The 61,245-nt window shown below is 42.9% G+C and overlaps 2 protein-coding genes across 3 annotated transcripts; both read left to right on the top strand.

Annotated features, from left to right (window-relative positions):
- The first annotated feature begins 3,380 nt into the window (after positions 1-3,380).
- LOC134539214 (heparanase-like) lies at positions 3,381-21,227 on the top strand. Of its 2 annotated transcripts, none has more exons than XM_063381000.1 (9): positions 3,381-3,513; positions 4,019-4,161; positions 9,815-9,990; positions 11,025-11,195; positions 11,697-11,925; positions 14,186-14,319; positions 16,914-17,095; positions 19,064-19,311; positions 20,229-21,227. In XM_063381000.1, the coding sequence occupies exons 1-9, from the start codon at positions 3,448-3,450 to the stop codon at positions 20,389-20,391; spliced, it is 1,512 nt and encodes a 503-aa protein (XP_063237070.1). In that variant the 5' UTR covers positions 3,381-3,447; the 3' UTR covers positions 20,392-21,227. The 2 variants fall into 2 exon arrangements, with proteins under 2 accessions (XP_063237070.1, XP_063237071.1); XM_063381001.1 differs by having other exon boundaries at positions 3,381-3,771; positions 3,942-4,161.
- Positions 21,228-31,541: 10,314 nt separating this feature from the next.
- On the top strand, positions 31,542-39,627 carry LOC134539215 (TGF-beta-activated kinase 1 and MAP3K7-binding protein 1-like). Its single transcript, XM_063381002.1, has 3 exons — positions 31,542-31,812; positions 33,326-33,563; positions 38,000-39,627. The coding sequence occupies exons 1-3, from the start codon at positions 31,722-31,724 to the stop codon at positions 38,145-38,147; spliced, it is 477 nt and encodes a 158-aa protein (XP_063237072.1). The 5' UTR covers positions 31,542-31,721; the 3' UTR covers positions 38,148-39,627.
- The last annotated feature ends 21,618 nt before the right edge of the window (positions 39,628-61,245 follow it).

Genomic DNA, 61,245 nt, shown 5'->3' with positions numbered 1-61,245 from the left:
ATGCCAGGTCAGGAGCTGGCTGGCGGCCCTGCACGGCCATTGGCGTCACGCGCCGTGTCACGTGCCGTCTACTGACGTGAGGCATGCCACGCGCGCCTGGCAGGATTACAAGGGTCATCGCTACCCCTCTCCCCCCTTCGCACCCGCGCATCGTCCTTCCTCGGCGCTGTTATCTATCGCTGAGCGGCCTAGGGAATTCCGCGGGCATCTGCGTGGAGTAGCGAGAATGACCGCCGCCCTTCTGGACTGTTCGGGCGTCGGGTCAGCCCGGGATGACGCGACTCGTCAGGCTCTCGTCGGTTCGAGGACGCCGGCCTCCGCGGGAGTTCCGAGCGAGTTCCGAGAGTTCCGCGAGTAAAAGGAAGTGAGACATCGGCGAAGAGGATGAGAGACCCCTCGAGAGTGGCGCGACGCGGAGTGACGGGACCGAGAGAGTGCGACTGAGTGGCGCGAGGTAAGGGGCGAACCACTGTTGAGCCTAGCTCCAGTGAGGAGTGAACTGGACAGACACTGAGTGACTCGCGAATAAAAAATTTTAAGTGCCAGTGATTTACGATCGGTCATTTTAAAGTACAATTATTTATTATTAATTAAATATTAGTGATTAATAAAACTGTAATAAAACTCAATTGGGCTATCACTTGCGAACCCAGTTCTCCACACATAGGACGTTACAATATGATGAACGCTGCGCTATGTTTACATTTCAATGTTACCTAAATGTTTTCAAAATTATGGTAATGCCATCATTTTAATGTATTTTTTTTAAGTTATATAAATCCTGAATTATATTTTCGACAATAGACGAAAGTATTAATGCATGGTCTTTTGACAGAAAGTTTGTATATTTTGCGTTTCAAGCTTCGTACCAAGGCAATGTTTGGTTGTTTTCTGTCTTTCGTTGATTTTTTTTTTAACGCAGAGCGCCCCACCGGTGAGATTGGAAAATACAACACAAACACAGTAACGCGTGTTTGCATCTCGCCTGCATGCACTGAGTTGTAACCCGCCCTCTCTTCCCAATTCTTCGTCGACCGCGCGAGTGTTGGGTAAGACCACTGCTGTCCCAATAATGTATTTATTTCGAAGCAAATAAATATTTACAACGAGTTCACGAACATTTTTATGAGTTTTAGCATAATAGGCCTAGTTAACACCATTGTCACAAAAAATATATAAATCATGGGTCGTGATCAAATAGAACTTTGTTTTTAAATTTATATTAAATAAGTTTGGGAAAACATTGCCTGTTTGGGGAGGAAAAAAAGGAAGATTTAAAAAACCTTTGTGCCGAAACATAGGCCCAGATTATTTATTTTTATTTACACGTACAAACATTTATTTAAGTGTTGTGCATCAATGCAACAAATAACATTATTTGGTTATAAACAGGAACATATCTATACTTGTGTGCGATCTATGACTCAGAACATCGAGTCGTTTGCAACAATACTTTCAAAAACGTTTTTTTATAACAAATATTGTTACAGCAAATTTTATCCTGGTTAAGTTTTATTTTGAAAACAATTAATTTTCGGTCTTTGTTGTAATTGTTTTTAATTATTTTGAACTGTAATGGCGAATATTTCTCATTCGTACGGGCCAATGAGAAGGCGCCTTACTGACGGTTTTGAACGGCCCGGTAACGATTGAAAGGAAACATGTAATGGTTTTCTTTTTTTGTTGGAAGAATGACGCAGAAAGTTACGTCTTAAAATAAGTGCTGTAAAAATTATAAACTGGTATGTAAATAGGATTCCGGCATATTACGACGGAATCAGTAATACAATTTCAGTAACGAGTGTACACAATTACAAGCTATTACGTAATTGTGTTGAAATATGGATTTGTATTTACGAGTGCACCTACCATCGTAAGTTACGCCATTGTGGTCTTATTTTCTCTTGTTAACCGTTACTTGAACAATAATATACACATCCTGTCTACTCGGCCCTTTGAACAATCGACCTTAATAAATTACGTTGGCGACTAATGATATTTACGTGACATTAATTTTTTTTTAAAATAAACATTTTTTTATTATTATTAATAAAGACGACAATTATGTACATCTCGCCTACCCCAGCGGTCCCGAGGTAAAAGTTTCTCTCCTCTCCCTGAACTTGTTAGCCGGCGCCATATAAATAGACTAACATCTAAAATACATTTCTTTTGTGGCAAAATAATTGGTGTGATTGACTATGCACGGACCAATGAACTATTGAATAACGTTTATGTGCCATATGTAGTGTATATGTTCAGTATTCAGATCTAGGTTCATTAAAATATTTTAATATGTTTACTACAGTATAAACTTTACATTATGTTTTGTTTATTTTTCATTGTTCTTGTTTAATGTGTTAACATTGACCTATTCAAATTTAAATTGCCACAACATCTCTTGGAGAAAAGAAATGAATACAGATAAGTTTATATTATATTTATTCCACTATAACGCTTTTCAAATAAGCAGTAGGTACCTACTCATACAAGAACATTAAAACAGTACAACACACCTTGCATGTCATTGTTGCTTTCTCATACTTTACTAAGCTATTGCACTTAACACAGGCTTATAGAGCTACAGTATTTAGTTTGAAATTTAAGTACAGCCTCTGCTCTACAGAATTTTAGTTTAAATGTTTTAAATTTATTTATAAAGTAATTTACTTAACACGACAAACTAAATTTTTAGGTTTTGTTTCTGAACATTCAAAACCTTTGGTAGTAGTGTGAATGTAATATATAACGTTACATTCAGCATGTCAGTGGCAAACATATTAAAATCATAATTTTCGAGTTCTGGCAGATGAACATTTGAGCAAGTTATTACAAAATTCGTCGTTTAGGACCTGGTAAAATTAGTGTATTTGGTAACTTAATTTTGACCAAATATACAAAAGTCAAACTTAATTGCAATCTGTAAGATAGGAGAAAAGTTAATAGAGTAAAATATGCTAAAAAATATACTAAAAACCAAGAGCATTTTTAAAGACAATTTTTCCGAAGCAATTACAATTGTGTAAGAGCGAACGCGTGTGGAACCTGAAAACCTTAAAGACGATTCTGAGCAGATGAATATTTTCACCAACGATTAGTAAACGTCTTTTTAATAATTGATCCTGAATGCTCATTTTAGATGCTCACACTACCATGCTAATATCATTAGAAAAGAAATATCTTTCGATAACGAACATTGTACTAATCACATGTCAAATCTTAAAACCACTGTGTGGCGTATTTTTTCCCCCTGCCGTATTGTAGTGATTGAGTTATTAAAAACTTAACCAATAGATGTTATGTACCTTGAGAAATAGAACCTTAAAATTGTAATTAGCTTAGTTGTTTAGTTTCTTCACAATAGCCAATTTATTTTATAGCTGCGTACTGCTGGCCGCGAAATTCCAGCCCAATCACCGACCTCGTTACGTCAGACGCCTGCAACCAATGAATGCGCAGTGGGCAGGAATGGCTACAGAACTAGCTTTCTCAGGTTATGTTTGTATTTGTTGTGTTTGTGTTTATGTTTGTTTTATCCTCCCTAGATGATAAAAAAATAAAATCATCCCTGAGAGACATTACTTGTACAATTTTGGAAGTGGGCTGATAATATTGTGATAGTTTAATTGTGACTACAAAATTTTTAATAGTGCATTTGCATTTTGACAAAAATGGTTGTGATTACAATAATCACATTTTAATTCATTTCCTGGCAAGGACGCCTACTAAAAATGACAGCCTTGTTTGTATTTGCAGCGAAAGAATTTTCAGGTTAGTTTTCAAACATTATATTGGCAAATTGGCTTTAAAGTACACATAAACAGTAAACTATGTTTGATATATGGAAAGAGCATATGTGTATTTGGAAGCCAAGGACGCATGTGATACACTGGGGGTGCTGTGGTAAGAGTTTAATATGTATCAGTTAATGTTTGTCTCAGGGAACTTCTTAGTGAGGGCGTTGATGCTTGTGATGCTACTGGCCGGCACCATCGGCATATTCGTGTTCACTGCTCAGCCCCCCCACTCGGAGGCCCGAGATGCGGCACCGACCGTAGTCTTCAATGTGGGACATTACTCTCACGACACCAGTGGTGCATTCCTCAGCGTTGCGCTGGACACTGCCCTGATTCGCAGTGGCTGGCTGTGGGACCACATAGAGTACGTAGTTCAGTCTGTGTTCATTGATTGTGTATGTAGCCCTACTTACAGTAGACATGGTGCATGTTATTGCTGCTTGTGTGGTGATTGAACAAATGCTACAAAGACTGCTCTTTGGAAAGTACAAGTGCCCAGATAGTACCAGTATGTGTAGGTATGCTTCAGGTCACTGGGTTGTTTCATCCAGAGTGCTACAACCCAGGAGCGGTCATGTAGCCTAGCTGGCTCTTGGTTGAGCACTTACAAGGGTTTGGACATTTACTTAATTGTATCCAGCGTTGGCCGGGTGTGTAGTATCCTAATGATGTTACAGCAAGGGAATTTGAGACTAGTGCTATGAAGTTCCAGTTGTAAAAAGGGCCGAGGAGGAGGAAAAGGAAGAGTGCAGGCCCGTTGCGAGTGCCTCGGTTGAGTTGGGACTTTCTGAAGTGAAACTTCTTTTCTGAGGGGCTGAAATTTTCAAACGTTATAAAAATTTTGATTGCGTGAGGGGAATAGTCAAGTACGTGTGGGGGAACCAGTAGAGGAGGAGAAAGCGTCAGCGGCGACGCCACTCTAACGTATGCACTAGCGGTCGAATGGGAAGTGCTACGTAGCATAGCATGCTATATGCTAGTTGTAACGGTCGGAAGGGGAGAGGTGGAAATGACGTAGCAGTGACGCTAAGGAATTCTTGTAAAGCTGCTCGTGTTTGTCTACACCTCAGTTTTCGTAACGGCTAACGATTGATGCTAACGTATTTATTTTATTCTATTTAATTATCTACAATTTATTCATGTAGAAAAGAGTTATTGACTTTTGCAATTAACTTGATAAATATCATTCATTTCTATGTGAATAGTGTGATTGAAAATGTAAATAATTTATCTCTATGTATACCTAGTAATCAAGAAGTATCACTTCTGTCGCGCACACTTTCTTTTACTACCCGAGGTCACCCTGATAGTAGGAAGAACATTACACGTTCACATTAACAGTTGTGGCAATGGTAATGTTTGAGTATTTTAATTTTTTTAACTAAAAAAATTGTGGGGCTTGAAAAGTTGTGCATTAAGTAATGGGCATGGGGCCCACAAAATGACTTGCCCCCAGTTCCTTAGTTTCTCTCAATGGCCCTGGAGGTGGTACTGCTGGATCACTAATTGATTGTGCTCATTTTATTAGTATAGTTCCCTACTCTACTTCAACTAAAGTTTTAGTACAGTTAAATACTTAACTCTGAAGTTTATTGGTTCCCTAAAATAATAAAGATGATAAGTATTCCTCGTCAGTTAACAATTAATCACAGTTTGTTTTCCATTAATTGTCTGAAACATAAGAACACTGGTTTGCAATTTTCAACTAATGTTTTTAACAATCTTACAACACACCTCTTCAAACAGTTCTTATGTAGAACTGAATATTTTGCTGTCTTAGTAATGGTTAAAATGCATACTGCTCACACATGTGCGGAGCACTAATTGTGTCTATCGCAGATCAAATTTTAATAGCACATTTTTTCCACCAACAAAACGTGAAAAACATTGTATTACCTACGTAAATGAATAGAAAAATGGATTATTCAAAAAAGTCAAGTGAAGAATTCTATTAGGTATTATTTTTTGACTGTGATATAAATATATTGACAAATTTAACAATAAAGAGATTCTCCATCTGATCCTAAGGTTGGAATAAGTAGACTAGAACAGTGCACTCAAAAAAGTTCAAGTATTTAAAAATTTTGTTTAACTTCTGCCATATGACATTAAATATCTTGCTGAATCCTGAAAAAATGTTTAAATTCTTATATTAAATAGTTATACAGGTTGTATTTAAAATACACATGAAAACGTACATGCGTACGTAGGCAGGACGCTAAGAGGAGGCAGATACACACGTAGGAGTGCATGCAAATATTTGCTGTAGCTCTGGAAGTGTTGAGAACTGCTCGCAGTTTGCTAGTGCCGTGCCAGTAGGCATCCCAGATGATGCATGGCATTGCTCTAGGACTAGATTACAGAATAGTGGTTGTGTACCTTGCAGATATGGCATACACACAGCCTATCTTATTATACCATTGAAGAATTTCCGAAAACACACATGCAGTTTATATATTTACTGGCTTACTACAAATTGCAATTTTTTTTAAGTTTGCTTTGTAAATTTACCTATATAGTTAATTGCATGATTTTTATATTTTTATTCATTTAAAGTTCATAAACTGTTGGTAGATAAAATTGCTGCAATACAATGTTTGCTTGTATTGGTTTTAAGAATATAAAATAATATGGAAAGAGAGGCGCCTATGTCGTGTGTGCCAATCCTTAAACATGTGATTCAATATGTGTGATTCATGTCCTCCAGCTATGCAATGGAGAATTGCATAATTTTTATTGTTGCTTAACTACTTTCTGCTTTTACAGATTGTACTGATTGATTTTGTACATGTAGGCATTTCCAGTTTTTGACAACACGACGACAGCACGGACAAAAAAGGTTGAACCTCTAAATATCAGTCAGCACAAGAATTCCCTTGAAGGTACTTAGTCGTGAAAAATAATATAACAACACAGATGAACACAGTGTGCTAACAATGATGTGACAGATTGAATGCAGGCAACACAGCAAACAAATAAACACAACGCTGAAGATAAACAAGTACCATGGACAAAACATCAAGGATAACACTGACGAACACAGAATTATTTCCTATGTTCGTGGTCTCTCAGAAAAAATAAGATGTTTGGGAAACAAAAACAGACTAAGAACAGTTTTCAAGTCAAATTTCACTTTCAAAAGCATGATTACTAATGTAAAACCAGCCATAGATAAGTTTCAATGTCAGAACTGTGTGTATCAGATCCCCTGCAAATGTGGTTGCATGCACATAGGGGAAACTGGCAGGGCCTTTTCAACACTCATTAAGGAGCACAAAAATAACATAAAGAAGGGCGAAACTAAATAATCTAGACTTGCCAAACATGCCTGGTACAATAGCCATAGAATACTCTGGAAAATTCTGCACCATTCATACAGGAAGAACACCCAATTAAAAGGAAACTTAAGGAATTAGAGAAGTCAGTTCCCGTAACGTCACAACTGTTGTCACTGGAAACCTTCCGTGTTTGTCAGTGCTGTCACTGTTTTGTTGTCCATAGTACTTGTTTATCTTCATCCTTGTTTTTATATGTTTGCTACGTTACCTGCGTTTAATCTGATTCTCTGTTAGCCCATTGTGTTCTTCTGTGTTCATTATTTTTCATGACTAAGTTCTTTTAACATAATTGTGTGCCATCTGATATTTAGAGGTAAAACATTTTTTGTCAATGCTTTCGTCATTGTGTTGTCTGTAATACTTGTTTAGTTTCATCATTGGTTCCGTTTGTTCGACATCAGTTGATTCAGTCTTTTTTTCTGTGAATTTTTTATCTGCATATTTTTATTTATTTTGTTGATTTTCAGAATTTTCCCATGACAAACAGTGTTAAACTGCAATGGCTTTTCCCAAAAAAAACTGCGTTAAATCTATTAAACTTATTGTCTCAAGTGTTTCCAAGGCTGGTATATGTCTTTCAATTTGGGACTGAATAACATTTTTGTTGTTAATAATGGAGAAACTATTTAGGATAAAACACTGACCATTTGGATTATGTTCTACAACCACCACAAATTAATTGCTCAATGTTCCATCTTATGTATGTTCTCTATTACTTACAGTAAGAATGTTGTTCAGCCCCAACTTCAGAGATGTTTGTCACCCTTGGGAAGCACTTAAGTAGCATAGAGTTTTCAACTCATTTCTTCATGATGAACATGCAGCCCACAAGTTTGTCTGTCAAATTCCGACTCATTTTGTGTAGTACGTACAAGGAAAATTAGACTTAAAACTATTTGTATTGGTTTGTGTGTGTGGACACACACATACAACTACAATGCTATTTACATTTCAAAATATAATAATAACAATAAACAAGGCTTAAGTACTGTACCTATGTTAATTGTCATTTGGACCTCTGGGTTTTTTGAATAAATTCTCACATATTATTTCCAGCTAATAACCTATTAGCACAATTGTGTATGCATCATGTTCTGTTCTCTAATCTGTTATTCAATAATACAAACAGAAATTTATAAAAAAATCTTAAACCACACAAAAAATTAATTAACTTCTGCTCAAAAATCACTACATAAAAATTAATTTTCATTAAAAATATTTTTTTTATGCATGCATACACACAAAATATATCTTTTTAATTTTATTTTATAGAGCTTTCGGGCTATTTAATTACATATATTTGCTTAGCTGTGGCATCTGTAGTGAAAGTATATACAGTTTCTCTTGAAGTATAAAATCATTTACAGTTTTTAATGTTGAAAGGTTTGGCTAGCACCTGTAAAGTGACTTTTTTTGTGGAGGTTAGTTTGTTAAAGTTAGTGGGCGCATGAATTCAGAAACACCATTAAAGACTAAGAGTATTTTGCAATTTATTGTGTGCTTGATTTTTATTAGTACTTTTCATCTGGCTATTTCCTATTTACCTCGTAAACATATTTCATTGATTAAAACACACGCAGTAACACGATATCAGCACATTGTCCACATCTTCAGAGCTGTGAACAAACTGCTAGAACTCTTTATTTTTACTAATGGCCGCTCTGCAACTGCCTTTTGAAACTTTCAGAGCTGCCGCTTGCATGTTTTCCTTGGGCTATGGAAAAGTCATAAAAATTAATGAAAATGAAAATGTAATTTAGCTGTTGAAAAATTAAAGGCAGAGGAGTTTATATTGTTTTCGTTAGTTTGGCATGATGTCATCTTGTGCTTAGACTATGTTTATTTTTATTATTGAAGTGAAACTTCCTTGGGCACAATGAGAATAAAATTTCAAGTCCAAATTTTAATGCAACGTTTTCGTGAAACATCGTGAAACTTTTCTGATGCCAAAAGAACAGGAATAGGTACGTGGCCAAAAGATATAAAGAGAGAACTATGTTATAATTTGTTGCTGAGCTCATTTTCTTTCTCTTCTTTGTGCGATGATTCATCCCAGCCCAAAAAAATAGAACCGAGAGAGATAGACGAACGAAAGAATAAGAGCTTGTTTCAGAAAATAGCTATAGTTATCCTATACAGTCAGCTGTGAATTTCATATTTGCTACCAGCATTCTTGCGTTCCTCCTTGTTCAACCAGCAGCGTTGTAGAGACAGTTCCTGCATTTCCTGCATAGATAGCGCTACCTGTTAAAATTTCATATTTCATTCAAATCCTAATGGCAGGATTGTTTGAAGAAATAGTAACATGCACAGTTTTTTTTGTGGTGTATTTCAACAGTAAGTAATATTTATTTAGAAAATTGTCTTCTTTCTCTCTGCTGTTTTACCGCTTATGATGACCTTACGAGTGAAGGTGTGAATTGCCAAAGAAATTACACTTCTATCATCTGTACTGAGTTTCACGAGCTCTTATTTTTTAATATTTTCAATTTGGTATTTGATTATTTTTTTTTGTATATTGCTGGATGGTTCCAGTAAGATAATCCAAGATTGATGAGTGATTTAGCATAGTTCTGCAAGCTATTGGGTGGAGCATTGTCACTTGGGCATGAACTTGTATTGATTTTCAGAAAGGCTGATCTGATGTCCTTGTTAAGTTGAATGATTTGTAATGTCCAGATCTGAGCAGTTGGTACAGCTGACGTCGCTGCTGGCACCTGCCTATCTCAGGATTGGTGGAACCCTGGCCGACTGCCTCATCTTCACGGCCAATGGCACGCAGCGTCGGGTGTACGACGAGTGTGCTGAAGGCATCACATATTGTTCTCCAGACGTACGCAACTTCTCCATGACTGGTATCCGGGAATAAATTAACTAATAGTCTCAGCTGCTAAGATCGATGTCAATAGTAACAAAGATAAGGATAGTGTTCTTCACGAAGTGACGTAGCTTTATTTACGGTATACAACCCTGCTTGCTCTAACCAGGTAGCACCCACACTAGGATCGCTACAAAGCAGAAATGTGCTTTCCCAGTTGTAATACATGTAGACCTGGGTTCATGAAGTTAGGGTTGAAAGACGTTTTACGAAGTATCTGAATGAGCTATAACATTTAGAAACATAGAATCCAGCCTGTCTGTCAGTTCTTTCAATTTTCTGTAATTCCACGTTCACTGATCAGTTAATTGCAAATGTACAAGGTATTAAACAGAAATGTAAGAAATAATGGTCGTTATGAAAGGCCTTTTCAGTCATTCAGACTTTGTAAGGTTAAGATAAGTATTTAGATTACATGATTATTACATGGATAAGTATGGCCACCCTTTAAATAGCAATGCTAGCATACCAATTATGTAATGTCTTGTGTGGTCTTTTAAAATCAACAACCCTTATTTTATGCCATTTCTGTTTTTAATAGAAAATAATTATATGGGACTGAGTGTTATATGAGTAAAGTCACAACTTGCATATAAAATATATATACATATATAATTTTCAAATTCAAAATGTTTAAGGTTGTGATATCTTGTTTGATTGAAGACTATATTTATCAGTTAAGTGGCGATTTTTGTGAGGTTGGCTGCCTGCATTAGGTGAAGAGACCATTCCGATTATAGTGAGCTTTGATCCAAGGCACAGATGCAGTGCTTGTAAGTTAGGTCATGCCTGTGTTCGGTGTTCAGGGTGTTCTGGCCACGTGAGGTACGTAGCAGCCATCAGTACCCCTTAAACCTATTGACCACTGTGATGGAGATGTGACTGAAACCCTTAAGCCAAGTGAGTGATTCACACATTGCAGCTTTAGTTTTAAGCTAGTCTGCAGTTGAAAATGTTCACAGTTTTAAAAGTGTGTGGCTGTCAGCCTAGGTGCTTGTTTTTTTTCCCCAGGCTCCGAGTGGACTCAAATACATGACTTCTGTCAGAGAGCTGGCGTCCAGCTGTTGTTTGACTTGAACGCTCTGCTCAGGAATGGCGACAACTGGGATCCCACCAATGCCAAGCAACTGCTTGACTTTTCTGACGAGCATAATCTTTCTGCCACGTGGCAACTTGGCAATGGTGAGTATTGCAGATAAAAAGAATTGATAGAGTTTTCATCAGTAGTGTGTAAAGGAGTCTTTGTTGAGAAGCAGAGTCATACAAGTGTACAATGTCAGTGTTTTCCTTCTCAGTACAACATGACTTAAAAGTTTGTCAAGCGATACAATATGTGGTGGACGAATGTAACAGATGAACAAAATTATTAATCACTCTCAGTGCTTGCTGTGATTGAGCTGTAATAATGAGCTCACTCATTTATCTCTCAGTGGCTCCAACTTCAAAGACGTTTACCAGTCTTGGAAAGCACCTTAGATCATAAGTCGTTTAGATATTTCAGTTTATTTTACTGTGCTGAATGTTTTTTGGTTAGATTCGGACTAACACTGTATAAAATCAACTAAATATTATGTGTTTAATTTAAAGAAAAATTCTATGTATTTTTCTAAAATCAAAGTGCCAAACATTAGTAATGCAGTATTCAATGACTCCTAAGCACAGTGTGTAAAATCTTTGTTGCAGAGCCAAATTCATTCAAGCACAAGTTCAATGTGACTGTGACGGGTCACCAACTGGGGCGAGACTTTGGGACTCTCCGAGCGCTTCTGGACAGCTACCCAAGTTCCAGGGCGTCTGCGCTGGTCGGTCCAGATGTCACCAGGCCTCTGCTTGACTCTGCCCCGTCCCTGTCGTTCCTGGCAGACTTTCTGGACACAGCAGGGCGCTCCATCAGCGCAGTGACGTGGCACCAGTGAGTGCCATGATCATAGTACATGATGTCATGCTGCCTTCACTCCACTGTAGCTGTTTGAACACCTGCCGGCACTTAAGTCTCCTTTCCTTCTGCGGGCAGACATTACATAGTTTATTAGTGAGGGTGCGACACGGGAATTCACTTTTTCATAATTTGTAAGTATATTCCTTGCTTTGGTTCTTGTTGGGCAGCGGCTTAAATGTAACCATTCACACGTGTTGGTTATTTTCTAATTCTCCTTTGGTCAACTACCTGAAAATTATGTTTTTGATTAGTGTTGGTTGTGATTTTAATTATTATTATAGTTCTGTTAGGGTTTGGACTATCAACATGAAAGTTGGGTACTCAAGCTCCTGTGTGGTTGCCGCCCGTTTGATAGGTTTGCTTCGGACCATTCAGCCTGTTTCCTTTGTTGTCATTCTGCGTCTAGTCTTGACTTAATTAGTGATCAGTACACCGGGCAACGGTTTGCCTTTTCTTAGTCTTGTATCAGCAAGCTTAATTCTGTTAAGGCTGAATCATAAGATATATCCAAGATTTATATTAAGATAACACAGGCCAACAATAGTTTTGGTGCCAGGTTATTTGGAGCTGATTTCATATGAATTTGGTGCCCTGAATTCATAAATGGAATTAGTTTTTGCCAATGAGGTCAAATTTATAAGATATAAAATTTTAATGAAATGTACATTTTACGTTATTTTAGGTTAAATCCATGAATCAAATCTAAAAATTAAACATGAAATTCTTATTAAATTACACAAGTAGTATTATATCATACAAATATTATTATATATACATAGATAGTACCAAACAGGGTGGCCACATACTGGGAAAACCGGGAATGTCAGGGAATTTAAATCAGGGAATTTTTTGATAGTTCAGGGAAATTTTGAGAAAGCTTGTATCTTCATCCTAATGGTTTCTTCAAAAGCGATTTTTGCTCTAAAAATGTGTATTTAATTGTAGTATTTTAAAAATATTTCTGCAAATTACCGTATTCACCCGAATAATATGGGCATAATGTTTGTAAAATGTGTTTTGGAAAAGCAGGGTACGTGGTTTGGCAGCGCTGTATAGCACAAGTTCTTTCATGCTCCAATGTTGGTTAACCTGTAGTTTCAAAATGGACAAATGTCATCTTGTACATTGATTTGAATTTGAACGTATATTTTTATGAGAGATGCAATTATTACTCTAACTCCATGATTATTACCGAAGGGTTGCGGTTGCTAAATAATAAATGCAAAAAGCATGATTCGTCCTTATCAAGAGCTGAGCCTTTACAAACTTCTTGATAAGGACCAGCTTGATATGCAGTGGAGGAAAGATTTTCTCTCGTTCAGCTAAGGGTTTGTTAATGTTTTTTTCTGCAACGACCATGTCTTCTCTCTTGGGCCACTCTTGTCCAACCCAGTGGTGTGTTTTGTCTCTGCTATCCCAGAGGCACAAGAAACAAGGATATTTGATATGGCTACTTTGCTGTCCGCACAAGTCACCCATTGATGTTCACGATACCTTATATTCTCCTAAACCAAATCTATGGTGCTATATGTTTCATTTATTGCCGTTGAGTATTGAACCATATTTGTTCCCATTGTGTAGAAGAACACATTTCAAGCTTCGCTTATCTCAAAAAGTAGAGCTGATAGAAAAAAAACTAATTTTCATATTTAGATTCAGTGCCCCAAATATAACCAAAATTAGTTCCAAAATTGTAGGAACCAATTTTTTTTTCCTTGTTGGCCTGTGTAACGAGGTTGCCATTTTACTGAATAGCGACGTCATAAACTGCCCTTGTTGTAAAGTATTTCATACATGAACACTTGTGTACATCACTTAATTTTAATGTTTGTAGGTTTTTTAAACTGAAATTTTTGTATTTTTTAAATTGTGCCACATTTGTGAAAATGATTATTTAGTATCTATATGTATAATGCAATGCCTTCATTATCTTTGATACAAATTTTTTTTATTGAAGGCTTCAATATTTCCTCTATTCAGGGGGTAATTTAAGCTGTTTATTGTAAATTAAAATTTTTTGTGAATGTTTGTGTAATGCTGTTCAAGTACAAGTATCAGTGTAGACATGTGATAGGAAATTTGTGGGCATAAATTTAACGAGTGTAAGGAAATACCAAACAAGCGGTGATTTGTGTTATTACCCAAATTGTGTATATAACATTGTTGTTGCTTTGTTAGCACTTGCTTGAATAGTTTTGGCAGTAAATTTTTAATTACTTGATTTTGTGCGTAGCTACTACGTTGATGGGCGATCAGCAACCTTGGAGGATTTCACTAATTCGTCGGTGTTCAACTCTCTGGCCAAGCAGATCAAGGCTGTTAGGGCAACCGCAAGGAAGAAGACTCCAGACTTGCCATTGTGGTTAAGTAAGTTAATTAATATTCTGCCAATTTATTTGGTGTGTTATGTTATTTATGCTATTTAACCGTATCAGAATTCTGAAATGATCAAAAACATTTGAAAATTTTTTACAGTAAGATGCAACTTCTGGTTAGCGGTGCTCCGGTTTTCGCCTCTTCCCATCTTCCCCTCTTCCCGCCTCCTTTCTCCTCTGCCCCCCTCCGACATATCTTGTTTCCCCTCCATTACTTCCCCTACCACCCCTCCCCTGAGATTGACGCACTCTTGCAGGCCTGTTTTTTGGGTTGATAAGTAAAGGGCAGAGAGCCTCATGTTGTGTCCGGGATTCTGGGAGGGTAGACATATTGACAAGATTATTGCTCTGTATTATATTTATTTCATTTAAGCATACGTTTTAAGACATTTATAAATATAGTACGTAGTTCTTATGATCAGTGGAAAGGGTACATGCGCATTTAGCCGGCTGATGCGTAGCGAATGTTTGTAATCTCAAGATGTCAGCGGGCATGTACACAGAACTGTTTGTGAAACTCTTTATGCTGTACAAACCAAGGATGAGTGTGCTTGTGCGTCGCTGCTGATTTCTGGAAGCCGGCGTGCCTCGTGACCGGACGCCTGAAAAACTGAACTTTGATTAGGGCGTTGCTGGCGGTGGTCTTATGTGAGAGACGCTGAGGGACAGGGACAGGGGCAGAGGAGGCTAGGCTCTCGGAGAGAGCGGACGTTTAGTATGTAATCCTGGTTGTAGTTGACTTGTTCATAAATGAAGTGTAGAGTTGGGAGCAGCAGTAAAGAGATCTTCCAAAGATTCATCGAGTTCCTTCTTGGGGTACCTATCCCTTAATTTTGGCTATCAGCGAGTGCACTGCTCGGCACTCGAACCCACCTAGGCCCGACTGCACAGTAATAGGCAGACGGGTGCAACACTCAGCCTGCATCTGTTTGTCATCTACAAGGGTGTAACATGTCTGCGAGTGTCCCAGTGAGGTTCTTCGGGTGAATCATGGTAGACTGTTGACGTAATGTTTTGCTGTTGATGTGTTTTGGCCACACCCGAAGTATGTAGTTGGACTTGGCCAGTTTTCTTGTAAATTCTTCTTTTGGCTGACTTGTGTTCTGGCCTTGCACCTTCCCCAAGGTTCCTCCTGGAGGCGTTCAAATAGTTTTCAACCTGAAGGAATCTTCTTCCTTGTGGTAGACGCAGGTTTGAGGTGATAACTTTTGTGTAATCATTGAGTTAGTCATATTTGTAATCATCCTAAGATGTTTCATAATTTGTGTTGCTTGGGTTTTACTTCACCTTGTGAATTTTTGCATATTTGCAACATGAGAACACATGAATTTGCTCGTTACCGAGGTTAGATGTCACACATCTCTGAGAAGTTCTGAACGACTTGCTCACATTTTTAAAATTATTCGTCAGCTGTTCTTAGTCTGTAGCATTCAAGTATCCAAGGGATGTTTCTTTTCTGCACTCGTTCTTGTCTGTTCTTTGCCCCTCAGGCCTTGCAATACTTTGAAATATAAATAAAATTTTGAATTCTAATATTCCATTATCATAAGTGCATTTTGTAATGATAAAATTTTATACTTTTTTAATTTAATGTTTTCTGCTACCTGGTTTGTTAATTCATTGAGTTATTTCATCCATAAAACTCAATTTGTTATCCCTTTGAATTCTGGCTTGTACTTTTTAAAACTTCATTGCCTTACAGCATTTACGAGGTTTGTCTGAAAAGTTTCCGACCTCAATGTGAAGATTGTAGCACTTGTCAACGAAAATGGGGGAATGTGTTTGCACATGCTTTGGAATACTCTGAAATTTCAGCCATTGTGGACGCACAGTTGTTTTTTAACAATCATTTGCGTGAGAGACTGCAAAATATGTAGTTGTTTACCAAGGTGATGGCCTCGTCATTTGACAAAATCTCTGTTCTCTGAGCACAACTTTTAGCCTAGGGAACAAAAGAAGTCGGTCGGGTTTAGATCTGGTGAGTAAAAGGAAATTGATCAAGCAGTACGTAGATTTTCACTATGGCAATCGCTGAGGTGTGAACTGGTGCATTTTCTTCGTGAAAATACATTTTTTGTTTCTGCAGATGTGACCTTATTTCTGTAATTTCTGCCTTGCAGATTGTCAAGTAGTGATGCGTAGTATGCTCCTGTCATTTTTTTTCCTTTTTCAAGAAAATTGATTAAGACAGTTCCAATACTATCCTAGAAAACAGTCACCATTACTTTCCTGGCCAAATAACACTGCACCCCCACCATGAGATTGCAATATAAAATATTTATAGTTGGGAATTTTGTCGCTTCCGCCAATTTCATGGTGCTGATGTCATAGATGTGTTGAATGTAATTAGTAATTAGTTACAAATCTTCGCGATGCCGCCATCGCAGTATTCATATTCCAGCATTTTACTATTTTTTAATAATGTAAAAAATGGTAGTTAATTTATTAGTTTGAAGCAGCCCAGAATCTTTCTTCAAATTCCACGCAGTCATCACATGTGATCCTACAGTCATCTCGTTGACAAGGACCAGGCATAGCTCAGGGCTCAGGGTTGGCAGTGAGGGCAGCGGACGTGCTTGTGTGCAGCGGAGACGAGCTCGGCGTATGGGGGAGGAGCCCCGGGCCTGTCTGACGTGTTCGTGGCGGGCTTGCTGTGGCTGGACAAGCTGGGCGTGTCTGCGCGACTGGGCGTGGACGCGGTGGTGAGGCAGGCGCTGTACGGGGGCAGCTACTCCCTGCTGGACCTGCACACCTTGCGCCCTCTGCCGGTGAGAGCTGCTGCCACACGTCACTGCCTGCCTTTATTTATTTATTTATTTATTTATTTATTTATTTAATATTGTAACATGCCCACCAACAGCCGAGGGCTTTAGCGGTGGGCACAACACATATATACAAGGACAACATATAAACAATACAAACAAAATACAAACAAACAAGTAAAGTTAAAATAAGTATAACTATGAAAAATAAACATCAAAATATAAAATGCATAAAAAGAAATACAAAACATAGACATTACAGTATAATGAAATTACTAATTGCAGGCTTATGTAAATATTTATTAAAAAAAAAATATTATTACCTAGCTACACTTTCACAGATTAAGATGATCAATTTTATTGAAATTAGAAATGAGTCAAAAAATTATATCATTCTTTTTATGGTATGTACATAAGGTAGAAGTTAAACGGCTGTTAAATTGGGGAATTCTAATGCCAGTATTATCAAGAATGGACTTACAATTTAATTTTGAACAGTAACAGTTTTTAATAAATACATAATCCAGATAGATACGGCGTTCAGAAAGAGAATCCATAGTAATCTGAGAGAAGTTTTTAAGTTTAATTATTTTATCAAATTTATTCTGAATGGATTCTAATTTATTGCTATCGGAAGGATTAATTGAATTCCAAATAACTGAACAATATTCTAACTTAGATCTAACAAGTGATAAATAAAGACAAAGAAGAGAGTCACTGTTTGTAGCATAGAACGTAATATATTTGATTAATGCTAATGTTCTATTTGAACTAGTAACTAAGTAATTTACATGCAAGTGAAAATATAATTTTGAGTCAAGTAGTTTACCAAAATCTTTTATAGAAGAAGTGATTGGGATTATTTTATTGTTAAGAACATAATCATATTTTACAGGATGATATTTCCTTGTGAAGGAGATAATTTTTGTTTTACTTGTGTTAAGAGTTACTAAATTTAATAAGCACCATTTATTAATTTCATGTATATCAATTTCAAGTAACAAGCAGTCATTGATAGAGTTAATACTTCTGGAAATTTTAAAATCATCGGCAAACAATACACCACTCGAATGTTTAGGTACAAATGTAATATCATCAATGAAAATATTGAAAAGTAATGGAGAGAGAGTGCCACCCTGCGGGACCCCAGATGGAACTTTAAAATATGAAGAATAACTGTTGTTGATGGAAACAAAAAAGCATCTATTATGAAGGTAGTCGGAAAACCAGGTTACAAAATTGCCACATAAACCAAATTTAGCAAGTTTACTGAGTAAAATATCATGATTAACAGTGTCGAATGCTTTCGCAAGGTCAAAGTAGCAGGCATATACCTGACCCCTATTCGTTACCTCATAATAAATAGGATTCAGAAAGGACACAAGGTTGGTTGCTGTGGTCATACCAGTTCTAAAACCATGTTGTGAAGGAGATAGTCGGTTTTTAATTGGGAAATTTAAGAATTTAAAGATAATTTTTTCAAATATTTTAGACAAACCATTAAGGATGGAAATAGGACGGTAGTTAGATACCTTTAATTTAGAACCGCTTTTGAGAATGGGAATTACCCTTGCTATTTTCCATTTGGTGGGGAACGTTTGACTTTTCAAACTTACGTTAAATAAATGTTTAAGAAGTGGTGTTAATATGTATGAACAGCCTTTAAGAACAAAGTTAGGTATTCCATCAGGACCGCATGACATAGAAGATTTTAGGGATTTAATACCCCAAAGCACAAGACTTTCAGAAATAACGGGGACCAAAATGGTATCATGGTTTGACGTTGATACATTAACATTATGATTGTGATTTGTAGATGAATATACATTAGAAAAATATTCAGCAAAGGTATTAGATAGCAAAACAGGGTCAGAAGACACAACATCATTAACCTTGAGAGAATACTCTTCACGGTAACCATGAATTCATCATTGGTAACAGAAGGGTGGCAGCCTGGTGTGTGCCGGTGTGCAGGACTGGTGGCTGAGCGTCCTGTACAAGCGTGTGGTGGGTCGTGGCGTGCTGCGAGCTCCCCTGCCCACCGGAGACGTGCGACTGTACTGCCACTGTGGCCCTCCTGGCGTCCCGCACTCCCTCGCCGTGTTCGGAGCGAACCTGGGCCAGCGCAGCGCGCTCGTGCAGCTGGAGGGGGCTGCACGGCCGCGCCCTGCCAGCGCCGTGCTGGCCTACGTGCTCACGGGGCAGCACGGCCCACTGTCCAGGTGAGTGCCGTCTGCCGTCACAGCCTTGGGCAGGCCCATCACATCTCATGCCTGACATCCCCTTTGCGTTCGGTAGAATCACATACTGCAGTCAGAAAAACTCAACAACTTCTGAATTAATTATTTCTTGGAAAAGCTGCTTAGTTACACCATAATAATTTAAAACAATAACAGCATAATTAATTTTTTTATGAATATCCCTGCTTTTTTTTTAAAAAAAGATTAGTTTTATACTTTCTATTTTCATTATTTTTCTTAAAACAGAATCCTTATCAAACTAATGAAATATTAAAAACTCTTATGTTATACACATACTTAAAAAAATTTTTTTTTTAATTTTCAAAATCAGATGTAACAAAAAGTAAGGTTTTTTTTTTAATCTTTACTTTGTAGCAATTACTTATATGTATACCAAACACGTTATTTAAATAGATGGTAGTAAAAATGTCCTTAAATTTTTAAGGCATTTAATACCATATACTGTGATTAATTGATCACTTAATTTGGTACATTCAGGCAAGCAAACAAGTTATCTTACTAGTAACCGTTAAATATGAAAAAAGGTTTATAAATAAAAAATAATCATTAAAAGCAATTTAGTCTGTAAATTGCATTAAAGAATTTTTAATCTACCAAGATAAATTCAAAATTATCTTAGTAGCACCTGTTAGAATGTAACTCATGCTGTTAAACACAGAAAGAAGGTAGTTTGAACTCCTACCTTCAGTGCAAACATCGCTAATGTGACGGCGCTAGTATCGTCAGGTTCCCTGTTTCGTCACATGTAACAGGAATATTGTTCGGTATTGTGTGACTTTTTGTATAAGTATACTGTTGGTATTAATTATTAATGATGAGACATGTTAAGTCCTGTGCAGCGGTGCTTGTCTCAGCTGACAGGTGTCATGTGTCGTCAGGACTGTGCTGCTGAATGGCGTGCCACTCCAACTGGAGCCAGACGGCTCTCCGCCCCTGCTGCGACCGGCCGTGCTTCCAGCCGGAGTGCTTTGCCTGCCCCCCCTCTCCGTTGCCTTCTTCATTGTGCACGGAGCACGCGTCCCCGAGTGTCACCACGGCTGACCACTCCTGCCTCGCTTCCCAAGTCTCTGCCACTGACATTCAGACACTTCAGATACTCTTGAATAGGCTTACCAGTAGACTTCATGCACACTGCTGTCTGAGGCATGTCTCCGTTTATTTAATAGGTGAGCGGTGCCATTTGATTTGTTAGTGGTGAAGTTGATTATTTTGGGCCTTTCATGATTTAACTTGCTGGAGTTTGCATAGCAATCACACTAAAAACCTGTGTGTGTATTTTTTAGGTGTTGTGCTACAAAGATAGTGTGTACATGTAGAGCTGGCACCTGATTATTCCACGAATGTCTTTTTGGGAACTCTATAGTCTCCATAGTGATTGCAGTTCTCACTATTGGTTGAAATCAGTTTTTTCATGAACTTATCAGAGGGCAGCAAGGGATTAGTTTATGTCTTTGGGAGTCAACTGGCTGTTCAGTCCTCCCCCAGCCTCCAGTGAAGAGAATTGTGGGAGGCTGGAGTCAAGTCCTTTATATCTTGTCTGGCGGGAAACAGCTCCTAACCTGTTTGAATGGAAGCCTCGCAGAGGAACTTCAGCTCAGCTCAGCTCAGCTCAGCTGTCTCGCTGCACTCCTCTACACGTCAGCTCGTCGAGCGCCGAAGCAGGGCTGTGGTTGCCTGGTGACAGCTTGCACGTGTCGCAAGTGTCCAATGGGAGCTCTGAAATGCAAGTCTCGCCTCTCAGCTACAAGTGCTGGTGAAGGAAGACTGAACCTTGCCCTCTCTCACGTTATACAAGATGTGAAGCATCCCAATGTGGGCGGGATGATTGTGTGTGTAAATATCTGAATAATAATATTTTGGGTGCTTAAACATTTTAAGTATATATTTTTTTGTGTAATTTTAACTTCCTAACCTGAGATTCTACGTTTTATTTTTCCCATGCTGTTGGCTACACTGCCATATATCTTTGATGGCCAGAAAAGTTGGTACTCCTATTGGTGGTGAATATTTTTTCAGTTCTCTGAGCATTATCACTTTTTCCTTAAGCGTGAATTGTTGCCATGCAAAGCCTGAGGTTCCTGTTGGAGAGATAACACCACGCTTATGACCTTTAACAATCTAAATGCATAGCTACAAAATGTGACCATGAAATAGGCGGAGGCCTTGCCAACACCCATACTTATGCCTAATGCAGGTGCCACATAAGACGAGATGTCATAGCACAAGAGCGGGAGTGGAGGGGAGGAAACGAAGCGGGAGGCGGCCGGCGCTTGAGAACTCATCTTCCTAGCGGTGGCCTCTTGAGGCTAGTGAAATGATTGAAATACATCCCACATATTACTGTATCAATTATATCTAAATTTAACACACACATTCAAACACACTGTTTGATAGGCAGATAAAAAAACAGCTGCATAGCACTTGACCACAGATTCGTGTCTTACACTTCCAGCCAGGGCTCCATGTAGTCAGTACCAGTGTTCAGACATGCATGCTGTTGATAATTCTCCCATAAATTCATAATTTTCTTACAGCTAATTCTACGATTTTGTCTTCACAAAAATAACATTCGATGTGCTTTAAAATATTTTGTTTGTAAAATAAAATATATGCTAGTAAATTATAATAAAGCTAACTGCAATTTATTGAACAAAATGGAAAAATCTTGAATTTTTAATCTTTTTTTATTAATAAATTGATGACCCTCGTTTTTGCTGCCACTGCTAGCACAGTTTAAACAATGTTTTTTCATTGACAGTTAATTAGTAATCATTAAGGGATTTCAATATGGTGTGAGTTGCTGAGTCATGACCTTGCCTACCCGCAGCTACGCATGTTTTTTCACGAGAAGGGACTCCTAGTGGCCAGAGGCCATTCGGGGTCACCTCAGTGTGTCATCAACCGCCAACAGGGCTGGACGTGTATTGCACGGCGGAGCCCCTTATCATTTGTGTTCACCAGTCTTCACAGCAACAGTAAGTTGCTTTTTATTCTTTAGTTTTCAGAATCTGTGGCTAGCGCCATATAATCCATTTGTGCCCCTATGTGGGAGTTTACTGTCGTACGTAATTCATCTGCCCGGTCGAGAGACAAAGATTGAGCCTCACTAACGACGACTATTCTCATCTTTGCCCGCACAGGGCTGCCAGTTTGGGTGATAAGTTTGTTAATGTGGGTTTCCTTTCTTTGTCCGACCTGCGTGGTCGTTGGAAACCAATAGCCTTAGACTTTAAGACATTTATAGTGATAATTGTATGTCAGGGCTCGTGGAGTGCATGGTCATGTACCATGGTGCATTATCATTTCGTAGTGTAATATGTTATCACGTGAGCATGCAAGTTAGTGTAACATTTAAACCACCAGTTGTGCTGGCAATACCCTCCGTATACAGAGTACGGCCATGTGCATTTCAGTTCTTTTGTTTTAAGCATATGACTACGTACATAGTGAGGGCACAGTTCATAATGCCTTCATGTCAAGTAATGTAACATCATGACGACAACTGTTGTGTCCATCCTGGTCCCTGGGCCCGCTGTTGCCCGTAGCCGTCTGGTCCTGGCAGGAGTGTAACAAAGTGCTTTGAGTTGTGCTTCGAGCGCACCTGAGCACGGCGGCTGGTGTGACCAACGACAGTGTAATCTGACCCGGACCACGTACTGTCTCCCACGCATCTCGTGCGTCCCCCTCCCCTGCTTTCCGCTCGCCGTGCGCCGGTGCGTGGGAGTCAGTCGTAGCTCGCCTCTCATCCGCGACGGACGCGTCTGAGCGCTGCTCCGCGCTTCGCCGCTAGCGATTCGTGAGTGGTTCGCCGTTTAGCAGCCAGTGCCTTAACGACATAGACAGAACTACGGACATACATAGACCGAACTAAATGGCGTCTCGAACGGCCGACAGCTCGAGGGGTTGCTGTTCTGCCCCCTGTTGTAAGCCACAAGGTGAGAACCCGTTTACTCCCCGAGTATTAGGCTGGTTGACGCTCTCGTCTTGACAGGTAATCACTCGCTACATGTCTGACTGCGGCATCTGTATGAGTGCTTTATTGCAATAAAACTCTATCTCGCCAGAACAACCTCTTTGATTCCATCATCAGAAGCATAGTATCCTGAAGGGCTGACACCCTAAGGTATTTTTTGTCTGTGCCTTCACCTACCTCCTTGTAGCCACATGGTGACATCACGCCTGACAGCCCAGAGTCTCACATGCATTCACCCACAGCTTCCTGAACCCAGTTCATCACTTTACCACCTGGCAAGGTGGCAAGGCATCTAAATGAGTCAGCAATTCAGGTACCTGAATATATTTGCTAAAGGGCCTCATTGCACTTGTTAAAGATGGGCGCCGATACTTCAGCCTAGGAACCAGGCAACTATCAGTACATAGACAAAAAATTTTTTAAAATGAGACTGGCCGGAAATGCTTAAGTTTTGCGAGGTCTGTATCGAATATTCCAGGCCTAGTTAATGGCCGTGCTCACCCAAGCTTAGTAAAGAGAGTTTGCCTAAATCCCCTAAGGACAATGTAGACAGCCCAAAATTAGCTGTGACGTCTTTCCCTTGATCAGCTCGGCACATTTTATGTTTATAAATACCTTCACATGTCTGATGATAAGTATATAACTTAATTTATGCTTTACTGAGTAAGATATACAATGAACAAAATTATATATTATGATTTTTGTTGTGAAATAATCTCTTTACAAAACTATTGGCGCTACATTGCAGTCCAGGTATTCCAGTGTGACGTATACACACAGGAAAATCTGATATTATTGTTTTCTGAAGCATGTTTTAAATTTTTCCTTGAAAGTGTTTTAATGGAAGTGTTTTTGACAGAAAATAACCAAAATATGAACATGAACTTTTAAAAGTGCTCGCAACATTCTTAAATCTTAAACAATCATGATGCCTTGATCTAAGAGCTTTACAGCTACTTATGTGTAAATTAATAAATACTTTCAGCCTATCACAAAAGTTTTTTAAACTGTTTTTTCCCATAATGTTTTTCAGGAACCACTTCTAAACGTGTATGTTCATTATAATTGCTTTGATGTAGGTTAAGGCAACAAGCTGTGTGCACCAAACAACAACCGCATCGACTGTCACCCAAGCAAGGGTTGACTCAAGTATTTTATGATTTATTCAAAATAAAGGAATCATTATTAAAACCTAATAAAACCAAAACTTAATGTAATTAAATCACAGGTTCGTTTTACACATCTGGCTGCGCACAAGCACCTGATGGCAGCGATGTGACATAACAACCTGTACGATCAGAGGGAGCATAGATATGTGTCAAGTTCAATATTTTCCTCCTTTTCATCCCATGGCCATTCCCATATGGTTAATTTCAAAAATGAGTCATTTGATGTAACTATAATGTGAATGCATGCACTGTTGTGTTCAATTATTACATGGCTGGTCACAGCTGATGTTATAGACCTCTCCTATTAATTTTTGTCTAAATACATTTTCAGTATTGCCTACAAGGGGCCACTCATGGAACGAAATAGGCACCTCATATGTTTATTAAATGGGCGAGGAATTTCTGTGTCCCTCATGTGTGACATTAAGTGCTTGGACCACATATAAGTCCCAAATTGCAATTACTGTGATTTAGCTTTGTTTCAGGGCACAGTTTAATTATATAATTGTGCATCACCTGCTCTTTATTGATCCGAAATTATTGTCCATCGCTGGTGCTTTAGTACTGTTACGTCATGGACATCACTAATGTTTTAGTGTTCTCAAGTAATCGCACATATCTGGTACTTTGTTCCCATGTCATTTCACATCACTGACACACTAGTATGTGTCTGCCATCACCCACGGTGAGCCTAGTGGGTTTTTAGGTGTTGATGTCTATCCGGGACGGTGCCAGGCTAATCTACAAACTAACCAGTGATGTGTAGATTGTCGGCCCAGCGTGGTTCACTAGGCATTTAGGTGGTGATTTGTACTGCAAGGAACCAGTTAATTGTACTACTGCATACTCCTTAATCAGAATAGTATGCTAATGCCTAGTTACAAAGATTTAAAAATAATTAAAAGCATTTTTGCTGCACTTTTTTAATGACACATGATTACCATTACAAAGCAGGGGCTTGCACCTAAAAAATTACACAAAACTCTTGTTGAACAGGTTGCACTTATGCAGTTCCTATTTCTTGAAGGAAGAAATAGAAACTTAAGCTTGCTGTCTCGGTTTAAACAGTTTAAGGTCAGTACCTAGGATGTGGGCCCATTTCCACAGGGACTTTGGATACATGGCGGATGTTTCTCGGCAGCGCTTCTGCTTGGTACCGTTAGGGATCGTCCATTAATCACGTGAGGCTCGAAAAGGGGGGGGGGGGGGGGGGTCGGGAAAAATCACGAAATATCACAAGGGAGGAGGGGGGGTGTAGAGAGATATCACGTGTATTTATTTTTTCGCGCGATTTCTACTAAACCGAAAAGGGACGCGTGACCTTGACTCGCCGTAGCCAGGCAACAATATCCCCGCCCGCCGCTACATGAACCACCCGGCTCGGCTTGCCAGTCGCCAGTAAGACTGTGATTTTGGTGCCAAATAGATGCGTAAATCACATATAAGCCTTTCCTTTATTATTTTTATGCCAGTGAGAATAAACCTGCAACCTTAATGTGTGTCTGGACATTTTTATCACAGCTTAATTTTCCAGAATTAAATTAAATTATACCTATATTTAAAGATGATAATCTGAAATATTTAAAAATATTTTGTACCAAAAAATACACGTGATTTATTATGGGGGGGGGGGGGGGGGGGTAGTCTGAAACCTCACCACTAATCACTAGGGGGGAGGGGGGGTTAAAAATTTGCTAAAAAAACATCACGTGATTAATGGACGACCCCTTACCCAGCACTAATTCTCTCAGAAAGAGCAGAATCCTGCAGGGAGGCAGTTCATGGACCATCCAGCCATGAACTATTTTTCCATGTGTTCCAGCCTGTAGACACGCCCATACCAAACAAGCACTTTACTAGTTCGTTTCTTGGGATGGGAAAATGACTAGAAGGGTTAATAACTATTTACCTACAAGTTCAATCACTTCAGTGTATGGTAGTTATAATTGTAGTGCTTCTAGCCAGTACAAAAAAAGGAATCGTACTATATTATATGGTAGCAGGGGCGAAGCCAGGGGGGGGGGGGTTAGGGGTTCAAACCCCCCCCCCCCCTTAGCACCAAATCTTTAATTAATTTCTTATTCATCACTCAAACAAATTTCATATTAAAATTAATAAAAATTTTACCATTACAATATTTAAATTTAAGTACAGAAAACTGCTAAAATAGCACTATTTTACACCTTAAAATCCAAATTTTCCCGGGGGAGGACCCCTGGACCACCCCTTTAATATGGGGGGGGGGGGCATGCTTCTTAACACCCCCCATACACAATTCCTGGCTACGCCACTATATGGTAGGCATGTGTTCGTACTGGGAAATCGATTAGAATTACAACACAAGAGCATAGGGCTCGTGAAAGTAGTGACGGCGCGCATGACACTACCAGACGACTCTCGTGACCACTCGGCGCGGAAAGTGGTGTAGCATTGTGTAAAAAAAACTGCCTGTCTGTATGCGATAACTATATAAATAAGATGTGTGTAACCCTTCATAGATTAAGATGCAAATGAGCATAATTGTAATTAACATATTGCACAGTTCAATGTTACGACTTGGCAGTGGTGCTCTTGGCAAGGTGCATTCCGAGATCTGCCACAAATGATGGACGGTACTAGGAACTGGGCTTAGAATACCACCCAGAGCATGGAGTTAAGAAGTTAGGGAGTAGGTGTGTGTAATCTCTGCTGTGTTAACAGTTGAAGTCAAAACAAAAAACGACCACGCCCCCTTGTGAGAGCAAAACATCACGGGTTGCAATGCATTTAAATGCAGAATACTGTATTTTGTTAATCCGATATTAGCTACCAACGGCGTATATGTGCAAGTTTATCTTGTTAAGTGTATGAAATGAAATATAATGTTGTGTTGCAAGACTGTAACGTGTGATTTTTTAGTAGAAATAAGGCAATAAATCCCGATATATGTAATGACGAAATGGGTTATAAAATTAATTTATTGCTTACTTAACAGCATTCAGATAGGGTGCATTGATGTTATTTAGGCAGTATGTTGTGTCAATAACATTGTAGTACCCTTGTTTACATTATTTGTGCTTAAAGAAGGTTTTTTTTCGTCATTTCATTTATCGGACTATTACAATGTTAAAGATACTAACTTATTACCTACATGTTACTGTAAACGAAATGAACAAATTAACTGATATTTAAATTCTCGTCATAATTATTAGGCCTATGTGTATGGATGGATTAGCTGTCACGAGCCCACTTGCCTATATTAACATGTAAATGCTACAACTTTTGCATTTTATTTATATATTTATTTATTTATTGCAGTGGCCACGCAATAGTAAACATACCAGTAGTTTCTTCAGAGCTAAATTAGTCCTTTGCACGAATATTTCACTTTAGGAGCCAGTACTGTAAAGTAACAGTAATAACAGAGGGCACACATGCCTACCTGCAGCAATGTTGCAGTGATTACATTTGCAACTTTTTTTTTTACTATAGCGATTCCAAGTGTTATATATTTATACTGTCTACGTTTTAATTATTTTTCATCCCACAATTTTAGCCTTGAATGTGTGCCTTAAGCTTCTTTGAGATCAGTGAGGATTATAAAATGCTAGTGAAGATATATTTAACTTGAAAATTATATTTTTGTATTTTTTGTTCTCATAGGGGGCAATATTTACCCACAATTTCCCTAATATTCATATCCATTCAACTTTAGATTTGCAAAAATTAGTTCATAGAAATTTTTTCTCGGAAACCTAATTATTTTTGTCAAGATTTTTTCTTGGTTTCCCTTGACTGCAAAAATTCTCATTGATCCTTAAACAAAATTGTCTTCGTAAACATCTTTTGAACATAATCACTAGTTTAAATTATGTTCTTAGCAAAATAATTGAACCTTATACAAACATACTTATCAGAAACTGCTTTTGTCAAATAAACAATACATATGATTATTCAATGGGGACATGTCATGCATATGCTGATTCAAAGAGGAAAAAAATGTCTTTTCGTCTTACAAATACTTTGCACGTCCTTAGACGGGTATGTTAGTCCACCTCTATCTTTCTGTGCAATTAATGAATTTTCAGCATTTCCCTCTGGCAACTGGTACATCTTAAATTGGTAATAAAAACACTAAAAATATTTTACAGCATTTTTAACGTAGCTATACTAACCTAACCTACAATCTAGTGTTGTTACTAACCTAGCCTAATCAAACACTATCCACATTTGACTACTTCGAAAGAAATATTTTCGAAATTGATTTTTATTACTTTAACCACGGAAAAGTTACGCCTAGGGAATTTTAGAACAAAATGATACTAAACCACACTGCATAAAACTAAAAGTGAAATGTTTTACAGATTAAATCACTTCTCCTCATCCATTTCCTCACCATATTTTTTTAAGTTAAGTCTTATAATCGTCGACGATAAAATTGGTACATTATTGGGCTTTGGTAAAAGCAAGCTGGTAGCACAGTGTTGCAAATTTAAAATAGGGTGAAATTATGCGAAATCAACTACAAAACAAGACGTACTGAAGTAAAAACTATAATTTATTAACAAATAACAAGACATTACATAAATGTATATAATTTGGACAACAAAAATCAATGGAAAATATATTATGGTTTCATGCAGATAACACAATCTATTTTATTTCATTTTTTTTTTTCAATCCACCTGCAGATCCCTACATGAGCCAACAGCTCAAGGGATATTGACCTTGTCACATTATAAACAAAAATTAAACATAGTTAAAATTGCAATAAAATAATAAAGTTTACAATTATAATGATTTTGCTAATCTACACTTTCAACAAATAATCACAAATTTTATAATTTTCACAATTTACACAACACAACAAACAGTACATATTTTTCATTTAATATACTCTGAATATTTGTAGGGTGTCCTATTAATTATATAGCAAATTACATATTATTTATATTGTCATTAACTTACAAGGTGTTATTTCACCAGCTAAATAAATATTTTTTTCCTTTGATGTATTCTCTAACAACTTTTTTGAATTCATTAAAATTTTGTAGTAATATAATTTCTTTAGGTAGTTTATTAAATAGTGTTATACCTCTTAAGTGTGGAATTTTGGTTTCAGTTTATAGTTATATCTTGTGATATATGGTCCAGTATGTTCAGATTCTACAAAATTATTTACAATTTTACAAATAAGAGCAACCTATAAATATATTACGAAAAAAAAGGAATATATTCAACTCAGTAAATAAAGGTTTACATGAGGCTCTTGTATCAGCTAAACATATAATACATATGGCTTTTTTTTTTTTTTGCAATCTAAAAATTTTAATTCTATTACTACACTTACCTCATATTTCAATTACATATACCATGTGTGTGTGAAAAAGTGCAATGTATGCAGTTCGTAGAGAATTTCTGTCTATAATTTGGCTAAGAATTCTGAGGGCGTAGCAAGCTTTACTTAATTTATGAATAGTTTGATTGATATGTTCATTCCATTTTAATTTATCATCAATATGTAAGCCCAAGAATTTAGTTGATTCAGTTTGACTTACCTATCGCTTGATTCTGAAATTCAGATAATACTTGATCGAGCAGTCTTTTATTACCAAATTTAATAAATTTTGTTTTATTTATATTAAGTTTTAAATTATTTGCATCAAACCACTTATTCAAGTTAATTATTTCAAATTCAGTTTTATTTTTTAATTCCAATATTTTTCTGCAGTTATAAGAAGATTTGTCTCATCAGCAAAAGATACCTACTCGTACAAAATTGTACTTACTACAGAGTCAGAATTTTTCATTAGTTTTCCTTATCCCTATATATACACATGAGTTATCCATCAAGTCAAATCTGTGTGGGATTGTACATACCGCCACTTTTGTGTTACATAATGAAGGTAATACATATTTCAAACTGAGATACACAGTTTTTGATTGTTTGTTTAACACGTAATTTCCACCTGCTACTTTAACTATCTCATCTTCTTTCCTGAGACATGTCTTGTCTTCTCTTATTCCTCTCACCACTTCAATTATAGAAGCTCCTGGATTGATATAAACTTACTTGTGAAATGTAATTCCAGTATGCTTTTTCGCTAGCCTATTTGTACAACCATAAGCACAACACAAATTTTTTTATTTTTTCTTGAACACGTTATTTCCACCTGCTACTATAACTATTTCATCTTCTTTCTTGAGACATGTCTTGTCTTCTTATTCCTCTCACCACTTCAATAATAGAAGTTCCTGGTTTGATATAAACTTGCTTGTGAAATGTAATTCCAGTATGCTTTTTCGCTAGCCTATTTGTACAACCATAAGCACAACACAAATTTTTTTATTTTTTCTTGAACACGTTATTTCCACCTGCTACTATAACTATTTCATCTTCTTTCTTGAGACATGTCTTGTCTTCTCTTATTCCTCTCACCACTTCAATAATAGAAGCTCCTGGTTTGATATAAACTTACTTGTGAAATGTAATTCCCGTCTGCTTTTTCGCTAGCCTATTCGTAGAACCATAAGCACAACACGACATTGTTTTATTTCATTAAAAACACCATTTCAAACTTGTATTCGCCGTTTGTTTTGGTCGCATTAGTGGGCGTGTCCCAAAAAGCAAAATGACTTCAGCATCCACGCCAAACAACCACTCCCTAACTTCTTACCTCCATGACCCAGAGCACTACTACATCAATTGCAAAAATTAATTTTAACTTTTACAATTTTGGTTACTTAAAATCATAGTATTTATGTAGTGGGATACTGTAAGTTTAATTAATTTCCGCTTTATTTTTACTGTGAAGTTAATGTTTAGTATTAAATGTATTTTAACTGTGACGATACGTTCTAAAGAATTTATATTTTATTGTTTATGAAAAACTTATTAATTTGATTTATCTACACCTCCTTTAACTCTAATTAGATAAATAAATTTTCGAAAGAATGTTACATTTAAAATCAGTAAGCTGTTTTATGGTTTTTACATTTCTACTCAATGGGTTGATAAACATCATTATCTATGGTATAAATTATGGTGCACGTGAATGCGAAGATTTATTACAGTTGTAGTATCTTTGTCTATGGTAGTTTGTCTATGATGTATTGGTAAACTTTACGTTCAAGTTAAATAGTAAATAAAAAAAGCATTGAAAACAATTCGTAGAAAGTTATTATAACATTTAGAGGTTGACAAATATGAGTGAAGTCCTATGAAATTACGTCTATAATTAATGTAGAGCATGCCGACACGTCGAGAATTCACTCGACCCACACACCAGGACCAGGAAGGACACAGTTGGACTGATGATTTGCCGGTGTGCAAGTTGTCAGGTGTGTATTGAGCTGTCTTCACTTGCAATTGGGCTTCCGAATCCCTGCACCGACTGAGTGCCGAGGTCACAGCCGATTTCCTGCTGTGTTTGTTAGTAAATTACTACAAGAAGTCTAAAGCCCGGGCTACATTCGCAATAGCACGCAAATAGCACATACGCACAGAAGTTCAACATACACTATTAGATATGAACTGCCACATTGGCAAATAGCACGCGCACAGAAAGTTCATTAACTTTCAACTTTTAGGTTATTTTCTGTGCGCGACCCTGGGGGTAGCCAATCAGCAAGCAGTTACGCTACTACGCTAGTGGGCTTATAAAAGAACAATTGTCACGAAAGTATTGGTGCTGTTGACTTGAGTAGTTTGTTATTGTTTTCAAACACACGATAACATAAAAATGGAAGGCACATTTGATAGCTTTTTGATAGCTGTAATAGAAAGTAAAAATATTTTGTATGACAGGGGATCCACAAAATTGAAGAAGCTAAATTAAATGCTTGAAAGTCCGTGTATGAATGTGTTAAAGAAGCCGGATTTGAAATAAACGGTGAAATGTAATTTTGAATGCTCATTGTGTTTTGTATGTAAACTTTGAAGTATTTAAAATATTTCTGGGTTTAACGAAAACTGTACCACAATAACAACACACAAATCTAAACAAACATAACATAAACAAACATCACTTGTGCCAACTTCAGTTATTATTAACGGAAGTTATACATTTAAAAAACTTTTTTGAATGCTTCCGGTATTCTTTTGTGTTGTGTTGTGCGTGAATGTAGCATCAAGCTCTGTGCTATCTGTGTGCTGTTTGCGTGCTATTGCGAATGTAGCCCGGCCTTAACGTAATGCTTGTGATGGGGAGCCCTCAATGCTCGCTTTACTCGCCATCCCGGAAGAAAGAGTGTAAAAGATTTTATGTTGAATTTATAACGTAACAATTGTGGGAGGGGGGGGGGGAATTATGTAGGAAATAAACACATTCGAAAAAGAAAAAAAAATTGTTATGAATTTTTTTTCCTTTCTGATAAGAATGTTCAGCCTAAGCAGTGTTGGTATAGACCATTCATGGACAAAGTACAGCCCGCGGGCCAATTGCAGCCCTTTGGGCTAGTTAATTCGGCCTGCGACGTGGTTTTGAAAACCCCTACAATTACACATAGGACAAAATGTATTTTCTGCATAGCTAGAATAGAATAATGGTTTCCTTCTCATTGTGTTTTAAGTACAGTATTATCGCATCTCATATTAACTGAGTTTGCACGCAGCTTTGCGTGGGTTGCATGCAAATTCCTAGTTCCTACCAGATTATGAACAGCTTTTAGAAGCTCAGTCATAGTTTCATCTGTCACATACACCTTCATACTCTTTCTAAAGAATAATCAATTTTTGTAACTTTTTCTAAGTTTTTTAAAATTTTATAGCTTATAATATAATATAAGTTTATTTTTTTTCGGCCTGCCTAAGTATTTTTTTATTTGATCTGGCCCGCTTCTTGCGTGGTGGCAGGCGTGGGGCTGTCGACCAACCAGATCTACCGGGAGGACGGCTACCGGCAGGAGGAGCACCAGTTCGAGGAGTGCAGCTTCCGCTGCCAGGTGGACAAGAGCACGTTCCTGTACGGGGTGTTCGACGGACACGAGGGCGTGCAGGCGGCGACCTTCGCGCTGCAGCGCATGGCGGCGGAGCTGGTGCTGGGCCAGCTGGCCGGCAAGACCAGCGACGAGGAGGTCAAGGAGGTGCTGCGGTCAGTTCACTACACCAAACTTACTGTTCTTAATGACGAGGGTTCTTGGAGTCCATATAATTAGTTATGTATCAAGAACATTTCTCTAATAAATTTTTTTCTCAGAATCATTTTATAAGAATGTCATAATACGTACATTGTCCTTATGGGGGAAATATTGAGACTTTAAAAATATGACATAAGCAGGAAAACATTATATGCAGGAACATTATAACAGGGTTCTACTGTACTAATGTTTTAATTATTTAATTATTGTAATGAAAATGAGCACCTGTATTTGAGTGGAGAGAATGAAGTTGGTCTTGAGTGTGATCCCTTGTGGCATAGAGCCCAGATGTGTTGGGAAACATGGGGGGATCTTATCAGTGGGTTTTCTCAGAGTGCTTCCATGTTACCCCTCCCATTCATTCCTTGAATGATCTGTTTATCTCATCTCCCCTGTCTCTAATGATGTTGATGGGTCATTCTATTAAAACAAGCAATATTCAGATAGAGAAAATCTTTGGAATAAAAGTCATATTTATTTTGTTTTTATAGATTGATATTTTTTTACTTAACCTTCATAAAAAAATAAGCTTATGAGCAATAAATAATTTCACTATTTACATACGAAAAAAATTATATTTTAAAAATTGTGTACCAGGACAATGACACTGCTGCCAGGACAATGATAACAACATACAAAAAACTCTGATAGTCCTAGCACATCCATGAAATAAAATGTAAATAAGTTATGTACCTACTAAAAACAATAATTAGTTCATCTCATAGTGGACTAAAGATATATGCTTGAGTATAACAGTAAATACATTAAAAAGCAATAAAATAAAGAGTAATACAATTTCAGAATTTCAAAAAGGAAAGTCCCTGAATGTGAATTGAGAATCACGATTGCCACATGGTACTGGATGTCCAATCTTCTTTTTAACATTGTGAAAGGCGTAACTAAATATGTCTTTTTGAGGGGGGGGGGGGGGCATTTAAATGTTGAATCAGTGGCTGGAACCATGACATTCACTTCACACGCATGTTCTGATACTGCCAGAACTTCACCAGGATACTGCTTGCCTTCATATGAGACAACAACCCATTCACCAGGTTGGATGTTGGTAATAATATCTTAAACATATCACACAGTTTTGATAATTGATAAGTTATGATTGAATTAAAAAAATATTTGACAGTAAAATATTTTGCAGTTTACCTTGAGTTTGTTTTGCAGAATCACTGCATTTACTTTCATCTGTAGTAAACTGGCCATTCATTTTTTGTGAGCCAAGATAATATCCATGAGTGCATCATCCTTCATATGTGGGACATAGACAGCTTAGTGATCTAAAGTGTAACGTTTCTGGTTCATTGGAACTGTGGATCACTTGATGAACCTTTATGGTGCCTTTGAAAGGGATCAACGTCTTCTCAGACAGGAATTTTGAGTGAATGGAATCAATAAATTCTGATTTAATCTCAAATAGAAGGATACCAGGACATTCTTTGTAAAGTGCAGCAAATAGATGTTAAAATGTAGGTAAACCTTTTCCTTCTGCAACTATGCGATCTGCTGTTCTTTTCAAAACTCCACCTATTCCATCAGGAGCACCCTTCCCGTGTCCTGCTTCAGAGAAGTTCCAGCAACTGAACCGTACATTTGTAGAAATAGTTGGCAACACTTTTGACATAAGATAAAAATTGGTCTTGTTCCTATACTGGGTAGTGGGTGAGTCACTATAAAAGTATACTTCATTAATGATTTTACTGGCTATAGTTTTTTTTGTAACATTTAGAACTTTCTTTCAATTTTTTGCGTGTGAATCTCTGCTCTCTCGTCATTTTGCTTACAGGCTTGACAATTCTTTTGTCTCTCATATTTAGCATGTCTTTTTAACTTTTCTTGTAACAATCGTCCTGAGTCATTTTTTATTCTCTCTTGGCGCTTCTTCTCTGCAAGTCTTTTCTTCAATAACCTTTCATCATTTGATTGTTTAATTTTACCCATTATGTTTGCTGCTCTTAAAACCTGAAAATATTTAAATATTTTATAATGCATTTACATAGTATGTAAAGAACAGATGAGTATTTCAAATGTGAATGTGACCTGTTCAAAAACAATATTAATTAACATATCCGAATTGGTTTTAAATGGAACAGAATTAAAAATGACACGAGACAAGAAATCATTCGAAGTACTGTCACAACGACAGCACTGTGAATAATTAGCTATGTTAGTGCTTGTCACATGAAGTAGTAGTACTATTTTTTTTCACTATGACCTAACCTCCATTAATTTCCATTTCATTACATAGTTAAGTTTAGTAAATATATTGTTGAGTTGAGGTAAAATGAAAATAGTATTTACGTGCCTTTAAATAGGCATAAAATATTTTGCATTTTGAAAGCCATAATTATTTTAGTCTTCTTAATATCTGGGAAATAATGTACCATTTCCTTTATAACTGTCTGAATATTGACATCTGTGATAAAATGTGGTGGTGAACAAAAACCACGAGATAAATACTACCTAGTATGCAAATAACATCATTGTCCTGCCATGTTGTCATTGTCTTGCCTCATTATAGCCAGGACAATGATGACCAAGACAATGATGAAACAGACTTTAGAAAAGTATATATTGTTCCCTCCAAAATTTTTGAGGTTAAATATTATATGGCCTGTTTATGACTGATATTACACACTTAAAAATAAAACAAACATTATTTTATTACATACCTGTGGTCAGACTCATTGCCCAGGAAAATGACTGTTAAAAAGCATAAACAGTCAAACACTTATTCTTCTTTGTCAATGTAAGAATAATTTATTCCAAACAAACTTCAATGAACATATTTCCTTTAAGTTGATACTTACACCAATAGATGGCTAAATCCTCTCAAATTGTGCTGCTACCTATCTTTGCTAAAATGAATGAATCAAATGATACCAGGACAATGATGATATTCTTGGAGACAACTATTAAATTACAATTACAGTAGTATTTTGATGTGGCAACACTTACTCAATTATTACTAAGTAATAGTTCAAAATCTATAATATATTAATAAAATTACATATAATAAAAAAATTATTTTCTTTTAAGGTTAAATAAAAAACAATTCAATAAAATATGACCAGTGACAGCCAGGACAATGACTTTTTTAAACATAAAAACTATAAACAAATTTAATGTGAATATATTTTTTACATGTTAATGTTATTTTATATAGTGAATAGGATGTTCATTGTTGTAAATTTTTTTTAATGGTTTTATTTAATCGGAAGAACCACGTAGGCCCGAGAGACAACAATATTGCTTGTTTTAATAGAATGACCCTGAATGTCATTGAACAAGCTCAGTCATTTATTCTTTTCAGTGTAAATTAGGGTTTTATTTGTGTCTTAACTAAATTACATTTTTACAACTGTACACTTCTATTTTGAAAACTATCACCATTGTGAGTGATGTAATATAATATTAGTATACAAAAAATGGTACTGTGAATGAAACTCAGTAAGTGGTATGACCTGATTTTGAGATGTCAACAATATCCTTTTTTTATGTGTATTGTTATAAACAAGTTATGACATTTTGTAAAAGCTCACGGAAAGATGTGCATTTTATTTAGTCATAGCTGTTGCTGGCCAGTTTTGGTTTGGTTTCAGGTAGTTCTCATGCTCTCTCTTGCATTGATCACTGTTAAGTCAATTCTACTATTAAAGATAATCGATAATCGTCACCAGTGACGTGTTGCTCTGTTGCTGGTGGCTCAGGGCCGGAGTGCAGTCAGGTGTTAGCTTGAGGGACGACATGTCCTAGGCTTAACCTTTCAAGCATCGTGCACTTGGCTTATGTACTGTCTGCGCTCCTTGCAATCCTCCAAGTTGGTTGTGTTGGTATCACTTCCAGATTATGAGTAGGCACTTTGTGGTTTACCAAACTGTCTGTTTCCAGGGAACCATTCCTAATGTTCAGTCAGACTTGTATCTGAGGCATAACCACAAAACTTATTTAGTTTTTTTGTAAAATGACAATTATATAGCAAATAAAAGGTTAAGTAAAAAATTTATTATTTGAATTATTGTATTTTATATTTTCACTGGTACCAGTAAATGAATAAAATACTACAAAAAGAATATATATATAAAAAATTGCATTAAATATGTTGGATTAGTTCAGCATTTAGCTGGTATTCCACCAGTTTTAAAGAATTTTTTTATTTGAAGATATCCAACTAGGACTTTCGTTTGTGCTTGATTTCAGCCAGAGTTTAGAGGAAAAATTATTTTTGCTTTATTCACTACAAAGCAGTGCCAGACCAAATACTTTCTTTTTAATCCTTACGTTTTCCTGTCTTCCTTAATCGCACGTGAGATTGTTGTCACCAAGGCAAAGTGTCTTCTAGCACAGACACGCTTGTAGTGTTATAATGTGTGTGCTGTAGACAAGCGTTCATCTCGGTCGAGAAGGGCTACTTCGACTCGATAGATGATCGCCTCGCCAAACGCACAAGCCTCCAGTACGACATTCCTGAAGGACTGACTCCCTATGAAGCCTACCAGAAGTATCCACACGTGGTGAGTTACTCCTAATGTAACAGGAGCTCAGGTACTGTTTGTACAATATCACAGTGTTCATTACAGTTTATTAACTTAGTTTTTGATATTCATGTAAATATAATATATGTTGCAAGACAGTTAATTATTTTAAAGTACATTTACTTTTACTGTATGCCCACTGTTGTACATGGAATAAACATTTAATTAAGTTTTTTTTTTTTTTTTTTTTTGCATTTCTAAGACAGAAGGAATAGTGAATATTCTTAATCCAACATATTTTACTACTTTATTACCTCTTTACATAAACAAGCTCTTTAGCTCTTTGCATAGCTAAGTACAGAACCAGTGAGACTGAGTATTTGAAATTAAAATTATTTATTTGTACACACACACAAGCTTATCACGGACTCACTGACTGTAACGCCTACCAGGAGTCTTGAGGCCGGACTCTGCAGATAGCTGCACCAGCTGTTTTACACACAGAAACGTTAATTATATTTTTTATGTGTGTTAAGTGCATTTGAATTTTTCACCAACATTTGATGCTAGAAGTTACAGGAAACCTTTTTTAATTTGTGAGTTTTTAATCATTCTTTTACTTTTCAAATTTGATTAATTAACTTCGCAAAGTAAGAAATTATGAAATTTTATCACTGAAAATTAATTTTGATAACATTAGTATATTCATTGTAAAGTACATACAAAGTTGCTATCGCTACGAAGAGTTTTTTTACAAGCAAACTTTTTTGTAAAGTATATTATTGAAAATTTATACATATATGGATGACTCTTTCAATTTTATTCAAATTGTGACATTAACTTTTAAAAGTCACAAAAGTATCTATTACACTTTATTCTTGTGTAGTTTCTCCTGCGAGCTGACTGAGATAAAGCCAGGGTGATTTAACCAACTGATTTAAATATTAACTATTGACTCAAGTGATAGTTAACTACAGAACCGTCTCTAATTATTAATAATACATTTGTTTTATGATTGGTGTCTGACCTTTTAAAATATTAATATATTTTTTGCTATGTGTGTGTGGATGTGAACCAATTGCATTAAATAAAATATAATTTTTTTTAAATTAGAATTGATGCAAATTTTGATATTGCCTATATACATATTGTGTTACTGTTATTAGTTGAATGTTTAGTCAGTGCTTTGTTTGTTTGCTTGCTATTGAAGTTACATTAATTAAAATATTAACTCAAGTATTGTGCAACAAGGATAACCAGTTTATTCTAAGCCTGTAACACACTCGGATAGTATAGCACACACAGGGCAATAGTAAACGTATGATAAGAGATATCTGGTGTCTGCAGTGTTATCTACCCTGTAGTGTATTACACTTAACTGATATGTGTTCAATTAGTTATTTTGAAGCCCATAATACAAGGACTTGTATGAGTTAGTACTATTTAAATTAAAAAAAAAAAAAAAATGGTCGTCTGTAAAGTCGGTTTACGGACGATAGTTTAACGTGACGTCATAACAACACATTGATGAAATTATTGCATACTTTTATGAATAAAATTGAATCTTTTTTTGTTATCACTATTTTGTATGGATACAAAGAAGGAGTGAAATGAAATCTACAATTTAATTGATAAATTTACTTTTCTTTCACTCATTAATTCAAATATGTTTATTACTTTAATGAACAGATTATTTTAACTATAACTTTTATACATGTTTGCTATTTAACTTCTTCCAATCTGTATTATTCTTTTAAAGATAGGACGATGATAGGAAAAGTAGGAAACGAATGGTAGTGTTTCAAGTTTAATGTACCTCGAAAAAGTCACATCGATGGTTGTTCCAATCGAGGGGAAGAGAGATAAATGCGGCGCAAGCGTACAATGAGCTTAACGGGACACAGCGTAATGGGACAATGTGCATAATGGGACACTTTTTCATACGTGCAGCCGGAGTACATCGATTTATTAGACGTCACGTCAAAAAGATAACTTTTTTCCCCCTATTATAAAAGTTGCTATAGTAGTAGTAGAGTATAAGTTTGGCTTAAGCATTGTCAGAGTTAAGCTGTGAAGACTTGTTATCTTCAAGATGTATCTAGTAAAGTGTTTAGTGGTGAGTAGCAGTCTTGAGTAGTAATTGTTACAAGAGCGAGAGGGCGGGGGGGGGGGGGAAGGTGACATCATTCCCCCATAGTATTGAGAAAAAAAATCAGTTTATAACTGTGTGAGAAGACATGTTGCTACAGCAGCATCTGTAGGCCCATGTCAGTGTGTTAGTGCCAGTAGAATTGAAAGGTTTTTTGAATACACACAAAAAATTTTTCCCTTCAAGACAACCCCCACCCCCTCGCTACTCAGAAAAAAATTGTTTGTTTCTGCCACTGGGTATAGATATCAGTACATTGTAAGGCAGCAGCAGGCATGTGCATATGCCAATAGGAACTGGCGTGATGTAGCAGTGAGGTGTAGAGTGTGAGGCATCAGCCAACAGGGACGTGTAGATGCCGGCAGCCAATAGGGAACTGGAGTGATGTAGCAGTGAGGTGTAGAGTGTGAGGCATCAGCCAACAGGGACGTGTAAATGCCGGCAGCCAATAGGGAACTGGCGTGATGTAGAGTAGAGTGTGAGGCATGAGCCAACAGGGACGTGTAGATGCCGGCAGCCAGTAGGGAACTGGCGTGATGTAGCAGTGAGGTGAAGAGTGTGAGGCATGAGCCAACAGGGACGTGTAGATGCCGGCAGCCAGTAGGGAACTGGCGTGATGTAGCAGTGAGGTGTAGAGTGTGAGGCATGAGCCAACAGGGACGTGTAGATGCCGGCAGCCAATAGGGAACTGGCGTGATGTAGAGTAGAGTGTGAGGCATCAGCCAACAGGGACGTGTAGATGCCGGCAGCCAATAGGGAACTGGCGTGATGTAGCAGTGAGGTGTAGAGTGTGAGGCATGAGCCAACAGGGACGTGTAGATGCCGGCAGCCAGTAGGGAACTGGCGTGATGTAGAGTAGAGTGTGAGGCATCAGCCAACAGGGATGTGTAGATGCCGGCAGCCAATAGGGAACTGGCGTGATGTAGAGTAGAGTGTGAGTCATCAGCCAACAGGGACGTGTAGATGACGGCAGCCAGTAGGGAACTGGCGTGATGTAGCAGTGAGGTGTAGAGTGTGAGGCATCAGCCAACAGGGACGTGTAGATGCCGGCAGCCAATAGGGAACTGGCGTGATGTAGAGTAGAGTGTGAGGCATCAGCCAACAGGGACGTGTAGATGCCAGCAGCCAATAGGGAACTGGCGTGATGTAGGAGTGAGGTGTAGAGTGTGAGGCATGAACCAACAGGGACGTGTAGATGCCGGCAGCCAGTAGGGAACTGGCGTGATGTAGCAGTGAGGTGTAGAGTGTGAGGCATGAGCCAACAGGGACGTGTAGATGCCCGCAGCCAGTAGGGAACTGGCGTGATGTAGAGTAGAGTGTGAGGCATCAGCCAACATGGACGTAAAGATGCCGGCAGCCAGTAGGGAACTGGCGTGATGTAGCAGTGAGGTGTAGAGTGTGAGGCATGAGCCAACAGGGACGTGTAGATGCCGGCAGCCAATAGGGAACTGGTGTGATGTAGAGTAGAGTGTGAGGCATCAGCCAACAGGGACGTGTAGATGCCGGCAGCCAGTAGGGAACTGGCGTGATGTAGCAGTGAGGTGTAGAGTGTGTGGCATGAGCCAACAGGGACGTGTAGATGCCGGCAGCCAATAGGGAACTGGCGTAATGTAGCAGTGAGGTGTAGAGTGTGAGGCATCAGCCAACAGGGACGTGTAGATGCCGGCAGCCAGTAGGGAACTGGCGTGATGTAGCATTGAGGTGTAGAGTGTGAGGCATGAGCCAACAGGGACGTGTAGATGCCGGCAGCCAATAGGGAACTGGCGTGATGTAGAGTAGAGTGTAAGGCATCAGCCAACAGGGACGTGTAGATGCCGGCAGCCAATAGGGAACTGGCGTGATGTAGCAGTGAGGTGTAGAGTGTGAGGCATGAGCCAACAGGGACGTGTAGATGCCGGCAGCCAGTAGGGAACTGGCGTGATGTAGAGTAGAGTGTCAGGCATCAGCCAACAGGGACGTGTAGATGCCGGCAGCCAGTAGGGAACTGGCGTGATGTAGAGTAGAGTGTGAGGCATCAGTTAACAGGGACGTGTAGATGCCGGCAGCCAGTAGGGAACTGGCGTGATGTAGCGGTGAGGTGTAGAGTGTGAGGCATGAGCCAACAGGGACGTGTAGATGCCGGCAGCCAATAGGGAACTGGCGTGATGTAGCAGTGAGGTGTAGAGTGTGAGGCATGAGCCAACAGGGACATGTAGATGCCGGCAGCCAATAGGGAACTGGCGTGATGTAGAGTAGAGTGTGAGGCATCAGCCAACAGGGACGTGTAGATGCCGGCAGCCAGTAGGGAACTGGCGTGATGTAGAGTAGAGTGTGAGGCATCAGCCAACAGGGACGTGTAGATGCCGGCAGCCAATAGGGAACTGGCGTGATGTAGAGTAGAGTGTGAGGCATCAGCCAACAGGGACGTGTAGATGCCGGCAGCCAAAAGAAAACTGCGTGATGTAGAGTAGATTGTGAGGCATCAGCCAACAGGAACGTATAGATACCGGCAGCCAGTAGGGAACAGGCGTGATGTAGCAGTGAGGTGTAGAGTGTGAGGCATTAACCAACAGGGACGTGTAGATGCCGGCAGCCAATAGAAAACTGGCGGATGTAGCAGTGAGGTGTAGATTGTGAGGCATGAGCCAAAAGTGACGTGTAGATGCCGGCAGCCAGTAGGGAACTGGCGTGATGTAGAGTAGAGTGTGAGGCATCGGCCAATAGGGACGTGTAGATGCCGGCAGCCAATAGGGATCTGGCGTGATGTAGAGTAGAGTGTGAGGCATCAGCCAACAGGGACATGTAGATGCCGGCAGCCAGTAGGGAACTGGTATGATGTAGCAGTGAGCTGTAGAGTGTGAGGCATGAGCCAACAGGGAAGTGTTGATGCCGGCAGCCAATAGGGAACTGGCGTGATGTAGAGTAGAGTGTGAGGCATCAGCCAACAGGGACGTGTAGATGCCGGCAGCCAATAGGGAACTTGCGTGATGTAGCAGTGAGGTGTAGAGTGTGAGGCATGAGCCAACAGGGACGTGTAGATGCCGGCAGCCAGTAGGGAACTGGCGTGATGTAGAGTAGAGTTTGATGCATCAGCCAACAGCGACGTCTAGATGCCGGCAGCCAGTAGTGAACTGGCGTGATGTAGAGTAGAGTGTGAGGCATCAGCCAACAGGGACATGTAGATGCCGGCAGCCAATAGGGATCTGGCGTGATGTAGAGTAGAGTGTGAGGCATCAGCCAACAGGGACGTGTAGATGCCGGCAGCCAGTAGGGAACTGGTATGATGTAGCAGTGAGCTGTAGAGTGTGAGGCATTAGTCAACAGGGACGTGTAGATGCCGGCAGCCAATAGGGAACTGGCGTGATGTAGAGTAGAGTGTGAGGAATCAGCCAACAGGGACGTGTAGATGCCGGCAGCCAATAGGGAACTGGCGTGATGTAGCAGTGAGGTGTAGAGTGTGAGGCATGAGCCAACACGGACGTGTAGATGCCAGGAGCCAATAGGGAACTGGCGTGATGTAGAGTAGAGTGTGAGGCATGAGCCAACAGAGACGTGTAGATGCCGGCAGCCAGTAGGGAACTGGCGTGATGTAGAGTAGAGTGTGAGGCATGAGCCAACAGGGACGTGTAGATGCCGGCAGCCAATAGGGAACTGGCGTGATGTAGAGTAGAGTGTGAGGCATCAGCCAACAGGGACGTGTAGATGCCGGCAGCCAATAGGGAACTGGCGTGATGTAGAAGTGAGGTGTAGAGTGTGAGGCATGAGCCATCAGGGACGTGTAGATGCCGGCAGCCAGTAGGGAACTGGCGTGATGTAGCAGTGAGGTGTAGAGTGTGAGGCATGAGGCAACAGGGATGTGTAGATGCCGGCAGCCAATAGGGAACTGGCATGATGTAGAGTAGAGTGTGAGGCATCAGCCAACAGGGACGTGTAGATACCGGCAGCCAATAGGGAACTGGCGTGATGTAGCAGTGAGGTGTAGAGTGTGAGGCATAAGCCAACAGGGACGCGTAATTGCCGGCAGCCAATAGGAAACTGGCGTGATGTAGATTAGAGTGTGAGGCATGAGCCAACAGGGACGTGTAGATGCCGGCAGCCAGTAGGGAACTGGCGTGATGTAGCAGTGAGGTATAGAGTTTGAGGCATGAGCCAACATGGACGTGTAGATGCCGGCAGCCAGTAGGGAACTGTTGTGATGTAGAGTAGAGTGTGAGGCATCAGCCCACAGGGACGTGTAGATGCCGGCAGCCAGTAGGGAACTAGCGTGATGTAGCAGTGAGGTGTAGAGTGTGAGGCATGAGCCAACAGGGACGTGTAGATGCCGGCAGCCAATAGGGAACTGGCGTGATGTAGAGTAGAGTGTGAGGCATCAGCCAACAGGGACGTGTAGATGCCGGCAGCCAATAGGGAACTGGCGTAATGTAGAGTAGAGTGTGAGGCATCAGCCAACAGGGACGTGTAGATGCCGGCAGCCAAGAGGGAACTAGCGTGATGTAGAGTAGATTGTGAGGCATCAGCCAACAGGAACGTGTAGATGCCGGCAGCCAGTAGGGAACTGGCGTGATGTAGCAGTGAGGTGTAGAGTGTGAGGCATGAGCCAACAGGGACATGTAGATATCGGCAGCAAATAGGGAACTGGCGTGATGTCGCAGTGAGGTGTAGAGTGTGAGGCATGAGCCAACAGGGACGTGTAGATGCCGGAAGCCAATAGGGAACTGGCGTGATGTAGCAGTGAGGTGTAGAGTGTGAGGCATAAGCCAACAGGGACGTGTAGATGCCGGCAGCCAATAGGGAACTGGCGTGATGTAGAATAGAGTGTTAGGCATCAGACAACAGGGACGTGTAGATGCCGACAGCCAATAGGGAACTGGCGTGATGTAGCAGTGAGGTGTAGGGTGTGAGGCATGAGCCAACAGGGACGTGTAGATGCCGGCAGCCAATAGGGAACTGGCGTGATGTAGAGTAGAGTGTGTGGCATGAGCCAACAGGGATGTGTAGATGTCGGCAGCCAGTAGGGAACTGGCGTGATGTAGCAGTGAGTTGTAGAGTGTGAGGCATGAGCCAACAGGGACGTGTAGATGGCGGCAGCCAATAGGGAACTGGCGTGAAGTAGCACTGAGGTGTAGAGTGTGAGTCATGAGCCAACAGGGACGTGTAGATGCCGGCAGCCATTAGGAAACTGGCATGATGTAGCAGTGAGCTGTAGAGTGTGAGGCATCAGCCAACAGGGACGTGTAGATGCCGGCATCAAATAGGAAACTGGCGTGATGTAGAGTAGATTGTGAAGCATCAGCCAACAGGAACGTATAGATACCGGCAGCCAGTAGGGAACTGGCGTGATGTAGCAGTGAGGTGTAGAGTGTGAGGCATTAACCAACAGGGACGTGTACATGCCGGCAGCCAATAGGGAATTGGCGTGATGTTGAGTAGAGTGTGAGGCATCAGCCAACAGGGACGTGTAGATGCCGGCATCCAATAGGGAACAGGCCTGATGTAGCAGTGAGGTGTAGAGTGTGAGGCATGAGCCAACAGGGACGTGTAGATGCCGGCAGCCAGTAGGGAACTGGCGTGATGTAGAGTAGAGTGTGAGGCATCAGCCAATAGGGACGTGTAGATGCCGGCAGCCAATAGGGATCTGGCGTGATGTAGAGTAGAGTGTGAGTCATCAGTTAACAGGGACGTGTAGATGCCGGCAGCCAGTAGGGAACTGGTATGATGTAGCAGTGAGCTGTAGAGTGTGAGTCATGATCCAACAGGGACTTGTAGATGCCGGCAGCCAATAGGGAACTGGCGTGATGTAGAGTAGAGTGTGAGGCATCAGCCAACAGGGACGTGTAGATGCCGGCAGCCAATAGGGAACTGGAGTGATGTTGCAGTGAGGTGTAGAGTGTGAGGCATGAGCCAACAGGGACGTGTAGATGCCGGCAGCCAATAGGGAACTGGCGTGATGTAGAGTAGAGTGTGAGGCATGAGCCAACAGGGACGTGTAAATGCCGGCAGCCAGTAGGGAATTGGCGTGATGTAGCAGTGAGGTGTAGAGTGTGAGGCATGAGCCAACAGGGACGTGTAGATGCCGGCAGCCAGTAGGGAACTGGCGTGATGTAGCAGTGAGGTGTAGAGTGTGATGCATGAGCCAACTGGGACGTGTAGATGCCTGCAGCCAGTAGGGAACTGTTGTGATGTAGAGTAGAGTGTGAGGCATCAGCCAACAGGGACGTGTAGATGCCGGCAGCCAGTAGGGAACTAACGTGATGTAGCAGTGAGGTGTAGAGTGTGAGGCATGAGCCAACAGGGACGTGTAGATGCCGGCAGCCAATAGGGAACTGGCGTGATGTAGAGTAGAGTGTGAGGCATCAGCCAACAGGGACGTGTAGATGCCGGCAGCCAATAGGGAACTGGCGTAATGTAGAGTAGAGTGTGAGGCATCAGCCAACAGGGACGTGTATATGCCGGCAGCCAAGAGGGAACTGGCGTGATGTAGTGTAGATTGTGAGGCATCAGCCAACAGGACCGTGTAGATGCCGGCAGCCAAGTGGGAACTGGCGTGATGTAGAGTAGATTGTGAGGCATCAGCCAACAGGACCGTGTAGATGCCGGCAGCCAGTAGGGAACTGGCGTGATGTAGCAGTGAGGTGTATAGTGTGAGGCATGAGCCAACAGGGACATGTAGATGCCGGCAGACAATAGGGAACTGGCGTGATGTAGCAGTGAGGTGTAGATTGTGAGGCATCAGTAAACAGGAACGTGTAGATGCCGGCAGCCAGTAGGGAACTGGCGTGATGTAGCAGTGAGGTGTAGAGTGTCAGACATTAACCAACATGGACGTGTACATGCCGGCAGTCAATAGGGAACTGGCGTGATGTTGAGTAGAGTGTGAGGCATCAGCCAACAGGGACGTGTAGATGCCGGCATCCAATAGGGAACTGGCGTGATGTAGCAGTGAGGTGTAGAGTGTGAGGCATGAGCCAACAGGGACGTGTAGATGCCGTCAGCCAGTAGGGAACTGGCGTGATGTAGAGTAGAGTGTGAGGCATTAGCCAATAGGGACAAGTAGATGCCGGCAGCCAATAGGGATCTGGCGTGATGTAGAGTGTGAGTCATCAGCCAACAGGGACGTGTAGATGCCGGCAGCCAGTAGGGAACTGGTATGATGTAGCAGTGAGCTGTAGAGTGTGAGGCATGAGCCAACAGGGACGTGTAGATGCCGGCAGCCAATAGGGAACTGGCGTGATGTAGAGTAGAGTGTGAGGCATTAGCCAACAGGGACGCTTAGTTGCCCGCAGCCAATAGGGAACTGGCGTGATGTAGCAGTGAGGTGTATAGTGTGAGGCATGAGCTAACAGGGACGTGTAGATGCCGGCAGCCAATAGGGAACTGGCGTGATGTAGAGTAGAGTGTGAGGCATCAGCCAACAGGGACGTGTAGATGCCGGCAGCTAATAGGGAACTGGCGTGATGTAGCAGTGAGGTGTAGAGTGTTAGGCATGAGCCAACAGGGACGTGTAGATGCCGGCAGCCAGTAGGGAACTGGCGTGATGTAGCAGTGAGGTGTAGAGTGTGAGGCATGAGCCAACAGGGACGTGTAGATGCCGGCAGCCAGTAATAGAACTGGCTTGATGTAGCAGTGAGGTGTAGAGTGTGAGGCATGAGCCAACAGGGACGTGTAGATGCCGGCAGCCAATAGGGTACTGGCGTGATGTAGAGTAGAGTGTGAGGCATCAGCCAACAGGGACGTGTAGATGCCGGCAGCCAATAGGGAACTGCCGTGATGTAGCAGTGAGGTGTAGAGTGTGAGGCATGAGCTAACAGGGACGCGTAATTGCCGGCAGCCAATAGGGAACTGGCGTGATGTAGAGTAGAGTGTGAGGCATCAGCCAACAGGGACGTGTAGATGCCGGCAGCCAATAGGGAACTGGCGTGATGTAGCAGTGAGGTGTAGAGTGTGAGGCATGAGCCAACAGGGACGTGTAGATGCCGGCAGCCAGTAGGGTACTGGCGTGATGTAGAGTAGAGTTTGAGGCATCAGCCAACAGGGATGTGTAGATGCCGGCAGCCAATAGGAAACTGGCGTGATGTAGAGTAGAGTGTGAGGGATCAGCCAACAGGGACGTGTAGATGCCGGCAGCCAGTAGGGAACTGGCGTGATGTAGCAGTGAGGTGTAGAGTGTGAGGCATCAGCCAACAGGGACGTGTAGATGTTGGCAGCCAATAGGGAAATGGCGTGATGTAGAGTAGAGTGTGAGGCATCAGCCAACAGGGACGTGTAGATGCCGGCAGCCAGTAGGGAACTGGCGTGATGTAGCAGTGAGGTGTAGAGTGTGAGGCATGAGCCAACAGGGAAGTGTAGATGCCGGCAGCCAGTAGGGAACTGGCGTGATGTAGCAGTGATATGTAGAGTGTGAGGCATGAGCCAATAGGGACGTGTAGATGCCGGCAGCCAATAGGGAACTGGCGTGATGTAGAGTAGAGTGTGAGGCATCAGCCAACAGTGACGTGTAGATTCCGGCAGCCAGTAGGGAACTGGCGTGATGTAGCAGTGAGGTGTAGAGTGTGTGGCATGAGCCAACAGGGACGTGTCGATGCCGGCAGCCAATAGGGAACTGGCGTGATGTAGCAGTGAGGTGTAGAGTGTGAGGCATCAGCCAACAGGGACGTGTAGATGCCGGCAGCCAGTAGGGAACTGGCGTGATGTAGCATTGAGGTGTAGAGTGTGAGGCATGAGCCAACAGGGACGTGTAGATGCCGGCAGCCAGTAGGGAACTGGCGTGATGTAGAGTAGAGTGTCAGGCATCAGCCAACAGGGACGTGTAGATGCCGGCAGCCAGTAGGGAACTGGCGTGATGTAGAGTAGAGTGTGAGGCATCAGTTAACAGGGACGTGTAGATGCCGGCAGCCAGTAGGGAACTGGCTTGATGTAGCGGTGAGGTGTAGAGTGTGAGGCATGAGCCAACAGGGACGTGTAGATGCCATCAGCCAGTAGGGAACTGGCGTGATGTAGAGTAGAGTGTGAGGCATCAGCCAACAGGGACGTGTAGATGCCGGCAGCCAAGAGGGAACTGGCGTGATGTAGAGTAGATTGTGAGGCATCAGCCAACAGCAACGTGTAGATGCCGGCAGCCAGTAGGGAACTGGCGTGATGTAGCAGTGAGGTGTAGAGTGTGAGGCATGAGCCAACAGGGACATGTAGATTCCGGCAGCCAATAGGGAACTGGCGTGATGTAGCAGTGAGGTGTAGATTGTGAGGCATCAGTAAACAGGAACGTGTAGATGCCGGCAGCCAGTAGGGAACTGGCGTGATGTAGCAGTGAGGTGTAGAGTGTGAGACATTAAACAACATGGACGTGTACATGCCGGCAGTCAATAGGGAACTGGCGTGATGTTGAGTAGAGTGTGAGGCATCAGCCAACAGGGACGTGTAGATGCCGGCATCCAATAGGGAACTGGCGTGATGTAGAGTAGAGTGTGAGGCATGAGCTAACAGGGACGTGTAGATGCCGGCAGCCAATAGGGAACTGGCGTGATGTAGAGTAGAGTGTGAGGCATCAGCCAACAGGGAAGAGTAGATGCCGGCAGCCAATAGAGAACTGGCGTGATGTAGCAGTGAGGTGTAGAGTGTGAGGCATGAGCCAACAGGGACGTATAGATGCCGGCAGCCAATAGGGAACTGGCGTGATGTAGCAGTGAGGTGTAGAGTGTGAGGCATGAGCCAACAGGGACGTGTAGATGCCGGCAGCCAGTAGGGAACTGGCGTGATGTAGCAGTGAGGTGTAGAGTGTGAGGCATGAGCCAACAGGGACGCGTAATTGCCGGCAGCCAATAGGAAACTGGCGTGATGTAGATTAGAGTGTGAGGCATGAGCCAACAGGGACGTGTAGATGCCGGCAGCCAGTAGGGAACTGGCGTGATGTAGCAGTGCGGTGTAGTGTGTTAGGCATGAGCCAACATGGACGTGTAGATGCCGGCAGCCAATAGATAACTGGCGTGATGTAGAGTAGAGTGTGAGGCATCAGCCAACAGGGACGAGTAGATGCCGGCAGCCAATAGGGAACTGGCGTGGTGTAGCAGTGAGGTGTAGAGTGTAAGGCATGAGCCAACAGGGACGTGTAGATGCCGGCAGCCAGTAGGGAACTGGCGTGATTTAGCAGTGAGGTGTAGAGTGTGAGGCATGAGCCAACAGGGACGTGTAGATGCCGGCAGCCAGTAGGGAACTGGCGTGATGTAGCAGTGAGGTGTAGAGTGTGAGGCATGAGCCAACAGGAACGTGTAGATGCCGGCTGCCAGTAGGGAACTAGCGTGATGTAGAGTAGAGTGTGAGGCATCGGCCAACAATGAATTGTAGATGCCGGCAGCCAATAGGGAACTGGCGTGATGTAGAGTAGAGTGTGAGGCATCAGCCAACAGGGAATTGTAGATGCCGGCAGCCAATAGGGAACTGGCGTGATGTAGAGTAGAGTATGTGGCATCAGCCAACGGGGACGTGTAGATGCCGGCAGCCAGTAGGGATATGGCGTGATGGAGCAGTGAGGTGTAGAGTGTGAGGCATGAGCCAACATGGACGTGTAGATGCCGGCAGCCAGTAGGGAACTGGCGTGATGTAGAGTAGAGTGTGAGGCATCAGCCAATAGGGACGTGTAGATTACGGCAGCCAATAGGGATCTGGCGTGATGTAGAGTAGAGTGTGAGTCATCAGCCAACAGGGACGTGTAGATGCCGGCAGCCAGTAGGGAACTGGTATGATGTAGCAGTGAGCTGTAGAGTGTGAGGCATGAGCCAACAGGGACGTGTAGATGCCGGCAGCCAATAGGGAACTGGCGTGATGTAGAGTAGAGTGTGAGGCATCAGCCAACAGGGACGTGTAGATGCCCGCAGCCAATAGGGAACTGGCGTGATGTAGCAGTGAGGTGTATAGTGTGAGGCATGAGCTAACAGGGACGTGTAGATGCCGGCAGCCAATAGGGAACTGGCGTGATGTAGAGTAGAGTGTGAGGCATCAGCCAACAGGGACGTGTAGATGCCGGCAGCCAATAGGGAACTGGCGTGATGTAGCAGTGAGGTGTAGAGTGTGAGGCATGAGCCAACAGGGACGTGCAGATGCCGGCAGCCAATAGGGAACTGACGTGATGTAGCAGTGAGGTGTAGAGTGTGAGGCATGAGCCAACAGGGACGTGTAGATGCCGGCAGCCAGTAGGGAACTGGCGTAATGTAGCAGTGAGGTGTAGAGTGTGAGGCATGAGCCAACAGGGACGTGTAGATGCCGGCAGCCAGTAATAGAACTAACTTGATGTAGCAGTGAGGTGTAGAGTGTGAGGCATGAGCCAACAGGGACGTGTAGATGCCGGCAGCCAATAGGGAACTGGCGTGATGTAGAGTAGAGTGTGAGGCATCAGCCAACAGGGACGTGTAGATGCCGGCAGCCAATAGGGAACTGGCGTGATGTAGCAGTGAGGTGTAGAGTGTGAGGCATGAGCCAACAGGGACGCGTAATTGCCGGCAGCCAATAGGAAACTGGCGTGATGTAGATTAGAGTGTGAGGCATGAGCCGACAGGGACGTGTAGATGCCGGCAGCCAGTAGGGAACTGGCGTGATGTAGCAGTGAGGTGTAGAGTGTGAGGCATGAGCCAACAGGGACGTGTAGATGCCGGCAGCCAGTAGGGAACTGTTGTGATGTAGAGTAGAGTGTGAGGCATCAGCCAACAGGGACGTGTAGATGCCGGCAGCCAGTAGGGAACTGGCTTGATGTAGCAGTGAGGTGTAGAGTGTGAGGCATGAGCCAACAGGGACATGTAGATATCGGCAGCCAATAGGGAACTGGCGTGATGTAGCAGTGAGGTGTAGAGTGCGAGGCATGAGCCAACAGGGACGTGTAGTTCCTGGAAGTCAATAGGGAACTGGCGTGATGTAGCAGTGAGGTGTAGAGTGTGAGGCATGAGCCAACAGGGACGTGTAGATGCCGGCAGCCAATAGGGAACTGGCGTGACGTAGAATAGAGTGTTAGGTATCAGCCAACAGGGACGTGTAGATGCCGACAGCCAATAGGGAACTGGCGTGATGTAGCAGTGATGTGTAGGGTGTGAGGCAAGAGCCAACAGGGACGTGTATATGCCGGCAGCCAATAGGGAACTGGCGTGATGTAGAGTAGAGTGTGAGGCATGAGCCAACAGGGACGTGTAGATGCCGGCAGCTAGTAGGGAACTGGCGTGATGTAGCAGTGAGGTGTAAGTGTGAGGCATGAGCCAACAGGGACGTGTAGATGCCGGCAGCCAATAGGGAACTGGCGTGATGTAGAGTAGAGTGTGAGGCATCAGTCAACAGGGACGTGAAGATGCCGGCAGCCAATAGGGAACTGGAGTGATGTAGCAGTGATGTGTAGAGTGTGAGGCATGAGCCAACAGGAACGTGTAGATGCGGGCAGACAATAGGGAACTGGCGTGATGTAGAGTAGAGTGTTAGGCATGAGCCAACAGGGACGTGTAGATGCCGGCAGCCAGTAGGGAACTGGCGTGATGTAGAGTAGAGTGTGAGGCATGAGCCAACATGGACGTGTAGATGCCGGCTGCCAGTAGGGAACTAGCGTGATGTAGAGTAGAGTATGAGGCATCGGCCAACAATGAATTGTAGATGCCGGCAGCCAATAGGGAACTGGCGTGATGTAGAGTAGAGTGTGAGGCATCGGCTAACAGGGAATTGTAGATGCCGGCAGCCAATAGGGAACTGGCGTGATGTAGAGTAGAGTGTGTGGCATCAGCTAACAGGGACGTGTAGATGCCGGCAGCCAGTAGGGAACTGGCGTGATGTAGCAGTGAGGTGTAGAGTGTGAATTATGAGCCAACATGGACGTGTAGATGCCGGCAGCCAATAGGGAACTGGCGTGATGTAAAGTAGAGTGTGAGGCATCAGCCAACAGGGACGTGTAGATGCCGGCAGCCAATAGGGAACTGGCGTGATGTAGCAGTGAGGTGTAGAGTGTGAGGCATGAGCCAACAGGGACGTGTAGATGCCGGCAGCCAATAGGGAACTGGCGTGATGTAGAGTAGAGTGTGAGGCATCAGCCAACAGGGACGTGTAGATGCCGGCAGCCAATAGGGAACTGGAGTGATGTTGCAGTGAGGTGTAGAGTGTGAGGCATGAGCCAACAGGGACGTGTAGATGCCGGCAGCCAATAGGGAACTGGCGTGATGTAGAGTAGAGTGTGAGGCATGAGCCAACAGGGACGTGTAAATGCCGGCAGCCAGTAGGGAATTGGCGTGATGTAGCAGTGAGGTGTAGAGTGTGAGGCATGAGCCAACGGGGACGTGTAGATGCCGGCAGCCAGAAGGAACTTTTGTGATGTAGAGTAGAGTGTGAGGCATGAGCCAACAGGGACGTGTAGATGCCGGCAGCCAGTAGGGAACTGGCGTGATGTAGCAGTGAGGTGTAGAGTGTGAGGCATGAGTCAACAGGGACGTGTAGATGCCGGCAGCCAGTAGGGAACTGTTGTGATGTAGAGTAGAGTGTGAGGCATCAGCCAACAGGGACGTGTAGATGCCGGCAGCCAGTAGGGAACTAACGTGATGTAGCAGTGAGGTGTAGAGTGTGAGGCATGAGCCAACAGGGACGTGTAGATGCCGGCAGCCAATAGGGAACTGGCTTGATGTAGAGTAGAGTGTGAGGCATCAGCCAACAGGGACGTGTAGATGCCGGCAGCCAATAGGGAACTGGCGTAATGTAGAGTAGAGTGTGAGGCATCAGCCAACAGGGACGTGTAGATGCCGGCAGCCAAGAGGGAACTGGCGAGATGTAGAGTAGATTGTGAGGCATCAGCCACAAGGAACGTGTAGATGCCGGCAGCCAGTAGGGAACTGGCGTGATGTAGCAGTGAGGTGTAGAGTGTGAGGCATGAGCGAACAGGGACATGTAGATGCCGGCAGCCAATAGGGAACTGGCGTGATGTAGCAGTGAGGTGTAGAGTGTGAGGCATGAGCCATCAGGGACGTGTAGATGCCGGCAGCCAGTAGGGAACTGGCGTGATGTAGAGTAGAGTGTGAGGCATCAGCTTATAGGGACGTGTAGATGCCGGCAGCCAATAGGGATCTGGCGTGATGTAGAGTAGAGTGTGAGTCATCAGCCAACAGGGACGTGTAGATGCCGGCAGCCAGTAGGGAACTGGTATGATGTAGCAGTGAGCTGTAGAGTGTGAGGCATGAGCCAACAGGGATGTGTAGATGCCGGCAGCCATTAGGGAACTGGCGTAATGTAGAGTAGAGTGTGAGGCATCAGCCAACAGGGACGTGTAGATGCCGGCAGCCAAGAGGGAACTGGCGTGATGTAGAGTTGAGTGTGAGTCATCAGCCAACAGGGACGTGTAGATGCCGGCAGCCAGTAGGGAACTGGTATGATGTAGCAGTGAGCTGTAGAGTGTGAGGCATGAGCCAACAGGGACGTGTAGATGCCGGCAGCCATTAGGGAACTGGCGTAATGTAGAGTAGAGTGTGAGGCATCAGCCAACGGGGACGTGTAGATGCCGGCAGCCAAGAGGGAACTGGCGTGATGTAGAGTAGATTGTGAGGCATCAGCCAACAGGAACGTGTAGATGCCGGCAGCCAATAGGGAACTGGCGTGATGTAGAGTAGAGTGTGAGGCATCAGCCAACAGGGACGTGTAGATGCCGGCAGCCAATAGGGAACTGGCGTGATGTAGCAGTGAGGTGTAGAGTGTGAGGCATGAGCCAACAGGGACGTGTAGATGCCGGCAGCCAGTAGGGTACTGGCGTGATGTAGAGTAGAGTTTGAGGCATCAGCCAACAGGGATGTGTAGATGCCGGCAGCCAATAGGAAACTGGCGTGATGTAGAGTAGAGTGTGAGGCATCAGCCAACAGGGACGTGTAGATGCCGGCAGCCAGTAGGGAACTGGCGTGATGTAGCAGTGAGGTGTAGAGTGTGAGGCATCAGCCAACAGGGACGTGTAGATGTTGGCAGCCAATAGGGAAATGGCGTGATGTAGAGTAGAGTGTGAGGCATCAGCCAACAGGGACGTGTAGATGCCGGCAGCCAGTAGGGAACTGGCGTGATGTAGCAGTGAGGTGTAGAGTGTGAGGCATGAGCCAACAGGGAAGTGTAGATGCCGGCAGCCAGTAGGGAACTGGCGTGATGTAGCAGTGATATGTAGAGTGTGAGGCATGAGCCAATAGGGACGTGTAGATGCCGGCAGCCAATAGGGAACTGGCGTGATGTAGAGTAGAGTGTGAGGCATCAGCCAACAGTGACGTGTAGATTCCGGCAGCCAGTAGGGAACTGGCGTGATGTAGCAGTGAGGTGTAGAGTGTGTGGCATGAGCCAACAGGGACGTGTCGATGCCGGCAGCCAATAGGGAACTGGCGTGATGTAGCAGTGAGGTGTAGAGTGTGAGGCATCAGCCAACAGGGACGTGTAGATGCCGGCAGCCAGTAGGGAACTGGCGTGATGTAGCATTGAGGTGTAGAGTGTGAGGCATGAGCCAACAGGGACGTGCAGATGCCGGCAGCCAGTAGGGAACTGGCGTGATGTAGAGTAGAGTGTCAGGCATCAGCCAACAGGGACGTGTAGATGCCGGCAGCCAGTAGGGAACTGGCGTGATGTAGAGTAGAGTGTGAGGCATCAGTTAACAGGGACGTGTAGATGCCGGCAGCCAGTAGGGAACTGGCTTGATGTAGCGGTGAGGTGTAGAGTGTGAGGCATGAGCCAACAGGGACGTGTAGATGCCATCAGCCAGTAGGGAACTGGCGTGATGTAGAGTAGAGTGTGAGGCATCAGCCAACAGGGACGTGTAGATGCCGGCAGCCAAGAGGGAACTGGCGTGATGTAGAGTAGATTGTGAGGCATCAGCCAACAGCAACGTGTAGATGCCGGCAGCCAGTAGGGAACTGGCGTGATGTAGCAGTGAGGTGTAGAGTGTGAGGCATGAGCCAACAGGGACATGTAGATTCCGGCAGCCAATAGGGAACTGGCGTGATGTAGCAGTGAGGTGTAGATTGTGAGGCATCAGTAAACAGGAACGTGTAGATGCCGGCAGCCAGTAGGGAACTGGCGTGATGTAGCAGTGAGGTGTAGAGTGTGAGACATTAAACAACATGGACGTGTACATGCCGGCAGTCAATAGGGAACTGGCGTGATGTTGAGTAGAGTGTGAGGCATCAGCCAACAGGGACGTGTAGATGCCGGCATCCAATAGGGAACTGGCGTGATGTAGAGTAGAGTGTGAGGCATGAGCTAACAGGGACGTGTAGATGCCGGCAGCCAATAGGGAACTGGCGTGATGTAGAGTAGAGTGTGAGGCATCAGCCAACAGGGAAGAGTAGATGCCGGCAGCCAATAGAGAACTGGCGTGATGTAGCAGTGAGGTGTAGAGTGTGAGGCATGAGCCAACAGGGACGTATAGATGCCGGCAGCCAATAGGGAACTGGCGTGATGTAGCAGTGAGGTGTAGAGTGTGAGGCATGAGCCAACAGGGACGTGTAGATGCCGGCAGCCAGTAGGGAACTGGCGTGATGTAGCAGTGAGGTGTAGAGTGTGAGGCATGAGCCAACAGGGACGCGTAATTGCCGGCAGCCAATAGGAAACTGGCGTGATGTAGATTAGAGTGTGAGGCATGAGCCAACAGGGACGTGTAGATGCCGGCAGCCAGTAGGGAACTGGCGTGATGTAGCAGTGCGGTGTAGTGTGTTAGGCATGAGCCAACATGGACGTGTAGATGCCGGCAGCCAATAGATAACTGGCGTGATGTAGAGTAGAGTGTGAGGCATCAGCCAACAGGGACGAGTAGATGCCGGCAGCCAATAGGGAACTGGCGTGGTGTAGCAGTGAGGTGTAGAGTGTAAGGCATGAGCCAACAGGGACGTGTAGATGCCGGCAGCCAGTAGGGAACTGGCGTGATTTAGCAGTGAGGTGTAGAGTGTGAGGCATGAGCCAACAGGGACGTGTAGATGCCGGCAGCCAGTAGGGAACTGGCGTGATGTAGCAGTGAGGTGTAGAGTGTGAGGCATGAGCCAACAGGAACGTGTAGATGCCGGCTGCCAGTAGGGAACTAGCGTGATGTAGAGTAGAGTGTGAGGCATCGGCCAACAATGAATTGTAGATGCCGGCAGCCAATAGGGAACTGGCGTGATGTAGAGTAGAGTGTGAGGCATCAGCCAACAGGGAATTGTAGATGCCGGCAGCCAATAGGGAACTGGCGTGATGTAGAGTAGAGTATGTGGCATCAGCCAACGGGGACGTGTAGATGCCGGCAGCCAGTAGGGATATGGCGTGATGGAGCAGTGAGGTGTAGAGTGTGAGGCATGAGCCAACATGGACGTGTAGATGCCGGCAGCCAGTAGGGAACTGGCGTGATGTAGAGTAGAGTGTGAGGCATCAGCCAATAGGGACGTGTAGATTACGGCAGCCAATAGGGATCTGGCGTGATGTAGAGTAGAGTGTGAGTCATCAGCCAACAGGGACGTGTAGATGCCGGCAGCCAGTAGGGAACTGGTATGATGTAGCAGTGAGCTGTAGAGTGTGAGGCATGAGCCAACAGGGACGTGTAGATGCCGGCAGCCAATAGGGAACTGGCGTGATGTAGAGTAGAGTGTGAGGCATCAGCCAACAGGGACGTGTAGATGCCCGCAGCCAATAGGGAACTGGCGTGATGTAGCAGTGAGGTGTATAGTGTGAGGCATGAGCTAACAGGGACGTGTAGATGCCGGCAGCCAATAGGGAACTGGCGTGATGTAGAGTAGAGTGTGAGGCATCAGCCAACAGGGACGTGTAGATGCCGGCAGCCAATAGGGAACTGGCGTGATGTAGCAGTGAGGTGTAGAGTGTGAGGCATGAGCCAACAGGGACGTGCAGATGCCGGCAGCCAATAGGGAACTGACGTGATGTAGCAGTGAGGTGTAGAGTGTGAGGCATGAGCCAACAGGGACGTGTAGATGCCGGCAGCCAGTAGGGAACTGGCGTAATGTAGCAGTGAGGTGTAGAGTGTGAGGCATGAGCCAACAGGGACGTGTAGATGCCGGCAGCCAGTAATAGAACTAACTTGATGTAGCAGTGAGGTGTAGAGTGTGAGGCATGAGCCAACAGGGACGTGTAGATGCCGGCAGCCAATAGGGAACTGGCGTGATGTAGAGTAGAGTGTGAGGCATCAGCCAACAGGGACGTGTAGATGCCGGCAGCCAATAGGGAACTGGCGTGATGTAGCAGTGAGGTGTAGAGTGTGAGGCATGAGCCAACAGGGACGCGTAATTGCCGGCAGCCAATAGGAAACTGGCGTGATGTAGATTAGAGTGTGAGGCATGAGCCGACAGGGACGTGTAGATGCCGGCAGCCAGTAGGGAACTGGCGTGATGTAGCAGTGAGGTGTAGAGTGTGAGGCATGAGCCAACAGGGACGTGTAGATGCCGGCAGCCAGTAGGGAACTGTTGTGATGTAGAGTAGAGTGTGAGGCATCAGCCAACAGGGACGTGTAGATGCCGGCAGCCAGTAGGGAACTGGCTTGATGTAGCAGTGAGGTGTAGAGTGTGAGGCATGAGCCAACAGGGACATGTAGATATCGGCAGCCAATAGGGAACTGGCGTGATGTAGCAGTGAGGTGTAGAGTGCGAGGCATGAGCCAACAGGGACGTGTAGTTCCTGGAAGTCAATAGGGAACTGGCGTGATGTAGCAGTGAGGTGTAGAGTGTGAGGCATGAGCCAACAGGGACGTGTAGATGCCGGCAGCCAATAGGGAACTGGCGTGACGTAGAATAGAGTGTTAGGTATCAGCCAACAGGGACGTGTAGATGCCGACAGCCAATAGGGAACTGGCGTGATGTAGCAGTGATGTGTAGGGTGTGAGGCAAGAGCCAACAGGGACGTGTATATGCCGGCAGCCAATAGGGAACTGGCGTGATGTAGAGTAGAGTGTGAGGCATGAGCCAACAGGGACGTGTAGATGCCGGCAGCTAGTAGGGAACTGGCGTGATGTAGCAGTGAGGTGTAAGTGTGAGGCATGAGCCAACAGGGACGTGTAGATGCCGGCAGCCAATAGGGAACTGGCGTGATGTAGAGTAGAGTGTGAGGCATCAGTCAACAGGGACGTGAAGATGCCGGCAGCCAATAGGGAACTGGAGTGATGTAGCAGTGATGTGTAGAGTGTGAGGCATGAGCCAACAGGAACGTGTAGATGCGGGCAGACAATAGGGAACTGGCGTGATGTAGAGTAGAGTGTTAGGCATGAGCCAACAGGGACGTTAGATGCCGGCAGCCAGTAGGGAACTGGCGTGATGTAGAGTAGAGTGTGAGGCATGAGCCAACATGGACGTGTAGATGCCGGCTGCCAGTAGGGAACTAGCGTGATGTAGAGTAGAGTATGAGGCATCGGCCAACAATGAATTGTAGATGCCGGCAGCCAATAGGGAACTGGCGTGATGTAGAGTAGAGTGTGAGGCATCGGCTAACAGGGAATTGTAGATGCCGGCAGCCAATAGGGAACTGGCGTGATGTAGAGTAGAGTGTGTGGCATCAGCTAACAGGGACGTGTAGATGCCGGCAGCCAGTAGGGAACTGGCGTGATGTAGCAGTGAGGTGTAGAGTGTGAATTATGAGCCAACATGGACGTGTAGATGCCGGCAGCCAATAGGGAACTGGCGTGATGTAAAGTAGAGTGTGAGGCATCAGCCAACAGGGACGTGTAGATGCCGGCAGCCAATAGGGAACTGGCGTGATGTAGCAGTGAGGTGTAGAGTGTGAGGCATGAGCCAACAGGGACGTGTAGATGCCGGCAGCCAATAGGGAACTGGCGTGATGTAGAGTAGAGTGTGAGGCATCAGCCAACAGGGACGTGTAGATGCCGGCAGCCAATAGGGAACTGGAGTGATGTTGCAGTGAGGTGTAGAGTGTGAGGCATGAGCCAACAGGGACGTGTAGATGCCGGCAGCCAATAGGGAACTGGCGTGATGTAGAGTAGAGTGTGAGGCATGAGCCAACAGGGACGTGTAAATGCCGGCAGCCAGTAGGGAATTGGCGTGATGTAGCAGTGAGGTGTAGAGTGTGAGGCATGAGCCAACGGGGACGTGTAGATGCCGGCAGCCAGAAGGAACTTTTGTGATGTAGAGTAGAGTGTGAGGCATGAGCCAACAGGGACGTGTAGATGCCGGCAGCCAGTAGGGAACTGGCGTGATGTAGCAGTGAGGTGTAGAGTGTGAGGCATGAGTCAACAGGGACGTGTAGATGCCGGCAGCCAGTAGGGAACTGTTGTGATGTAGAGTAGAGTGTGAGGCATCAGCCAACAGGGACGTGTAGATGCCGGCAGCCAGTAGGGAACTAACGTGATGTAGCAGTGAGGTGTAGAGTGTGAGGCATGAGCCAACAGGGACGTGTAGATGCCGGCAGCCAATAGGGAACTGGCGTGATGTAGAGTAGAGTGTGAGGCATCAGCCAACAGGGACGTGTAGATGCCGGCAGCCAATAGGGAACTGGCGTAATGTAGAGTAGAGTGTGAGGCATCAGCCAACAGGGACGTGTAGATGCCGGCAGCCAAGAGGGAACTGGCGAGATGTAGAGTAGATTGTGAGGCATCAGCCACAAGGAACGTGTAGATGCCGGCAGCCAGTAGGGAACTGGCGTGATGTAGCAGTGAGGTGTAGAGTGTGAGGCATGAGCGAACAGGGACATGTAGATGCCGGCAGCCAATAGGGAACTGGCGTGATGTAGCAGTGAGGTGTAGAGTGTGAGGCATGAGCCATCAGGGACGTGTAGATGCCGGCAGCCAGTAGGGAACTGGCGTGATGTAGAGTAGAGTGTGAGGCATCAGCTTATAGGGACGTGTAGATGCCGGCAGCCAATAGGGATCTGGCGTGATGTAGAGTAGAGTGTGAGTCATCAGCCAACAGGGACGTGTAGATGCCGGCAGCCAGTAGGGAACTGGTATGATGTAGCAGTGAGCTGTAGAGTGTGAGGCATGAGCCAACAGGGATGTGTAGATGCCGGCAGCCATTAGGGAACTGGCGTAATGTAGAGTAGAGTGTGAGGCATCAGCCAACAGGGACGTGTAGA

This window comes from Bacillus rossius, chromosome 15, assembly GCF_032445375.1.
Source record: "Bacillus rossius redtenbacheri isolate Brsri chromosome 15, Brsri_v3, whole genome shotgun sequence".
NCBI lineage: Eukaryota > Metazoa > Arthropoda > Insecta > Phasmatodea > Bacillidae > Bacillus > Bacillus rossius.
The sequence above is the reverse complement of the archived record's forward strand: the minus strand, read 5'-3'. Positions and strand labels throughout refer to the sequence as shown.

Excerpts from the sequence above, each read along its gene's own strand:
- LOC134539214 (XM_063381001.1), top strand. The coding sequence starts at position 3,732 with ATGACAGCCTTGTTTGTATTTGCAGCGAAAGAATTTTCAG. Across the intron at positions 4,162-9,814 it reads TGGCTGTGGGACCACATAGA|ATCTGAGCAGTTGGTACAGC; the intron begins GTACGTAGTTCA and ends TGTAATGTCCAG. Across the intron at positions 11,196-11,696 it reads CACGTGGCAACTTGGCAATG|AGCCAAATTCATTCAAGCAC; the intron begins GTGAGTATTGCA and ends TCTTTGTTGCAG.
- LOC134539215 (XM_063381002.1), top strand. The coding sequence starts at position 31,722 with ATGCCGACACGTCGAGAATTCACTCGACCCACACACCAGGACCAGGAA. Across the intron at positions 31,813-33,325 it reads GCCGGTGTGCAAGTTGTCAG|GCGTGGGGCTGTCGACCAAC; the intron begins GTGTGTATTGAG and ends GCGTGGTGGCAG. Across the intron at positions 33,564-37,999 it reads GAGGTCAAGGAGGTGCTGCG|ACAAGCGTTCATCTCGGTCG; the intron begins GTCAGTTCACTA and ends TGTGTGCTGTAG.